This window comes from Abrus precatorius, unplaced genomic scaffold, assembly GCF_003935025.1.
Source record: "Abrus precatorius isolate BTA unplaced genomic scaffold, Abrus_2018 Scaffold2, whole genome shotgun sequence".
NCBI classification, from domain to species: domain Eukaryota; kingdom Viridiplantae; phylum Streptophyta; class Magnoliopsida; order Fabales; family Fabaceae; genus Abrus; species Abrus precatorius.
Window position 1 is genome coordinate 17,084,093 of NW_020874362.1, and position 67,352 is coordinate 17,151,444.

Below are 67,352 nucleotides of genomic sequence, written 5' to 3' on the forward strand. Positions count from 1 at the left end.
TTAGAGATATTAGATAAAATAGGTTTGAAAATTCTCTAATAGAAATAGTAAAAACTAATTTGATGTAAAGACCAATCAATTTTAATTGTTACTAAATCAAAATTGTGAGTTTAGATAAAATTATCTTAGACTCATTATTCTTAAATATTTGCTTTCATATATATAGCAAGATCTTCTAAGTTTAAAAACTCTTACACTCAATTTAAGTCTTTCATTTAAGTTATATCAATGAGTTATAATTTATTACTTCACCAATTGTTAGATGTAAGTTAAATGAAAGGTTTAAATTGAGTGTAAGAATTTTTAGACTTATACTACTATAAGACGATCTTTCCCTTATATATATATAATTAGGTTTTGATTTATAAATAGGAAAAGTTCTTTCATTTTAATAATTTTTTAGTCCCTTTAACTGATTTTTTAGTTTTGATCTTAACATTGTAATTTTTTTTAGTTCCTTTTGCTAACATCATAAAATATTAACATATAAAAATCTTATAATGAATAATGTTATGATAGGAACTAAAAAAATTTATAAAAATAAAAAATAAAAATAATTTATTTGGAGTGACTAAAATAAAATATTTATTAAAATATAAAGATTAAAGACAAATGTAAAACAAAAAAAATAACTTCAGTTAAGTAAAGGGATAAAAGTAACTTTAATTAATTTGTAAAAATTATTTTATTTTAATTTATCTTTGTTAAAACATAGGCTATTTTTTCTTATATAATTTCTCCAAAATTATACCTATCTAACTTCTTCTTTTACTGTGAAGAGAAGCTCAAACAAAATCAAGCCAAATGCTACCTAAATATCAATATTAGAATATTAGAAAACAATGAATACTATGTTGAGAATATGGATAAAGGACATTATAATAAAATTAATTTGAATTAGTTGAATCATTTAGATTATACACGTAATATGCATTAGTTTGGAGTGGGTTACATATAGTTAATGTTTCTAATTAATATAAGTTATGTATGAAGTTTGTATTCGATACTTTAACTTTTAACAAAATTATTTTCATATTTTGTTTTTTCTCTAACCCTTAACACGTTTCTCAATATAATCAGGATTTGAGAAAAAGAAAACATAAGAGATGATGTGTAAAAAATTAGTAGCACACTAAATTGGTTCACATGCTCAATTTTGACTAAAATTCTTTTAGTTAGATTAGGTGATAACAGGAAAACATTTTATAAAAAATTTAAAGAATTTTTTGTTCGAGTTTATTCTGTTATCATTATTTAAATTTTATACAAAAAATAACTTAAATATAGTTTAAATCTCTAAAAAATAGGAACTTTTATAATTAATTCATTTTTAATTTTTATTCGTTTATATCTGTTAAAAAGTATACAAATTATTTAATTTGAGTCCTTAAAAACATCCTCGTTAATAATTAACAACTAAAATGTCATTTTTTGGGTCAAATATAAGGATTAAAAATGAAGAAAGTAAATAATTTTTTAAAAAAATATTTCATATTTCAAAGTCGAAAATATATTTAAATATTAAAATAATTATAGTTATAGTATCAATACTATATATTTATCGATAATATGCATATGTTAAATAAAAATATTATATTGAAACATTTACCAAAAATAAAATAAAAAAGCAAATAATCAAGCTTTTAAGAAGACATTCATGATAAAAAAAAAACAAATTCCAATATTCGTGGCAACGTTAATATTTATAAATTGTGCAAACAAAGAAAATTTTATCATCATCATTGCCAATGCCACGATAATAATATGGAGTGGCTACTTAATGCCCTTTTGTCTTGGAGTGAACAGCGATGACTAGCAACGTGTTGTAGCGAAAAATTGGACGGCCACAGAAAGACATCTAAATATCCAAATCCAAGACGGAGCAAAAAGAGAAGATGTTTGCACAGCCAGGTGATGATATCAAAGCTCAACTCATAGTAACAGCCACGTCTCCTGTTGTAGCATGTGGCTTTCCATGAAAGAGCCGCCACTCGGCTGACGCGTTTCAAATAATCGCCGTACACTTTGACCCCTGCGTTGCCCTTCTTCCTCTTTATTCTATATCAAAATAATTTAATCATAAATATTTTATCATATTAAACATAAATAAATTAGAAAAACAAAAAATTTTGAACTAAGAAAAGAACTATGAAAAGTTAATTTATTAAATTAAAATAAAAAACAACATATTTGATAAAAAATAATTTATATGATGTAGTGAAAAATATTAATTTTTAAAAATAATATTCGTTATAATAATAAAAATTATATTCTTCAATATAGTTTATAAAAATATTTTCATTTAGAAATAAAGATTTGAATTTAATTTGTAAAATGTAGATTATGACACTTAATATATACACTTAAAATTTACTCTTATTACAGTTTCACTTTTCTTCTTTAATAAAAAAATTTCTTCTATCATATAACTACAATAATTTTCTTTAAAAAAAAAATCTATGAACTTAATCTTTAAGGCTGAATAAGTGATTTTTTTTAAAGAAAAAAGCTCATTTTATCGGAATTATTACACATTTATACCACAATATGTGTTTAATGAAAGAAAATAATATGAAACTAACTAACCTGACATATTATTAATGTAACGAAAAATTGCTATCTTAAGAAAGATAAACTTTAAATTTTCATATCTTTATATTTGCCTAAATGCACTTACATGTCTGAAAATTTCCAATTAAAATTATATGTTAAACTAATCAAATGTATAACTTGTGCCTGTTTGGGTTCCGCAAAATCCTGTTTCTGAATGCAAAATTGATTTGACAGTAACAAGTTAAATTTGGGTAATTTTTTCATTCTTCAAATGCTTAATAAAATAGGATTTGGGATGAGTAAGATCTTTCACTTTTAAGATAAGACTGGTTTTAGATGTGGCCCCATAATTTTTTAAAATTTACACTTTAAAAGTAAATCTACCTTACTATTTAATCAAAATTAGCTCTTATAAAGTCGTTTTTAAAATATCATTTTCTTATGCAAATTAATTATTTTAACATTAACTTTTTAAAGTTAATTAATTCAACGTCATATTTTAAATGAATTTGATACAAATTTATAACATAAGAACATTTTAGAGTTGGCTATTTCATTTATATTTTTAATTAAGGATATTTTGTATAATGTAATTACAGAAACGATTGTATGGAATATAAATCCTTTTAAAAACATCAAAGATTAATTTAACAAGAATTCAAAGTCAAAGTTTCATTAGTTTAAAGAGTTAAAATATTTATTAGTAAATCAGATAACATTTTAATAAAAATAAATTAATTTACAGTATAGCAGATTAATCAACAATGCTGATATAACATACTTTATAAACATTTGTATAAAAAAATGATTAAATTGGATAAAGCAAAAGGAAACGACGCGTTGTCGTCTGAGAGATGATCACGGTCCTTGATAGTGTCGTCAGCTTTGGTCTATTTTATAACGAGTAAACCCCACCAATTGAAGGAAAATGACTATATTTTAATTTAAAGTCCTAAAATATTGTTAACCATTTATTTATTGGGTCACGTTTTGCTCGATGCTTGTTATGCGTATAATAATCTTTTATTTTATTTTTCTCTAGTTGAGCACGTGTATATACCACTTTCCCATGTGAAAAACCAACCCCCTCTCTAATATCTTATTTGGTGCCCATTTTTATATGCCTTGCACTCTATTCTTTCTTGTTTTATTTCTGTAACGTTACAGCTCATCATTAATTTTATACTTTAAATATGTCATCACTTTATAGATAAGAGTTTTCTTTAAAGTTTGTCCAGAAGCGTTTAGTTTACTTGTGTTTAAATTTAAAATTTTACTTCAACTCAATGTTATAAGTTTTTAAAAAAATTATAATTTTTACAAGTTTTTAATTTTTTAAATATTTTTAGTATAATTTATTTTAAAAAAATTTATAATTAAATTTTATATGAAAACATTAAATGAATACTTGATTAAAAGACTTTTATGACTAACCATCAAATTATGATTCAACAAGAGTGGTTCATAATTATTAATAAGCGTTATAGATTAACTTAACATTAATAAATGGCTAGATATTTTTCACTTAATTCATGTAATCTATAACTTTATAATTTGTTAGTTGGTCCCTTAGTATACTTAGTTGCAAATTGCAGAATTTTTATAATTTAATTATAAAACTATAAAGTAACTAAATTTTACTGTTGTTAATATATTTTTTTATAATTCTTTTTTACCTGTTTAGAGGTAACCTTATAAGTAACTGAGTCTTATTACTGTTAATATATTTATTAATTAAAATTTAAACATTGTTTTTTTACTAATTAAAGGAGTTAGAAGCTCAAAATAACAAAACACAATTAGAAGATTTTTTTAGGAGTCAAAGTGTCAATAGAATCAATACCTAAATAGGGACATAAAAAGAGGGAAGCATTCTCAGTTAGAGAATAAGTTAAAAGTTTTTCTAAACTTATTTTGGCAACCTATCAACATATTAGTTGCTTTCTCTCTAAATGTGGGCAAACTTAATAAATTTAATATATTTCAATAAATTTGTAATCCCTTGATTCAATAAGATGGAGGAACATGTTTGAACATTTAAAACAAAAGAAAGGGTTGTCTTTGAATAACACTTAAGTAAAATCAATTTCACCTCCAAATAAATGTCCCATAATTTAGCTATAAGGGGAGCATAGGTCAAGACTTCCATTGAATCCAACTACAAACTAACTTTAGCTGTTCCTAATAAGTCCTCCGCAAACAATAGTTTCTTATGTGAGAGTAATTAAATCATTGACATTCTATTTCAACTTACTAAAATTTGGGAGAATATACTTTACTTGACATCGATCCTTAATAATTCTTGAGAGGTTATTAGGAGTGTTCCTGCAGCAAGAATTAGAAAACCCAAAATCACATAAAGCTTTTTGAACCAAAATTTTAGACTAAAATTTGGAAGAATATATTTTACTTGACATCCATCCTTAATAATCCTTGAGATGTTATTAGGAGTGTTCTTGCAGCAAGAATTAAAAAACTCAAAACCACATAAAGCTTTTTGAACCAAAATTTTAGACTGAATGGAACAATTTTAAAAAAATAAAAACATTTATATTCTTCCAAATATACCATACAATGACACCAAACAGACTATTCTGATAATGAATTTTATTAAAAGTATGATAAAAAAATGTTTAAAACCAACAATTTATTAGACCATTATTATAAAATGAAACTTTAAATACTATTAATTTAATATAATTTTTTCTCATTTATGTATTATAATTCATTGAAAATGAAATAAAGGGTAGAATAAATATATTATACATTAAAAGTAATTTTATAATTGTACGTATATTTTTTAGTCTCTTTTACAAATTTGATGATGAACAAAATAAATTATACTATTAAGAGAGGTATCACTGTATTGTAATGATATTTTTTAATAATTTTAAAAAAATTACTCTTAACAAAGTAGCATATAACTAATCATATGCATAAAAAATATATGTGAAAGATATATACGATAAAATTAATGTTTAAAACTTAATCGTTGTCATTGATAATAAAATTATTAAAAAATATATACTAACTGAAATTTAACAGGTTAAATGTTTAAATAAAAACCAAATACTTTGTTTAATGTATAAATAATAAACATTGACTCATATGATTTTAATAAATTTAATATAAAAATAAAATAAAATAAAATAATAATATTAGTTACTAAAAAATAAAAATTTTAAATGTTACGTGTTTCCATTATTAAAATATATATAATATAAATATATACACATTATAAAATTTAAAAAAATTCTATCAATAATTTATACATTTTTATATCACTTTCATCTTTCCACCTCCTATTCTAAAAAGAAAAAAAAGAAAAAAGAGATGTACAATAATAATTATTCAACCATATTATAATATTTAAGTCTATCATAACATATGCAAACTTATTGTGCATGATACATCTTACTATTCTTTACTTCATGATATATAAAATAATTATTATTTTAATCAAATATTATTATAAATCATAAATAACTTAAGAAGCAAAAGAATATCCTTTTTGATTAAAGTGCATGGGACGAAAAATTTTAAATTTATTTAAATTAAAATATAAAAAATTGTGAAAATTAGTTTAATAACATATTTTTCTCACATTTATGTTTTAAAAAGTTTATTGTATTTACATTTTGTTTTAATAACGTACATTATATTATCATTTGATAATGAATTAAAATAGTATATATACTTTTAATATCATAAAGTTATATTCACCGAATTTACATGTCATATTTTTTTTAAAAGAGTATAATTTAAGTGAGATATATAATAATAATAATCTATCAAATAAAAGTAAGCACAAAAAACTATAAAAATATTAAAATACTCTAATGTGCAAAGTTATAATTATTTTAACTAAAAATAAAATGAAATTATAATTATAATTAAATATTTATATGCTTTTATATAAAATTTTAGCTTGTTTAAAGTAAATATTTATTGTCAATATTTAAATAGCGATACACTAATTTCTTACAATTTATATATCTATTTTTATTAAAATGAAATAAAAATATATTTTTCATATTTTGTTTTTAAAATAATTGTATTTAATTTATTTATTATTCAGTTATATAAATATTTATTTTTTCAATTTAAATGTTGACATATCTTTACATAAAATTTTCAGTCCAATATAGTAAAAAAAATATAAAATAAATAAAATATATTTTCTCCATTCATTTGGATAATAATATTTATTATGATTTAGATATTAATATTTTTATAAAAAAATTCAAATTATTAGATGTAAACATTTAATTACTTTGAAATTTAATATTAATAAACTTTCTTGCGTTTTCTTCATCTTTAAACTTGTGTTTATGTCAAAATTTAATAAAAAATAAATAAATTATTAATATTAATACATTATTTGTACTTGGTGTAATATTTTAAAAATTAAAAATTAATATGATTTATTATAAAAATATTGATACCAAAATAAATTTAATTATTAATAAAATTTTATATTCATAAAATGAAAAATTATGATTGTTAAATTTAACCATATTGTGAGCATACTCTTTTTATGAAGTTTTATAATAGAAAGATTTATTTATATATCAACAAAGAATTTAGGAGGTAATAACTTAAGTATTTAATTTATATTTATATAAAATACTTATCAAGCAATAAATTGTTGAAACTAAATATAAATTTAAAATTAAAAATCATAATTTGTTACATATGCATGTTAGCTTAAATTAAAATAATAATTATTTTTCAATTTTAAAATTTTGAATTAAGAGTTATATTGTTTTTAAAATTTTGTATTTTGTAATATAAATCAAATATACAAGAAATCTTGTTTGATGGAATTTATGTTCTCTTTCACAAAATCAAGACTCTTAGATGACTCCTAAACTTGCTACGTTAATGGACTTGAGTACTCTTACTCCTCCTCCTCCTCTTATGTCATTCAAGAATAAACTCATGAGTGCTAAGGATCACTAGATATCTACGAAAGAATCTCATTCGAAAAGACTTGTTCAAATTGAGCTGAAGAATGAAAATTGACTTTACCCCAAAGTTCTAGTAGTGAATTTAGTGATATTTGAATTTTGTGCTCTATGAAGAGAGGCTTTGGTTATCAATCTTTGAGAAAAATATATGGGCTACAAACTTATGATGGAAAAACTAAAGGAAACATGGAAAGTATTGAGAAATTTTAATATTATAAATATCAATAATGGATTCTATATGGTGAAGTTTGATTTGGAACAAAATCATACAAAAGTTATCAATAGCATAACTTGGATGATCTTTGACCATTATTTGGTGGTACTAATTGGTACTAGAGTTTTATTGCTGCATAAGCAAAGGTAGAAAGTTTGGATCATATTTCCTAGGTTAAATCTTGTTTATTATATGAGAGTTTTTTTTACTTACTATGGGTTTAGTTGTAGGTACTGTTATTGAGGTTCATAGTAGAACTATGGATGTCGAGAAAGGGAGACTTGCTTGTGTTTATGTTGAAATTGTCCTCAATCTTCTTGTTATTGGTAAGGTTTGATTGCAAAATCATCAATACAATGTAAGTGTGAAGGTCTGTATATTATTTGTTCTAATTGAGGTTGTTGTGGATATCATTCTCACTCTCTTTTAATTAAGACTACTTCACTTATAGAGGATATTACCATTCCACTAGTAGCTCGGCCTACACAATACAATAAACCAGTTAATCCTAGAGTCAATAAGGGTAAGGGGAATCATGATGCAAAAATTGCTGATCATAGTCATAAGATTGAAAATTTAGGAATAATTTTTGAAAATTAGGGTTTGCACACAGAACTTGGTTCATTGCTCCAAATAAAAGGACAAATAAAAAGAATGTGCCAAAAAATAAAAATAAGAAAAAAGATTAAGAATGATTTTTATAAAGTAACCATTTTCAAGTTCTAAAAGAATGTTATGAAAGTTGTTACAGTTAATAACACATGTTCACGGGTCCTCTCATATTGGGTTTGCGATTGTAAAAAGGGACAATGTTAACTAAAAAAAAAAAACATCATCGTCATATCCCAGAAACCCTAGTAATCCAAAACTTTAAACCCCCTACTCACTTGTATGCAACAAATTCCTAATTAGATCAAACATTGACAAATGTTAAGTTAAGATATCTTTTTCTTAATGCTTTCATAGGGACTGTCATTTTGTATCTATTCTGACCACTATCCTTTACTCATATGCCTTTTCCTAGAGTTTCAGAAGCACACTCAATACCTTTTTTGTTTCAAGCAGTGAGTCACTCTTAAAGATTTTGCTTCTGCAGTTTCGAGACTTGGAATAAAGGTAATCCTTCTTTAGTAGATAATTTTGTACACTTGAAGGATGATACACTTTAGTTTAATGATAAAGTCTTTAGAAATATTTTTCATTGTTAGAATTGCATTCTTTCTCGACTACATGGTATCCAAATAGAACCTAAAATGAGGCTAGATTATTTGGAGAGTAAATTATAGAAAGAATTGAATGAGGTTCTTCTTTAAGAATAAATTTAATGATTTCAAAGTTTTGAGAGCAATAGGTTAAATTTTGATATTATAATACTCATTTCTTTCATACATAAATAATACTGCCATAAAATTGTAATAGGATCATGAGTCTTCATACCCTAGGGGATGTTTGGTGGTTGATAATGGTATTTTCAAATTGAAAGCTTTGAAGTTTTATAAGAATTTAATTTTTGTTTCTCCTACTGGTTAGCGTGTTAGTCTTCAACTATCTTCTTTTACTTAAACTTCAAGAGGAAGGTAAAATAGCTCTTCTATATCATCTTGAATGAGGAAGTGCAAAGTGCTATCTTTGGCATAAGCACTTACAAGACCCTTAAATCAAATGGATTTTAACTATTTTTTTTATATAAATCTTACTAGGAAGTAGTTAAGGATGATATCTAGAGATCAATGATGGGTGTTTTACAGTTTGATTTTGCAAACCTTCATTTGGTGCATATTCCCAAAGTTGAGTGTCCACTGCATTTTAAGGACTTTCAACCTAAAAGTCTAAATAACTTGACTTATAATGTCATCATTAAAGTCTTTGTTATTCATCTTAGACCTTTTCTAGATAATTTGATATGTCCACTTCAAAGTAGTTTCATTCTAGAAAAAATAGATAATAGTTTGGTTACCTAGAAAATCTTGAATAGATGCATAAAAGAAAGCCAGAAAATGAATAGTAGCCATAATGATTGATTTGGAGAACGCCTATGACAATATTAGTTAGAATTTTCTCCAACAAAGTCTTGCTAACTTTGATATACTAGGTCATATTGTATCTTTAATCATGTGGTATATGCGCACCTCCTTCTTATCCATGACATAAAATGGTATTCAACTCGAAAGCTTTTAACCAACGAATGATCTTAGACAAGGAGATCACATTTTCCCGTACGTTTTTGTTCTTTACATGGAGAAACATTTTTTATTGATAAATCAAAGAGGAAAGGTTATGAAGGCATATTCATCAATCTAGAAATTATTGTAATATCACTCTTTTTTTATTTGGCGACAATGTCTTCCTTTTTTGCAAAGCTAAAAATACACAAGTTCAAGATATTATCATAGTAATGTAAAAATTTTGTGCTGCCTCTAGCCTTAAGATCAACTTTGACAAATCCAAGGCATTGCTTTTGAAAGGGGTCCCTCGCTAAAAGTGTGATACTCTCTATGACTTCACTTTCATTCGTTTTGTTTCAGATCTAAGAACTTACCTTGACTTTCCATTGACTAAAGGTAGACTGAATAAAACAACTTTTATTTCTTTACTTGAGAAAATTCACAAAAGGGTGACAACTTGAAAAAGGAAATTACTTAATAAAGTAGGTAAACTTTGTTTGGCAAAATCTATCTTAACTTTTATTCCTATTTATCTCATGCAAATTTGTGGTTACTTTAATTTTTTTGTTATGATATCAATAAGGTGGTTAGAGATTTTATTTGGTCTTCTTATAATTCAGATTGAGACATTCATCTAATTGGTTGGGACAAAATTACCTCTCTTAACAAATAGAGCTATCTAGGTGTTTGTGACATATGAATGATTAATACCTCTCTTATAAGTAAATTGGTGTGAGATATTTTGTAGGAAAAATCAAAATTATAAGTTCAAGTCATGAAGGTCAAATATATGAAAGATAATCTATGAGCTATTCAATCAGACCCAAAAGACTCCACTATTTGGAAGAGCATTATGAAGATCTATAACATTTTAAAAGATGATTTTAAGTTTTAGTCTAGTTCTTCTTTGATATGGTATTCTGAATGGATTGGACTTGACCTAATTGCTAACTTAGTTAATTTTTTTTTTCATATTTTAGATATAAACCTTTAAGTTAGTGAATTGTTTGTTCATAGTGCTTGAAAATTAGACCAGCTCGCCACCTATACATCAAAGCCAAATATATTACAGCTTCCTAGGCCAACAAACATAAATATTGAAGACTAGTTGATGTGATTCTTGAAGGAAAACTTCAAGAATGACCAAAGAATTGAATCTTCAATAAGGTATTTAGCCATGAATTGCTTGAATTTGTTCTTGATGCTCAAAGTTCATCACAAAAAGGAAGAAAGCACAAGTGAAAAGAGAGAAAGAGAGAATCAATGTAGTAGCGCCACTTCAAGGATAAAGATGATTTAGGATATCACTCACCACATGAAAGAGTCCATGATAACAGTATGATTCTAAATTTTCTAGAGAGAAAATCAGAGAACTCATCTCACAAAGAGGAGAATTAATATCAAATGCATAAAATGAATCATTCTCCTATATACAAAGAGCTTGCACCTATATATAGGCAAACTATGGGCAGAAGCTTTTAGTGTAAGCTTAGGCTGTGCCATCCTCTACACGTTACTCTATCCCAGAACCTAATGGACTATCCAAGCTCATGGCCTAAATACAAGGCCCAAAAATACTTAATTACTAGTCCTATCTACATCTGTGTAAATACAAGTAAAGTATAAAAATGCATGTGATCCTATGGCCTCAATAGTGTGGGCCTCTAAGTATTATACAAGCCTAGGCAAGGCTTGTTAGGCTCTCTTGGCCCTAGCCCTAGCCGTAGGACTATGTAAGTCTCCTAGGCTCCTATCATTTGCTATATGCTCTCCATGGATCACATCACTAGTAGTATTGGGGGAGTACAAAAGAAACATATTTTGCAAAGATAACTTATACTTACCTTAGTGATTTCAGATTCACCCCTTTACTAAGTTCATAGCTTAATTGAGTCTGGAAGTTGCCAATAATAAAGAAAGTTAGATTTTTTATTTAACTTATTTGTCATAGATCTTTGCCCACTAATACTTTATGTCATTATTATGGGTTTACTTCAATCTCTTGTCATAAGTGTTCTTATGATCTTGAAAAATATAATTATTATCTCAAAGGTTTTTGATAGAGGAATGAAATAGGAATAATAGTTTCCTGAGTTCGAGGATAGGAAAATACCTCTAGAAATAAAGAGAGAAGTTAGATTTTTTGTGAAATTGGCAAGCTACTTTTAATCATTACTTTCATCACTATATAAAGGCTTATATGAGCAAACAAAACAGAAATATCAGATACTAGATAACAAACATAATAACAGAACAACTAAATAAATGATAACTCAGCATTCTCCTAACAACTATGAAATAGAAATGTGAGTAATAATAACCAACATTTCAATGAACAAAATCGTTCCAGCCTTGGGAAAGTTTAATGGTTCTCTTGGGCCTGTGATCCATATCCTCCTTTAGGCCATGGGTGCTATCATTTCCCATCCTTGAAGAAACACCTTGTCTTCAAGGTGATAAGTGGTCCTCAAATCATCCCAAGGTTTCCAAGTAGTATCTTTGGGCTGTAATCTAAGCCACTAGACAAAAACCAGCCTTTGGGGCGGATCAACAGAAGAGTCTCATTTAGAATCTAGAATAGAAAGAGGCTGTACCATCCAGGACCTCAACAGGGAGGGGTTGAGGAGGCTGCACTGGACCATGGTCAATAGAATACTGGATGAATCTTGACAGCGTGATGAATCCACTTTTTATTATATTTTTACTTGCCTTTTTGGTGCTCCTTGATAGAAAAAATGGACTTTGATAGTGCAAATAATATAGAAATCACATTTTGAGTAAATATCATAGGTTTATTAATTTTTGGTTAATTTGCATTTAATTACATAGATATAGATTGCAATTTTAATTATCTTGATAATTTTGCAGAGTCCCCAAGTTAATTTTGAGAAATCCTGGTCCTTGGATGAAAGTTGCCTCCAAAGTAGCCACTTTTAAGAGCAAAAGTGGCAACTACAGCAAGTCTGGGCATTAAAGGTTCCAAAGTAGCCACTTTCAAGACCAAAAGTGGCAACTCCAGAGAGCTTCAGGGATGCTAAATTGGAAGCATGATACGCGTGGCCACTATTGCCTTTCAAAGTGGCTACGCGCATCCAAAGTTCCCACTTTCAAGTCCAAAAGTGGCAACTCCAGAAGCTCCAGGGACGCCAATTTTGAAGCATGATGCGCGTGGCCACTATTGCCTTTCAAAGTGGCTACGCACATCCAAAGTTCCCACTTTCAAGACCAATAATGGCAACTCCCGAGAATTGACAGATTTACGAGAATTGCGTGTGGACACTTTCAAGGCCCAAAGTGGACACTTTCAAAGGCAAAAGTGGACACTTTGCTGACATGTCATCCACTATAAATAGAATTTAGGAATTAGGATACGGGACTTTTTACACTTTACAAAATTTTCCTTTGCCAAATTGAGACATTTTTCCAGAACATTTGAGTCTTGGGTGACAGCCAAGGGTCCTCTATAGGTTTTAATTTCCAATTTCCCTTTTGATTTTGGTTGAATTTACATTAATGTTACTTACGTTCTTGCATTTCTTTCTTTCATTTGTGAAGCCCATCCACATGGAGGGCTAAACTTCCTTGTAATTCCTAGTCAATGCACATGAATCTTGAATTCTTGGGATTAATTGCAATACAAATCTTTCTTTCCTTGAATTTATTAACCCCAATCTTTGAATGAAATGGAATTTGCATGAAGGGAACATTGCTTAATGAACCCTAAATTACCCAACGAAATTCTAATTCAAAATTGCTTAATTTTGATTAATCCTTGAGGTTACTTAATCTTAGGGATAGAGATTGGAGCCCATTAAGATGCTTAATTTTAATTGGGATGTTAAAGTTGATTTTCGCTTGTTAGATTAACTTAATTCAAGGGAAAGAAAGGGGAATATTGAATCATTTGAAAGAATAATGATGGAACTCATTGATTGACTAGGAATTACTCATTTTAATTGATTGAATTTCACTAGTTTACATTTTGCTCTTGATTAAAATCTGGAAATTGACAAACCTCCCCCCAATTTACTTGCTTTAAAATATATGTTCACACTTGTTCGATATATGTTCCCAACCAAAAATTCCTTGGAGACGACCTAGGACAACACCCTAGTACTGCATATATTTCTTTGCATATTTGATGAGGATTAACGACAATCTTTTGCATGATGAGTAGCTAAAATTCGTTTCATCACAGAGTTGAGTAAATCAAGGTGATGAGCAACAGAGCTAATCACTGCAGTGACTTGATAGGGACCAAATATCGCTTGCCTAATTTTTGATAAGTGGTACCAAACAATGAAGTCTGCCTATAAGGGCAGAGTTTCACATAGACCCAATCACCAACTGCATAGGTAATATCTAGGCGATGTCAATCCATAGTCTTTTTCATCTGTTGTTGGGCTTTCTGGAGTTTCTTCTTGAGGGCTTTGAACATGTCTTCATGGGAAGAAAGAACAGAATCAACAACTTCCACAGGAGAAGAACCTGAAATATATTGAGGAATATTGGAAGGAGATTTTCCATAAGTCACTTGGAAAAGAGTTAAATTGGTTGTGAAATGCCAAGTAGTGTTATGTTTGAACATCACTCTATGGATGGTATGTTGTGCTTATGCGAAGCTTGGTACCATTGAGTTTGAAAAGTTCCTTTCAAAAATGACTCATAAAAATCAGATCGCGATATGAGATGAGACTCTTAGAAAAACCATGGAGCTTGAAAACAATGTCAATAAAAAGGTGAGAAACTTTGTAAGCTGTGAAATGAGTAGGAAGCATACCAAAGTAGGCACCTTTAGAAAATCGATCAACGACCACTAAAGTCACAGTAGAACCCTGATATGGTGGAAGACTGATCGCAAGTGTTGCTCTCGGACAAATTAATAAAAACTGAATTGCATAAAAATTATGTAGTAAGAGGTGCAATCCAAGTTGTCTCCCAACGATGATAACGTTATATGATTATAAAATTTTTAGAGGGGGTTTGATTTATAAAATAACTAATTAGAATCAAAAGTTAAAAATAATTAAAAACTCTAATCCAAGAATTTAGAAGAACTACGACCACTTTATCACCGGATTCCAAGAAGATGCATCAAACAACAAATTAGTAATTAACATTAAATTCGAATGAAACCTCAATTCAAATTATTCACACGAGAACCCTCATGCATTCGATTAACATATAATTCGCTCAAAGTTCAAAAACCTCTAGAACCTAATAATTTGTGTTAATTTAATTCACCAATGCCATTAATCTTAGATCTCAAACCTGAAAATCTAATTCACATTCCTTAAAACTGAATTATATACATCAATTGAATAATACGTAATCAACCAGATGCATAATCATCAATCCAAACGAATAACTTCAATTCAAAAATATAATTAGCAAAAGGAGAAAATAAGGAAGAGATGAAATCAAATTTGTTATTGAATTTATGCCAATGTGAGAACAATCCTCAAGAGTGTCACGTCCCTTTTAATCTTTGAATTAGATGGAAATCTAAGCCTATATTAATGGAGGAAAACAACAAGTCGTAAAGGTGAGAGGGGCTGAGAGAGAGAGAGAGAGAGAGAGCCAAATTTTTAAAATTCAAATTTCTCCTCCAAATTCCGTTTGTCACTTTCTGCTACTATTTCAGCTATGAAAATGACCTCTTTTTGATTGGTGACCTGAACAACAATTGTAGTATTGGATGTTAGCTTCAAAACGCCACTAGAATGGGCTTAATCGGATGTCTATGGACTGAGATATGGCTCAAATGCTGCACCTTGCTCAGGATCCGTAACTGCACCGCTTCACTTCACTTCTAGGCCTAGTTTCAGCTTCTTAACATCAAAATTGGGTTCTGACCCCTATATAAGAATTGTGCACCTTTCTCTTAGCTTTCCTACAAATCAAGAATCATAATGAAATGAGCTCTACAACTCAAGATATGACCCAGAAATCAAAACAGTATTAGAATTTGACAAATACTGAAAAAATTAAATACAGCCCAAATAAAATTCAAACATCATAAAATGATCCAATTCAAACCAATTAGGCACAAAAGAGGATTAATGAGCTAGGAATAAGGGGAAATAAGGTTATAAAAATTAAATTGATCAAAGACCAGTGATAAAGTCCAATGCTAAGTACTCCTATGGATGCGAAGGAAGGGGCATAGGCTGGAGTAAACTTGGTGGTTTCTGAGGAACATATTTGGTTTGTTGGCAATCAGTGCAGCAAAGGATATACAGTTGAACGTCTTTCTTCATGTTAGACTAGAAAAAATTTTCCTTCAGCCTATTGAAAGTCTTGGTAAGCCCAGTGTAACCCCCTAGTGAAGGAATTATTACTATTGGGCCATATGCGATAACAAGCCATTGTGAAGCTTGAACCTGGGATGGGCATTAGGATGATCTTGTATAGTAGCAGATAACTTAACAAAATTGGCATTAAGAGCCAATTCATGGTTAAGATCTTCCAAGAACTGAAAATGAGACATTGTAAGAATCCAGTAGGTGTAGATTGATCATGAAGGCATGACAGGGCATAAGCCAGAATATTACTCTTGTCTAATTTATATTGGATAGTATAGTCATAGCCAATGAGTTTAGCAAGGTAAATATGTTGTTTAGGTGTCTAGATGGACTTAGACATTAGTTTTTTCAAGCTTTGGTGATTGGTCAATATGATCAAAGAATGACCCAGTAAGTAGTGGCACCAACGCTTCACGGAGGTAGTGATGGCATGAAGCTCACGAACAAGTTGGATGGTTGTTTTGCATCAAAACAACTCCCATTCCAGTACTTGAGGCATCAATTTTAATGACAAAAAGGACATTAAAATCAAGCAAGGCCAAAATAAGGGCATCAGTCATAGCATATTTAAGGTGCTCAAAAGCAAACTGAGTTGTAGAGGATCATTTGAAACAATTTTTTCGAAGCAAAGCAGTTAAAGAGAGGCGAGCTTGGCATAGTCCTAGATGAAGCGTGTAACGCTCCAAATTTTGTAATATTAATTATTATATTTATGTAAATGTAAATGTATATGTATGTGTGTGTTGATTTACTTGATAATGATGTTTATGTGTATTAAGTATATGGATATGTGTGTTGTGTGTATGCATGACTGGATAGAGCTGAAATGGGCTAAGTGTAGGGAGTAATTCTGGGCTGTTAACTGTCGCCTTCTCGCTCTAGCGAGAGACATCTCGCTGTAGCGACAGAGCAACAATTTGGGGTGCATTTCTTGGTGCAGTCTCGCTGTAGCGAGATTTTGCAGAAACCAGAGTGTAGTTTTGTCTGAGATTTTTGCTGCAGCGTGAAGGCATGTCGCTGCAGAATATCTCGTTGTAACGATAGTGTCGCGACCAGACAAGGATTTAAAGGGGGTTTAGAGTTTGAGAAGTTATTTCTCAAAAATCCCTTCGAATCCCCTACGAATCCCTCGACCCAGAACCCTTTTCCACCGATTAAATTGCCTCCAAAGCCGTTCGAGAGCTTGATTGAAGGTTGAATCTGTATGGGGAACGCTTGGAGGTAAGTTTTAATGGTTAGGGTTCCGTTTCTCATCCCCTTTTCTATGTTTCTCGGTTTCTTGGAGTTCTGATGGAGTTCTTCCATGTGTTTTAGGCCAAAATCTGTGTAGAGAGCAAGTTCATGGTTGAATCCGAGTGTGGGTCTTCAATCCAAGGTAAGGGGGGACTCTATCCTACTCTTTTGTGCATGAATTGTTGATATTCTGCTGAATATTGTGTTATGGCTGAGTTAGTGGGTAGAAAATTGCTGAGAAATGCAATGTGGGCCATATGCCGTGATATGTGAATATTATGTGTGTTGATACGATATTGATGGATTTGGATTATATGTAAATGTTGTGTGATAGAATAAGTATGGGCACTTGTGCCGTATATTTGAATGAATATTGTGAAAATGTGGGCCGTGTAATATGAATGATAATTGTAGGTTGTGTACCATGTGCTGTGAATTGAATATAGGCTGTGTGCCGTGTTCAAGCATGAATATTGCGTGCGTGGATGAAATGTATGTGAATGAGGCGTTTAGCGCTATTGTAATGTGTTGTGAATGGTTCAGCGATACACTGGGTGTGGAAGATGAGGACGGTAGAAACACCTTAGGGAGGAGAGAGTGGTGGTGACACCAACTGTGGAACGGGTGTACCATGGGCCACACACTCTCTTCCTGACTAGACCTCTGACCATTACCTTTGCTGAGCGACCCGTGACTGCCCACGTGGTATCCGTGAGGCGGGGGTAACTGGTGACCATTCATGGTGTAAATCTGTGATCACAGTGCATCGATGTTAAATTGACATGAGTTGTGTGATAATGCTTCCTGTGATTGTATTTGTTTAATGTATTGGCAATGTGCTGGAGGTGAGACTCTATGCTGATTGTGTGCTTTTGGATAGTATAGAATACTCACCCTTACATTCATTTTTAGGTAATCAAGACGATCAGCACCAGACTCAGTGAAGGGGTGGATGGAACTGCTATAGGACTTAGAATATTATTTTGGAAGATTGTTGTATTTGAATAAGTCTTATAGATACTGTTTGATATAATTTGTAACCCCTTCTTTATTTGAAATAGTTGATGAAACTTGAATTAAACTGGAAATTTCATTATCTCAAAAATTTACAAAATTTCTTATTTATAGAAATTAAATTTAAGGTGTTACAATTTTGGTATTAGAGCAGTTCATCCAAACTGGACTGGAGTATCGGGCTGAAGCGTCTGAGATAAGTGTTGATTGTTTTGTTTGCCTGAATTATAATATACGAATTGATCTAATGTGCTCGAATGTGATTGCTGATTTGTTGTAGCTAGATTGAATATGTTTGGTAGAGGTAGAGGTAAAGATAGAGGAGCTAAAGGCACCAATAACCTCATGAAACGCATGGCTCAGATTCTGGAAGCCATGGTGCACAATCAAGGTGGAGAGCCGGCTGAGTATGGAGGGTTATCTGCCATCTTATCCTAGACGAAATTGTGGGTGCTGCCCCCATCAATGAGGACAACCACTTTCTGACCATGAACAGAGCTTGTAACATGCTGGGTCTCAGGGGCGAGATGACCTGAGACGGTATTAAAGCTAATTTGGGCAAAAGAAGAGTCACCAGAAATATCGGTATTGGGCAACAAAGTATCTTCCCGTAATGGCAGAGGAATAGCAGAGTCCATATCATCATCGTCATGAACAATAAGGAGGAAGAATTTGGATTTACATTTGTGGTTCATGCCAAAACCTTCATCCCTTCTCGCAACAGAGCGCTATCTCGGCCTGGGTGAGCCTCCGAAAAGTGGTTTTTGGTGGAGCAGGTAGGAGTGAAGGCTATTGTGATGGGGTAATTGAGGTAAAAGGAAGGGCTACGAGTGGTGCTGAGTTGAATTGAAGGCAAGAAAAACGTTTTGCATCAATGAGTTTATCCTCTTGCAACTGGACAAGTGTAGCAGCCTGAGTGAGACTTAGAGGTTGAAGAGCTTGAACCTCCCATCGTATATCGAGGGCTAAGCTCAAAATAAATCAGCTAAGGAGGAAGGGTGGGGGAAGGCCAACGATGCGATTGGCAAAGCTTTCAAACTTGGAGAGATAGTTGTTGACGGTACCAGGCTGCATCGATTTAAATAGAGCACCCTTAGGGTCGTCGTAGTAGGAAGGGGCACATCGTATTTCCAACTATTAAAGGAAACCAAATCAAGAAGAAATCTGGCCGTTGTAGTACATCCATTAATACCAACTATATGCTGAACCATCGAGGTAAAAGGATGCCACTTGAACACATTTATCCTCTGGGGTACCATGATAATCGAAAAATTGGGAGATCATGAACATCCAGCCTATGGCATCAGTACCATCGAAACGTGGAATGTCCAACTTCAGGTTGTGGGAGGGGGTCTACAGAGATCGATGGCAGACATCATTAGATGGTGAGGGAGAGTGGGAAAGCTCAAGAGAAGTGAGGTTAGTGATAATGTCGTCAACTTTGGAATGGAGGGAGCTCTAAGTAGTGGAGAGGGTGGTCTGTGATTAAGTAAGGAGGGTAACAACCTCCTCAAGACAGTTTAGGATTTGGGAACAAGTGTTATCAACCATGAGAAAGAGACAATGAAAGCACCAAAGATGATAGTGCAACTGAATCAGATTAGCAATGAGTGTATGAAATGAGCAGAACACAATATATACACAGACAGTGGTTACTATGAATGTTGATAGTGACTACTTCAGAGCAAAAACACTTCAAATTCATAGAGGAAAAATGCAAATTGATTTCTAATCATGAGAATTGGAATTTCAATGCATAGAAATCACATTCCAGACTAAAACAAACCTAAGGGAAACAGAATTTTAGCATTACATACAAAGTAATCACTACGAATTATGAAAGTAGCTACCCTAGGGTTCAAGCATGTCAATTTGCACACACAGAATCAAATTAATCACCCTACTAACTTAAAATCATATAATTATCCCTACAGAAACTTATTCTAAATAGTAATTTCAACTAAAATTGGTTCTAATAAAAAATCCCCAATTGAAAAATGAAGAACCCTAACGCAGAGAGTGAGGAAGAGGAAATTACCTGGATTGAAGTTCAAATCAAGTGCAAAAGTGCAGGAAAGTAACGTTCAAATGCAAGGAATTAAATTTAAGGGAATGGGTGCTCAGGAAATTTGAAGAAGAGTGAAAATTTCTCAGAAATGAAGAGTGAGAGTGAATGTGAAAGGAGCCCTATTTATATGAAAATGTTGGGCGTGGTTACTCTCAAGAATCATAGTAGACACGCGCAAGGGGTTTAGCAAAAATGGGGTGCGCGTGGCTACTATGAACTTTCATAGTAATCACTCTAGAGGCGCCTTTCTCAGTTATTTCAAAAGAGGTTGCGCATGGTTACTATGAACTTTCATAGTAACTACGCGCATCAAATGTTCAAAAATGGTTTTTGTAGTGGTTACTATGAAAGTTCAAAGTGACCACTACAAAGGCGCCCTTCATGTGTAATTTTCTAGAGTGCTGCGCGTGACTACTATAAACTTTCATAGTAGTTACGCGCAAACCAATGAATTTAAAAGCCTTCAAAGTGGTTACTATAAAAATTGAAAGTGAGAACTACAGAGAGTAAAGTCACATACCTTGGTGGAAAGTGACCACTATGGCTTGGGAAAGTGATTACCTTCATGGCAAACTTCAAAATTCTTTCTAAAGTGAATGCTTGGTACCATGGAAATGATTATTCCTCCCTCTCTAATTGGACTTCCATGAATATATGCATAAATTAAATCCAAATAAAGCAATTTTTCCTCTACAAAAGTTATGAACAAATCATTAAGCAAATAATGAGTCAAGTGTTGAACAAAATGTTTATGCAGCATGAACTAAACAACATGACTAGTAACACAGCTCAAATAAAAGAATGCTTATTGAAATCAAAAGAGAACTAGAAAGTGCTATAAAAACTGTGAGTTGCCTCTCACAAAGCGCTTCTTTAACGTCACTAGCTTGATGATGAATCTATATGTTGACTAATATTTTAGCATAATTCTAACACATTTGATAAGAAAAATATATAAAGAAAGCAGAAAAACTTAGAAAAAGAGAAAGAATTGAAGTTTGTTTAAATTTGTAGTTGTTTTAGCAATTGTGAAATTTTTGCTTAGGAATTAAGTTTTTAATCTTGTTTTTGAAGGAATAAATTGAGCAAGGATCATATCCATGGAGGTTTGATGACAAGGAAGAGGAAAGAAGCAAGTCTGGACTCCAAAAACACAAGAATAAGAAATTGTAGACTGGGCGTGATCACTATTGTCAGTAAAAGTGATCACTTCAGAGCTCAAAGAAGAAAGAAAGCCTCGCGTAACCACTTTTATCATTAAAAGTGATAGTTCCAGAGAGGCAAAATATCAAGAAAGCTCTGCATAACCACTATTGTCATCAAAAGTGATCGTTCTAGAGAGTCTTCAACTTGGCGAGTTGCGCGTAGTCACTTTTATCAGTAATAGTGATAACGCGCAACTACCTTGACTCTGCGTTGTCACTTTTATCATCAAGAGTGATAGTTTCAGAGAGCTCTCAATATCAGGAAAATGCGCGTGGCCACTATCTCTGCGTAACTACTATTTCTCATAAAAGTGATGACGTGAAAATCTGAGAAATTTTATAAATACCAGAAACGATCTGGAAAGAGGGGATTCTTTTCATTTTCAGTTTTTTTTAGTTAGCTTCTTGTTAGAGGAAGTGAGAGAGAGGAGTGGGGATTCGAATCTTGGAGCTTCACGAAGAGGAATTGGAGTGGAGTAAGCTTCCATGGCGTTTCTGAGTTTCTTCTTCTCTTCTTCTCTTTCTTTTCTTTTCTCTGCTGCCATGGCTGTGTAATTTGTTCATAGTTAGGGATTGTAGATCTAAAACGAACATGTTGAATTGATTTGGATCTAAATTTCAAGTTTTGGAATAGATTGAGTGATTGATTCTGCACTTCCCGTGGAAATTGAATGGAAATTTGACTAACTAAATTCAGAGGAACTCTTGTCAATGAAAATTGAATTTGTTCTTCAGATCTGAACCAATCACCGAGATTATAGTTTTCTTAGGGATAAGAGGCTTTGATCTTACAATCTTTTGGTCTCTTACACTTAAAGCAACATTGAATTGAATCAGATCTAAGGAATTAGAATGGTTTAATTGAATGTTAGGTTCACTGAGTTAAGGAATTAACCTCTGAATAATATAATGTGAAACTGATTGTCATTCTTTCTAATTGCTTGTTCATTCAGAACTTTATTGATTAAACAATGGAGTTTTGGTGAAGCAATTCCCTAGCTATGGTTTCTTCCTCTGTTATCACATAACTGTGTGTTCATTGTTCTGTTTTCTGCAAGTTCATTTTACTTTTAATTGTTCTAGTTTAGTGTTATTACATCTTACTACTCTCCTTCCAATTTTGAAAAAGCTTAAATAGTTATAACTCTATGAAGTGGTATTTGAAACCTAAATTCCCTGTGGAGACGATATTTGGATCTTAAATTTACTCATTACTTGCTGCAATCCTAGTGCACTTGCTAGTGTTAGATTGCGAACAACACTTGACATTTTATGGAGCTCTCACTCCAAAATAACTAAAGAATCAATGACAGCTGGAGGTTGCTCTAGGAAAACTTCCTCCACATTAGCCTCAACTGTAGGATTCCCATGGAAAGGCTTTAGGCGATGGCCATTCACTTTAAAAACCTTGTTTGTGGATTCACTTTTTACCTCCACTGCTCCATAGGGAGAAATGGAAGTCACAATGAAAGGTCTGATCCACCTAGATCTAAGTTTTCCAAGCATGAGCTTCAAACGGGAATTGAACAGCAAAACCTTTTGACCTATGAAAAACTCTTTCCTTGCTATTTTTCCATCATGAAAGCCCTTTGTTTTCTCCTTATAAATTCTGGAGTTTTCATATGATTCAAGGCGAAGTTCTTCTAATTCTTGCAAGTTCAATTTCCTTTGTTCTCCAGCTTTGTCTATGTCCAAATTGTAGGCTCGCACTGCCTAATAAGCACGATGTTCTACTTCTACTGGGAGGTGGCAGGCTTTTCCATAGACAATTCTGTAAGGTGACATTCCCAAAGAAGCCTTGTATGTTGTTCTATGAGCCCAAAGAGCATCATCAAGACGCTTGCTCCAGTCTTTCCTATTTGGCTGAACAATCTTTTCCAAAATCTTCTTAATTTCTCTATTGGAGAGCTCAGCCTGCCCATTGGTTTAGAGGTGATAAGGTGTAGATACTTTGTGCACTACTTCATACTTTCTCAGTAGAGTCTCAATGGTTCTATTGTAGAAGTGGGTACCCTGGTTACTAATCAAAGCTTGAGGTACTCCAAACCTACAAAACAAATGAGTACGCACAAAATCCCAAACGTCGAATACATCACAATATAAAATGGATTGTTAAAGCATTTCATGCTTCAAGGTGATTACCCTCCAGTTCTTTGGCATTCTCACATGTAGAACATACTTGTCAAGAGTCCTTAAAGATTGTAGGCCAATAAAAACCTGCATCTAGTACTTTCCTTGCAGTCCTTTGGGGCCCAAGGTGGCCTCCTACAATGGATGCATGGCAGAAATGCAAAACTGATGCAGTTTCTTCCTCAGGAATGCACCTCCTTATCACTTGATCACTACAGAACTTTCACAAATAGGGGTCATCCCAGAGATAATGCTTGGCATCATTCTTGATCTTTTCCCTTTTACTCCTTGGTGCATCTGCTGGAAAAACTCCTGCAACTAAAAGTTTACAATATCAGCAAACCAAGGCAACTTTGAAGTACACAACTCTAATAGTTGCTCATCAGAGAAATCATCTTTTAGAGGAGTGAGTTCAGGGACTCCCTCTATCCTGTTCAAATGATCTGCCACCAAATTTTGTACTCAACTTCTATCCTTTATCTCTACATCAAATTCTTGAAGTAGAAGCATCCACCTTATTAGCCTTGGCTTTAAATCTGTCTTTTTCAAAAGGAACTTAAGAGCAGAATGATCAATAAATATCATAACTTTTGACCCTAGTAAGTATGATCTAAATTTATCTAAAGCAAATACTATGGCCAATAGTTTCTTTTCAGTTGTGGTATAGTTACTTTGTGCAGGATCCAAAGTCCTAGATGCATAATAAATGACATGTGGATCCTTACTAAACCGTTGTGCTAAGACAACACCCACAGCAAAATTGGATGCGTCACACATGAGCTCAAATGGAAGTGTCCAGTTTGGTGGCTGAATGATGGGGGTTGTGGTCAAGGCTGTCTTTAGGCAATCAAACGCCTCTTTGCACTTGGCTCCAAACTCAAAATCAATATCTTTCTGCAGTAACTTGGAGAGAGGAAGGGCTATCTTGGAAAAATCCTTGATAAAGCGCCTGTAGAAACCTGCATGGCCAAGAAATGCACGCATCTCTCGCACACAAGAGGGGTAAAAAAGCTGTGAAATGACATTAAGCTTAGCAGGATCTACCTCAATTCCCTTCTCAGATATTATATGACCTAAGACTACCCCTTGCCTAACCATAAAATGGCATTTCTCAATGTTTAGAACAAGGTTAGTCTCTATACATCTTTGTAAAACTCTATCCAAGTTTCCTAAACATGCAGAAAATGATAACCCATATACAGTGAAGTCATCCATGAATACTTCTATACAATGCTCAACCAAATCAGAAAATATACTCAATATGCATCTTTGAAATGTACCGGGAGCATTGCAAAGCCCGAATGACATTCTCCTATATGCAAATATACCGAATGGGCATGTAAAAGTGGTCTTCTCCTGATCCTCAAGAGCTATGCATATTTGAAAATAACCAGAGAATCCATCTAGGAAGCAGTAGTGAGACTTACCTGCCAGGCGCTCCAGCATCTGATCAATGAAAGGTAGAGGAAAGTGGTCTTTCCTGGTCGCCTGGTTGAGCCTCTTATAATCAATGTAGACTCTCCAACTGTTCTGCACACTAGTGGTCAAGAGCTCATCCTTCTCAGTCTTCACCACTGTAATCCCTGACTTTTTGGGCACCACTTGCACTGGGCTCACCCATGTACTATCTGATATTAGGTAGATGATGCCTACCTGGAGTAGCTTGGTGATCTCCTTCTTCACCACCTCTAATATGATCGGATTTACCCTCTTCTGGGGCTGTCTCACTGGCTTGGATTCTTCTTCCAACAAAATTTGGTGCATGCACAGGGAAGGGCTGATTCCAAGGATGTCAGCCAAGGTCCATCTAATAGCCTTTCTATGCTTTCAAATCACATCAAGCAACTGCTCCTCTTGGTCCTCATTAAGCTCAATGGATATGATCACAGGGAGCTTCTCACCTACTTCCAAATAAGCGTATTTTAAATGCTCAGGCAAGGGTTTAAGCTCCAAGGTTGGAGGCTGCTCAACTGAAGGCAGTGCTTTAGCACTTTCATTTGAAATGATCTCAGCAACATTTAAACCATAAGGGTTAAATTCAATTATACTTGTTGTACTCAATGAACCACATTCTATCCCTTTTGATTTTTCAATGTCATTAATGTCAGAAGTTGCAAAATCTAATTCCAGAAAATCAGCAATACAAATATCACACAAAGATGAATTAGTACAATATTCACAAAGTTTAGTATCTATGGTATCTACACAATCAGAAAAATCAAAGAAAGTGTCTCCTAAAAATTCAACAAAACTATCATCTATCAAGCTATCAAGAACATCAATGTGGAAAACTGAATGCTCCTCAAGTGAGTGCTTCATAGCATCCAGTATATTGAAGCGAATATATTGAAGCGAACCACACTCTTCCAAACTTCATAGTGAGAGTTCCAGCATGCACATCAATTTTGGTTCTGGCCGTCTTCAAGAATGACTTCCCCAAGATGATTAGTGCAGCTCCTTTTATTGGCTCTTCTTCTTGCATGTCCAAAATGACACCTGTTTGCTAGCTGGATGATGACACCTGTGGACTGCAATAGTCCAAGAGACAAAGATGTGAAGATAGATAAAGGCATAACATTAATAGATGCACCTAAATCAAGCATGGCATTATCTATCCTATTGTTGCCTATAATACAGGGAATAGTAAACGTTCCTGGATCTTTGCATTTCTCAGGCATGGAAGTTTTCTGCCTCTCAAAGAGGGCTGATACATTCCTCCCCATGTTCACTCTTTCATTACCCTTTAGCCGCCTTCTATGAGTGCACAAGTCCTTAAGAAATTTGGTGTACTTTGGGATTTGCTTGATAGCATCTAACAAGGGGATATTGACTTTAACCTTTCTGAAAGTATCCAAAAATTTTTTGTCAACCTCTTCTTGCTTCTTGCTAGGCTGAACCATTCTTTGAGGGAAAGGAATAGGAATGAACCTCTCTTCTTTGTCTACCACTTTTGGTTGACATGGTGTGGGCATAGATGCAGGCTACTCTTGTCTCTCAACCTCTCCTCCTTCATCTTCTGCAGCTAGAATGCAACTAGGATCCTTCTCCTTAGGCATTTCTGGCTCTTACATCACCTTACCAGATCTCAAGGTCATGGCACTCACATTCTTTGGGTTTGTTACAGTTTGTGCAGGGAGGTTGCCTGAACCTTGAGATTAAAGTTGATTCAGGGATGAAGCAAGTTGACCCATTTGATTCTCCAAGGTCTTGATGCTTGCTTGAGTCTGTTGTTGGAAAGCCTGACTCTGTTACTGGAAATTGAGATTACTCATAGTGAGTTGCTTCACAAGGTCTTCCAAGGATGACTCACTCTTTTGAGGTGCAAGAGCTAGTGAAGAAGATGCTTGATGGTGCTGCTGAGATGAAGATGATGGATGGTGATGTTGCTGGGCTGAATATGGCTTGCTTTGTTTAGCTTGATGCGGTTGGAAATGGTTGTTGGTTGGTTGGCTAGAGCCTTGATGATGTGCATTTCCTCCCCACCTTAAGTTAGGATTGTTCCTTCAACCGGGATTATATCTATTAGAAGATAAATCCCAGCTTTGTTATTGTTGCGGCTGCTGAAAAGGAAATTTATTAGCATAAATATTAGCAGCATAAGCTTGAGGATTACCTTCCAAAGATTCAGTTTCTTGCAATGTGGGGCAACTATCAGTGAAGTGATCCGTAGATGAACAAATCTCACAAAGCATGGCTGGAATGGATGGAGGTGGAGGTGTATATGTAGCAGAATTCTTTTGGATGGATGCCAACTATTTTACCATAGAAGCCAACTCATCTAGCTTATGCTCTAGCTTGTGTGAATCTGAAGTTTGAATTTCATTGACACTCCTGGACATGATGGAATTTTGCCTTGTAGCAAACTGTTGAGAGTTAGCTTCCATATTCTCAATGAGGTTTCTAGCGGCAATGGGAGTCTTGTCAACTAGGGCTCCTCTGCTAGCTGCGTCGATCATGCTCCTATCCATTGGGTGTAAGCCCTTATAGAAGTATTGGATTAGGAGCTGGTTACTTATCTGATGATGGGGGCAGCTAGCACAAAGTCTCTTGAAACGCTCCCAATATTCATACAAACTTTCCCTCTCTAGTTGCCTAATACCACATATTTCCTTTCTTATTGAGGCAGCCCTTGAGGCAGGGAAAATTTTTTCCAGGAACAATCTCTTGAGGGTGTCCCAACTTGTAATAGAGACAGGTGGAAGATAATACAGCCAATCTTTAGCCAAATCCATAAGAGAAAATGGAAAAGCCTTCAATTTCACATGTTTTCAGGCACACCTTGTGGTCTCATTATAGAGCAAACAATATGAAATTCCTTGAGGTGTTTATGTGGATCTTCACCTGCAAGACCATGAAATTTAGGCAAAAGATGGATTAGGCCAGTTTTAAGAACAAAAGGGGCATCCACATCCGGGTATTGGATACACAAAGTCTGGTAAGTCACGTCCGGCGCGACAAGCTCCTTAAGTGTCAGGTCATTTTTTGCTATTTCTAAAGGTTTAGAATTTAAAGAATGCAGAGAAGAATATATAGAAGATGGAGAAGATAGTTCCTCAGTATGTGCAAAGTTTTGTCTATTAAGGTTCCTAAGATTCCTACGGAATGTCCTATCAATTTCAGTATCTGGAGGATATAAATCTCCCGGATTTGATCTGGTCATTCATTAGGAATTAGCTATGGAAAATTGAAAAGAAGTAAACTAATGAAGCAGTAAAAATGCAGAAAAATTCAGATCACAATTATGCAGAAAAACTAACCTCTAAGTGCAGTAAAATAAAGCATTAACACCAAACAGCAAAAACAGAAAGAAATTGCAAACTATGGAATGAAAATATGCAACACACAAGCACAAATTCTGCAGAATTATGCAGCAAAAATAGAGTAAAGTGCAACAAACGAAAATGCAGTGTGGTAAACTAAATTGTAGAAATCAAAATTCACAAAATACAGAAAATAGCAATTGGTTGTATCTAAATGCAAGATATCCCTACTTTAACATGTTTATGAAAAAGAGAATTCACTAAACATGCAGAAAATGAAAATGAAAACAGAGCAAATAACATGATTATGAAAAATCAACACCAATTTTCCCTGGCAATAGCGCCAATTTGATGAGCGAACTTTCTCATGTTGTGTTTAAAAGATTTGTCGCAAATCCTCATCAAAATTTAAACAACTTAATGTAGTACTAGGGTTACCCTAGATTGTCTCCAGTGAACATTGGCTATTAATCTTCATTAAACATGTTGAAGGCATTAATTGAACAAACAATTAAAATGGGGGGTTTCGTGGTTTCAAATCAAAATAAAGAGCAACGAGTAAACAAGTTTAATTAATTCAAACAATAGAAAACAACAATTCTTAGTTCATCCACAAAGATTCTATCCTCATTCCACTCAAGATTTAACATTCATCCTCTCTCCCATGAATTAGGTTAATTTAACAAGCAAAAATCAACCTTATTGTCCTAACAAAATTATGTAATTTGCTAGGCTCTAATCTCTCATCCCAAAGTTACGCAACCTTAGAATTAAACCTAGGATTAAGCAATCCCTAGTTTAGAATCTCCTTAAAATGAAATAGGGTTAATTAAGCAATATTCCCCTCATTCACCATTAATTCAATTCAAGAGACAAGGAAGAAGTAATTCATGAGAAGAAAGAAATTATATTATCATTAAAATCAAGGAACTCAAGAATCCGTGTAAACTTACTAAGGATTACACAAAATTTAGCCCTCCATGGAAATGGGGGTCAAAAACGCAGTTGGAAAATGCAGAAAAATCATTAACATTAATGTAAAAGTAAGAGAAATGAGAAACTAAACCCTAGGTTGGACCCTTAGCTGTCACCCAAGGTTGCCCTAAGCTCTGAAAAATCGTCCTAATTTAGTAAGGAAGAGAAAAGGTATAAAAAGTGTAAGAACTCCTTACCCTAATTTGGTAAAAATCTATTTATACTAAAGCTGGCACCCTCCAAAGTAATTACTTTCATTCTTTCATAGTAAACACGCGCAACATCAGTTGGGTTTTGCCTTTCTAGAGTGATTACTATGAAAGTTCATAGTAACCACGCGTAGCACTGGGACATTTTGGACTCTCTGGAGTTGTCAATATGAACTTTGATAGTAACCAAGCGCAGCACCTTCAATTCTGCATGCTCTGGAGTGATTACTGTGAAAGTTCATAATAACCACGCACAGGTTTAGTGGATTCTTGGCTGCTATAGTTATCACTTTAAGCTTTGAAAGTGATCACTTTGGTCCCTTTGTTGGAAGTGGCTTGCTGTAGTTGTCATTATCAATCTTGAAAGTAGTTACTTTCACCTCAAATTCCTCAAAATCCAATAATTCTTCAAAATAAGCTTGGGGATTCCTGCCACATTATTCAAATGATCAAAACAGGTAAAATAAACTATATAAATCAATGTAAATTAACCAAAAACTAAGAAACCTATATTATTTAGCCTAATTAGAATATTCATCTTATTTACACTATTTAAGTTTATTCTTTTCTATAAAAAGTAATAAATGATGTATAAAAATTTAGTAAAATGTGGATTCATCAAAGATCAAGCCGATTTACCTCAAAGTGAGTCAGTAGTACTGAGGTGGTGGCCGATACGAGCGATCTTGGTGAAGATGAGAACATATCCCTAGAAAAATAAGCAGAGGTAGAGGAATAGTTTGGATATGACAACTAGGATTGCCTTTAGTCTTTGGGTATGAAAATATTACTCATTAGGATTTGTTGTATTTTGTATCTTTTGTAAATGGTATAAATGAGTCCTAATGCATTGTGAAATTTTATTTTGTAATTATTAAACTCTTATATATTAATGAAGCTAATGTACATGTATTTTATTTTAGCCTTTTTATCTAAATTTATTTATTTCTTAATGCATTACTGATAGTATATTTTGTAGACCCCAGTTAATAAAATAAAAGTTTAAAATTTTAACGAGTTTCAAAATATGATTACATGCATATTCCATCTTGTTATTTCCTTCCGATATAAATGTTATTTTACAAATTATATAAATTAAATAAAGATATTACAGTAATTGTTATATTTGTGATAATGATGGTGATAATAGTAGTGTAGTAGTGATAATGATGATAATGATAATTATAACAATGATGATGGCCATAGTAGTGGTGACAACAATGGCAATGTTGTTTATATCAAGTGTGGTTATGATAAAAATTATGATAATGATGAAAGTAATCGTACTTATGGTAATGACAATAATATCATGATGTTCATATATAATAGAGATAACACTAATATAGTAAGTAATTTTACAATGAGTTTTCATTTAGTAATTATGAAATTGATTAAAAAAAAGGTAGTGGCTTTTTTAAAATTTAGAGGTCAAATTTCTTATTAATTAATAATTATTTTTTAGAGTAGATAAAAATATAACTGATATGAACATAACTCTTTAGATAGATTAAAATAAGAAACTAATATAGATAGTTTCTCAATTTTATTTTATTTTTGCCTTTGCCTCCCAATGTAAATCAATCATACATTCATAATTTTCTTGAAAATGTAACAAAATTAATCGCAAATCATGATGTAATGGAATAATTAAGTCATAGACTTAGGTGGCATCTTCACTTTGATAAATATTAAAGCACAAAGTATATAAGAAATCATAGTGAGTTATCCCTACTTCAATTTGGGAGACATAAAGAAAATTAAGATGTGATAAAGAGAAGGTTGCAAGTGATCTATTTAAGGTTTTGTTTGTAACAATAATGACAATTTTGGGCAATAAGGCCATAGTGGCCTCAATCTGCGAGATTGGCTTAGTGTAGGATGATGAATGATGGGGTTAATTTTTATTAATGGTGATTTTATAGGAAAGGAATAAATGTTTATACGATATAAGTTGTAACTGGTAACAATGAATGGAAGTGGGGTTTGTAGTGATTATAGAGTGACTAATTCAATTATGCTACAAATCGGTCTATTTGATTTTGATGAGGATGTTGTTTTGTTCTAGAAAGGACGAAACTATGGTGCCACTTATGGTGGTGCATCTAAGTTTTCACATGTCTCCCTATTCTACCCCCTTTCATCTCTATAAAGGCCTCAATCATTACTATTAGAATCAATAATGTTGCTTATTACTTCCTCGCCTTCAACTTCTTATATTGGTTCTTTGTTTCTTATATCTTTTTGTACACGACAAAGCACAAAGCTAAGCACCATAGAGGAAAGGTTCTCAAAGGATAGGTGGTAAGTCTATATTTTGACATATTTTTATAGCCTATATGTTTATTTGTGGCCATTATTTTATCAAGTTTTTACACTAATTTATATGATTATTATGCAAATAAGAATGTCACAGTTAGGTTTTGGAAGCATTTTGGATTCAAATTAGATGAAAAATAGGGTTTCACAACAGCCAACACGCCCATACCCTAATAGCAAGTACAAACATGCTTCAAGCCACATACACAGTTGTCATTGATGACTAGTGTAGCTTTGGAAGCATATCTTGGAATCAAGAGCTCTCTTCATCCATTCTTTATTGGAAACTCCTCTAGTTTGCATTTACTTTTCGATTATCTATTGTCAGACCCCTTTTTGTAAGGAACCGAGAACATTATTTCTATACCACTTACTTGTTTGAGATAAATACATAATAAAGAATATAAGTATAAAATTCACTTTTCAATTCAATATAAACAGAATTCCTTATGACAAATATCCAACAGAAAAACATAATATTAAATTTAGTTTATAATACTTAAAAATACACAAAGTTTTTACTACATTGCTCCCTTTATATGAGGTCTCAAAATATAAGGAGAAAAGACTTTAATGCAAAATTACTCGACTCCTCAGCCTGTGAAGTAGATGTAATACTTTCTACATCTACTCATGTACCACCGTACGATCATCGCAGTACATACGCACATAACAACATAGACAGAAATGTAAAAGTGAGCTTACAAAAATAAAATAAAATCATATATATATATATATATATATATATATATATATATATAGAGAGAGAGAGAGAGAGAGCAAAATATTACTCACAGCAACAGCCCATGCATTCCCAGCCTATCTAATGCACAACATGAAAACGGTTTTCAACTGATTTTACAGCCTAAGTAATCCAGAAGGAACCGAATCGGTCCGGAAGCGACCTATTTCGGTATCTGGATCTAGACTGCATAGCACAACATAGCTCAACATGCTCTATCGTTACACGTCTACCCACCTAAACTTGTAACTCGGCTCTATAATGATGTAAGACATATATCTCAGCATGATGCAGCACGGCTAAAATCATTTCAACAACTCATCTAAGACAAGTTTATAATAAATAAGCCAAATTTCAGTGTTATTAAATCAGTCATCAGCAGTTACAACATAGAAAATCAACTTTCAACTATTAAATCCTTTATATCTCAGCTTTTATCAAAAAAATCTAACAAAACCAACTCAAACATTTCTTTAATAACATATCAAACAGTTTAAAACATAGTTCATAGGCTAAGGTAAGCTCCCCTTACCTTAGAATGGTGATTCAAACTAAATCTACCGAATATTACTTGTTTTAATGCAGGATTCACCAAAGATTTGGCTTTAGAACGGAGTCTCTCCTAAGAACACCATGAACTTCTATGAGAAAGAGAAGGAGAAGAGAAATAAACGGTGAAACTAACTTCAAACTTAGAAAAACTTACTTCAAATCCTTTGGAATAGACGCAGAATCATATATTTGGAGAGAAATCTAAGTTTAGAAAAGTTTATTATGAGAGAATATAATGATATATGGCCTTGGAACCTTTGAGAAAGGTGGAGAAGTGAAAAATTCATGCAAGGACCCCTATTTATAGGGAAAAAAATAGTACTATTCATGCTGCCTTACTGTTCATACTGAAGTTACTGTTCACACTGACACTGTTTACTTTTTTTTTTCAAATAATTTTAAACTCCATCTAAATATATTTCAATACTAAATAATCCTTCAATTAACATTTATTAAGTACAAAATATTATAGATTACTCAATAATAAATTACAGGCCTGATATCTATAGATTTGTTTAGTATTGTTTTGACTTTCTTTTATATCATGTCTAGCTAAATCTATAGTTAGGGCTATAATGGATTCTTTGCATGACTTTACTAGATCTTTATAGTTAATAATAATTTCATGTTTCTTTTTTTATTTGTGTTTACCTTATTGCGTTATACTTATATGTTTGGAATTGACAACTCTTAAACATATCATAATTAATTATATTGTAGGTGATTGTACCACGTATAGTTAATGGATTTATAGGATAAAACGAGACAAAGAATTGCATGAACCAAGCTTAGTGCTTCCCTTTCAATCGCTAATTAAATTAACAACTTATAAACTCTTTATGCTTACTCTCTCTTTTACCTTGTATGATTATTGGGGGTAATAACTTAGGAAAAAGATTGTTAGATTACATGATTAGTGAATGTTAATAGATTTAGTATGAGCGATTGACAATTATAGAGAAACTGAAATTAGAATTAGAATTAATATAAAAGAGAACATACAAAATTGTAAATGTGAAACCATTCACCCTACGTTCTTCTCGATTAGTTTATTGTCAGAGACTGTGCCATTTTAATTTTTTTAATCAATTTTATATTTAAATCTTTATTTTATTTAAATGCATCCTTTAAGTTCAAACACTTGCCCACAAATAATAAGCATAAAGCCACTATGTTTGGAAGGATTGCTATTATTGAACTTGATGGGTATGATTTTCAATGCCTTGAACTCCATGTCTTTTTGGATCAATTATATATTACAACTAAGATAAATAGTTGTCAAATTTATATGAACTTGTTTTTAGTTCAATTATAAAAAATAATATAAAATTATTTGAACTAATTTAAAATATGTTTAATATAGTAATGTAACCATGATAATACTGGTGGGTGTAGTAGTAATGGTTGTGGTGGAGTGAAAATAATTTGTAATATGAAATCAGGATGAAAGGGAAGGAGGGAGAAATCATATCTAACTTATCCTATTAGTTCCTAATTGAACTCCTTCTTAGGTAACTCTAAAATTATTGAAATAGATAGGATAAACTTATTATTGTTAGTTAAGTGCTAAGAGGTTGACACCGTTGATGTGGTGCTACTCCTAAATAATGAGACAATTTAGGTGAACTGATGTGTTCTTATAAGGAATTACTCTGATGCTCAAATGAGAAAGAGTTTAAGATGAGTTTAAAATATATGTTAAAGAATAAGTAATGTACATGAAGCTTAGAGTTTCCCTTCTCTTATATAGACATTTACTTTATCTTCTATATTAAATTTTCATTGTTGCCTTGACATTGAATCATTAAGTAAGGAATGCATAGTAATAAATTCTTAACATCTAGCAAGCTTTAGACATGCAAGTTATGTAATATGACACATATTGTGACTCTTGAAGCTTCTTATACACATGACCTAAGATGCTCTATAGTGGATTCTAAAGCGCTGTGTTGATTTTAGAAAATTTTGAGTGCAATCATTTTTAGTTTATTGTCTATAGTATCATCTTGAAACACTTTTTATTATTATTATTATTATTATTATTATCTTGAGTATTAAATGAGTTTTCAAAATAATTATAGAAGTTAATAAATTTTAATTATATAATAATTGATGATTGAATGATGATATAGAAATTGTTTTTATTATTAATTTTTTTAATTAAATAATAATGATAATAAAAATGAAAATTTTGGCATTTTTATTTTTGCTTATGAAATTTATTCTCACTTCACCTGATTCGCAATTAGCCGATTGCACAATAGATCTAATAATTAAGCAAGTAAGTCGTTCGGACTGGTCACCGAATCGGGTCAGCGGTTCACCGAGGTGGATTTTATAACATTGCGATTTGCGAGGGAGAATGTGATGCATATACTAAAGGGTCCCACATAAAACGCACAAACACATCAATGTCGTTTTTGTCCCTTTTTGAAAGCGCCAGCAAGCGCGCACGGAAAACACGGGAAAGCTGCTGAGAAAAGACATGCCAGAGTGTGGGGAAGGTGAAGCTGCCATGGCACTGTCACTTAAAATAGCCAACCATTTCTTCCTTTTATTTTCCACACGCATAATATAATTCCCTTTTATTTTATTGTACTCTATTTTTTTAATTGAAGAAAATATTTTTTAAAAGAGTTTTTAATTTGCATTAGTTTTCATTGTTTTCTTAATATTATTTTATTAAAGTCTATATTAGTTATTTTTTTATCTCTTTCTTTCATCTTAAATAAAAATATTTGATTTTTCTTCTGTTTTATTTGCTATTTATTATTTAATATAGCAAACTTATAAAGTGAGTTAAAATGTTTCACAGAGTTAATAATATTATTGAATTGAATAATCGTCTTTTCATAAGTTAATTTTTAGAATAAATTAGACTTATTTTTCTAATAATAAAGTGTGCATGAAAGTGTTTATTCGTTTTAGACATTCATCATTTGTGATCTATTCAACATATAAAATATGCATATATAAAGCTGTGTTGAACTAATAGAAAAAAAAAAACTGTGTTAAAATGTATTTACTATAAACAACATAGAATAATTATACTGGACAAAAAAAAGATTTTCAATGACGTTTTTCTCTTCTCTTTAGTCAAAGATTCTTTTAGTAAATGTGATTATTAATAATCTGTTTATTTTCACCTCAGTCGTGAAAATAACACGCATGGACTGAGAAACGTTGAATGAAAACAAAATTCTCTCTTCCAAAATTGTGTTAGGACGTGTGGAACATAAAATTGCAATTTCTATTTGTTTAATGTAGTTTTAACTTTTACTTTTTTTTATCATAAATTATGATTTTTAAAAAAGTGATTCATATAATTACCTAATAAAATAATGTAGCATGTATTTACTAATAGAGAATATCTTACATTAGTCACAATTTAGTTGAGATGGGATAGAGAATATCGTACTTACAATGTTTTAGAAGTTAGACTGTAGTCCTTAAATAATGATTTACTAGGTTTTTGGTTTGAATATTGCGTTGTTTAAGCATATAACGATTTGAAGGTCTTGTTGGATTTACTTCTGATACAATTAAAAATATGAGACCCGATGATTAATATTTTAAGAATATTAATTAAAAAATTAAAATTTTAAAAAACTATATAAAATCATGTCATAATGTATTGAAAATTATAAAAAATAAGTATATTAATAATATATTTAATAATTTTTTAAAGTTTTCTTATCCTTAATTTTTTATTTGAATTAAATATCTAAAAATTATTTTTTTTACCAAAAAATATATATTACATTAAAAATATAAAAAAAATTATTAATAAAATTTTACTCATGTTTGGATTTTAACCTAAAAAATGAAAAAAAAATCGTTTATTTTTTAACTAGTATTTAGCCTTAAAATATTGATAACGAATGGCTGTGGGGTCTAAAGTAGTTAAGAGGTGCAAGAGTGAAGAAACAACGTATTCAGTGATGGGTAAAACTGACGCTAATGACAAACAGCATCGGTGGCCAATTGGCCATGTGATGGTTTCGTGGTTTGCCCCAACATGTATATTCAAAAAAAGTTTATACCCTCGTAACACTGCCACAATTATTATTATTATTATTATTATTAAATTTAAATATATTTTTATAAAATTATAATTTTGATTCTTTAAAAATTTTTATTTTAGATTTTTATTTTTTAAATTCGGTAATTTTAGTTTTTTTTAATGACGTGGAACAATAAAATGATGACATGTGATTAAAAATTGAAATATGATATTTTTTTTAATTAGTTACATTATAATAAAGACTAAAAGTATTGAATTTAGAAAAATGAAGAATTAAAATCAAAATATAAAAAAATTAAAGATAATTAAAAGACATATTTAAGCTTCGTTGTCATTGTTTTTAAGGATAAAAGCTTAGACGTGTCTTTTTAAAAAATATATATATATTTTCAGCTATTAAAAGTTATGAAGAATAATGCTTATCATTGTTAAAGAATAATTTAGGGGCAGGCAGGTAAAGATTAAAAATAATAATGATCTATTAATGATAGGGAGAGGGTAAATAAAAAATTATAAGAGCTATCCAAACTCTTGATTATAAATAACATTATTATAATTGTACTGATTATAAAAATTAAAAAAAATATAAAGAACATTTTCAATGTAATATTACCATTTTTTAAATAAAAATATTATTTATATTTTATTAATACTTTTAAGATGTTTATTAGCAATGCTTTAATATTAAACTTACGTGTTTCACCCAAAAATAAATATATTAAACTTATGTATTGTTTGGTGGAGATAAAAATTGCTAGGATAAAAATTACTTGTTACTAATATTTTTTTCTAATTTTTATCAATAAATCTTAAAACACTACGGAATTAACAATAAATGAATTGTAGAAAAATAGTTATCAATGCATATGTACTGTGGTTTATAAGCAGTCTCACACGATGAAAACATTACTTTTTTTATATAACTTTTTAAATTGATTCTACTCACTCATCTAATTCTAATTTAGTGAAGTGAGTTAAGAGTTTAACATTCACCGAACTAATTAATTAATAATCATTTTTAAAAGGGGTTAAACCGGATATGACAAGTTGAACCCGTCAAGTTAAATTTGTTTAGATTTATCCGTTTATATTTCTTAATTCTTATCTACACAAAATTAATAAATATAAAAATTAAATTTTAATATTAATAAAATTAATAATAATGGCAAAAGTATCTTCTAATGGTCTTTATTATTAAAAAAAAAGTTTGTTGAAACACTTTTTTTTTTCACTCTTCTTTTTATACCATCCCTTTTTTATTTTATTCCTTTTAGTTTTGGTCTCATAAAACCTATCAAAATTTTTTTATGTAATTTGTTGTTATGACCTCAACTTAATCTTTTATTTCTTTTTAGTTATCATTTAATTATTACAATCTTTGTATAAAAAATACAAAAGGCGTATGCACATTTTTTTTTACCTCTTTCTTGTTTTACATTGTCCATCAACCATTATTAACCTTAGCCAGTAAACTTTAAAGTTACTCAAATTGAGGATATTGTTGTTCAACTTGAACAACGTGTTGCTCAACAATAATTTATTTGTAACAATCTCATGTTTTAGTTAATCATTTGGAATTACTTATCTTTGATTGACAATGATAGCATAAGCTTCTAAGGTTTTTTTTGTTTTTTTAAATTAGTAATAATGATAAGAGAGGATAAAACTTGTACACATTTCTTTTTATCTTAAAGTAATTATACGAATAAAATATAATTTTTAGTTTCAATAATAAATTGTCTATTATCTGTAACTTACACAAATGTTATTTGTTATCTGCTAATCATTTAGTCTGAGTATAAGTCTTTGTTATTATGAAAAGATAGGAAATCTGAGTTTTGATAGATGAAAAATATTATATCTTAGATAAACTATTTAAAAAGACTGATTATTTTGTTCAAGTGTTTTAGTACCATCTAACGGATAATGCAAGTACATATAGGATAACTTACCATCTAATAAATGATGAAAGATTGACCGTATACAAAATAATTTAAAGATTGTTAAAGCAATTAATAATAGATAACAGACTATTTGCTTAGTCATGCAAATTCTCAAATTATCAATATAAAAAATATCATAGAAGTTAACCAAAAAAGATGAAGTACACATTAAGAAAAACAAAGATATGATTATGTAAAAAAGACAAAAGAGGTTCTATGTATTTTTCTCTAATTATAACGTCAAAAAGTAAATCAAGTCAAGAACATAAGAAGTACCCTAGTATAGGTAATACAAAAAGCAGGTGTTAAACACGTCAAGAAAATCACAAAAAGTTATTTGATGCATCTAATGGACAAAGTGGTTGTACTTAAAGAATATATTTTGCTAAACTTTATGAAGAGAAAACACATTTACAGAAAAAGATAAACACTTAAGAGTATGTTTGTTTTCTTTTTTTAAATCAGAAAACTGATTTTTTTAAAAGGAAACCAAATATGTTTTAGTGTTTTGTATTTTGTTAAAGAGGTATTTAAAAGAATACTTAGGGTTGAATAGCTTTGAAGGTTGGAGTTTATACACTTAAGTTATAAGGTATAATTCGTAACTTTGATTAACAATAAAATTCGTGATTGTCTCAAAGATTGGACATAGTCATTGAATTTGAGGGTGAATAAGTGTAAACAATTGTGATTTTCTTCCAACCCTATCCATCATACATTTAAATATTTTTAAATAAGAAAAAGAGAAACATTTTAAGAAAACAAAATTTACCTCCCCTTTTTTTTCCTACTTTTTTTCAAATTGGTTAACCCTAAAAAACTTCCACTATATATTGATTTAATTGAAAAACAATGATTTAGGGTTTATACCTCTTATAGTTGTTGCATATATAACTTTTCCAACCAACTTTGATCAATGCTCATGGATAGCCCTTAATTGTGATTATACAACCACAAAAATTACAAAAAAAAAAAAAGTTTCAAAGCATGAAACAATTATTTTGCAGTGAAAAATCCAAGTTTTAAAAATTAGGACATCGTAAATAGGTAAAAATACATGTACTCAATTACAACATTATTTTGTCCTTCGTGATAAAATCTATATTATCATTTAATGTATCATTTCATTAATTTATTGTTTTTTAATACCACTTAACAAAAAAGATTAATATAAATGACAATGATTTTAAGACTAATGCTATATTTAAAAAAAAAAAAGTGTATAATTTTAGAGACAAAAGTGACTATTTATTTAAAAATTAGTTTAAAATATCTACTACCTTGTATTTTTTTCATAACATAGATTTTGTCCAGGATATTTAGATTTACGCTAGTCAATCATTTATCTTTCCATAGTGAATGATGACTTAAAATTAATATCCAACCTTTCAAAATTAAGTGAAGACAAATACTTATTAATAGTATGGCTAGACAATTTACGAGACTTGTCTGAATTTTAAAGACTTGAAACAACTAAAATCAAAATTGGGTGGATGAAATCGGATAAAAGAGAATATAAATTAATAATTTGAATTGAGTTCATTCGCGTGGGGTGCAGGTTGGTTAAATTCAATCCAACAATACTCGCCTCGCCTAAGGATGCATATACAAGAGAAGATTTTTTTTTAAAAAACCATAATCCCTTCACTTCTTATACCTAATCTCATATCCAACCACCCTCTCTCTCTACATCTTTCCTCTACTCTTTTTCCTTTCTAGAATGCCCCTCGCTAGTTGCTACCTTAATACCTATTTTTCCTTTCATTGGTCCATGTTATCTATTGCACTGCACCGCAATTCTTCGCCTCTAATTGCACTTCTTCTCTGTTTTCTGCATTACAATGCATTTGTTCTCATGTATTAATCGAGACAATAGAGATGTGTGAAAGAAGGAAAAAAAAGAAAAAGAATAAGAAGAAAAAAAAAGGTTAAGAAAGAGGAAAAAAGCATAACCCTTAGTAGGGGTGAACGATGGTTTTAATTACAAGTTATTGGTGATCAAGGTCTTTAAATATGATCAATCTGTCACCCAAATAATTCAAGATTATAGTCGAACAAAAGTAAATTTAAATTTTTACCCAATAATTACCTTTAAATTGAGTGACTTCAGTTTGATTTCAACATAAAAACAGCTCTATTTAATAGTATTTTAACAATGTTACTTTTTTAGTTGATAAAATTATTTCAAAGTGAAAAATGATTAAGTAAGAAAGTGATATTTTATTTTATTTTAATTTCGTTAAATTATTTTTAAATATAATTAATTTAAAATTAGTAATAAATTATATATATATATATATATATATATATTCACTTTAACTTTTTATTTGACAGGCTGAATAAAAAGTGAGAGAATAAAAAATTAAATTTAAATTGAAGAAAAATAGGAAAATGTAAAACTTTTACTTCCAATATTTCTTTCAACCAAATAAAAAATACATTATTATCTGCATTTTTTTTTTTGTGTGTGTTTCTTTTTATTCAAACCAAACGGATAAGAACTAAATTGCTTGCAAATATGTGATAAAATCAATATAAAAAGAAGGGGGAGTGTCCGAAAAGGAATATTTCTAGAAGGTCAATCCTAAAAGAATCTTGGAAAGAGAAAATGAAAGAGAAGTGTGGGGTACAGTCAATATTCAATAATGGGTTGCTTTGGGACAAGTGGATCATTTCGACGGTAGGCAAAGGGCGCACGTTGGACATGCCTCACTATCACAGTAAACGGTGACAGCCTACAACTACTTATCTTTTCTTTTCTTTTTTTAACAGCTGTGTTAAAATATTATAAATAATTCATTTTCTAAAAATTATCAAAATTATTTATACATATATACTATATAGAAGCATTTCATAAAATATGTTCAAATTTTCTGAATGTATACTTTTAAATACACATTTTAAAAAATATATGTTTTTACTAAATATTTCGTTTTCATGTCCTTGTATTATTTAATTTTATATTTTCTATTTCTATGAAATTATTTTTATTTTAATTTTTCATATAAAATAATAAAAATAAAACATAAAGCTTAAAATAAATTAAATTTAATAAAAGAGAAAATGAAAATATTTTTTTAAAGTCAAAAAGTAAATTAAAGAACATATTTAATTTTAATAGTTAGATTTTTTTTTCATATTTTTAGAATTATACAAATATTTTATAAATTAATAAATATTTTTATGAAAATTATATTAAAAAATATATGAAAATCATAAAAAAAAATTATTGTTACTTTCGTAAGTAATATCCGAATAATGGGGTTTAATATTTCTCTTATTTTATTATATGCATAACTTGCTATTATCAGTACAACAAATCGTACGTGACTATAAGTATAATTCTAATGATTTAAATATTCTATACAATTACATATTATGTTAAATTATCATTTTTATTACTAGTTATATATTTAAAAAATTGCTTATACACAAAATAATATTTATTATTTTAATTTTATTATCTATATATAATATTAAAGTATTTTTATTATTTTATCTATATGGCTTTTGTTCTTTTGTATTTTTAACTTTTTATATTTCGATGGTAACTTGTTTTTTAATTTTTTGAACTGATAGCAATAAAAGCATAATAATTTTTAGTTAAATAAAAAAATACTTAGTTAATTATGCACATGTGTGTGTGTATATATATATATAACAATTAATTTATTATTGTTCTTTTACATATTTATAAATTTATCCCTTACAGTCAGTAATAAAAATAATAATTATTTATTTAAGTATATATACTTTACTTTAATATCTTTTATGAAATTCAAACTATAAAAAATTATTGAAATTATTAATTTTTAAAATAAAATTTACCAGTGTAAATTTTAATATTTTAAAATTTTTTATACCAAATTACTAATGTAGTTCTTTAAACATTAAAAGACATAATTTATACTAATTTACTAGAATGAATATTGAATATTATTTGTTCATTTATTTGAAATTATATACTTTTTATTTTAAATTAATAGAAATTTTTTTTAGAATATTAAATAAATATTTTAATATTTATTTTCTTAAATTATTATCATTTAATATTAAAATTGTACTAAACTAAAAAAAAATATTTCTTAATTACAAATAATTAATAATATAAAATAATATTAAATCCGATGGCCTCGGGCGGCTTGGCATTATGCTACATTATCAGAGGAGGCCAATAAAGAGAGACACCGTCTCAATATTAATGATCATTCATATTTTCGTGTGTGCCACATAGTAATACGTCAGTCAACTTTCTGTTTATTATACTAAATAAAAAAATTAATTTTATTACTGTTTGTCTAACCATATATAATGAAAAATTAATAAATAATACAATTTTAATAAAATTATAATATTAATAGTATTAATTTGTTAGATCAATTAAATTTTAATAAATATTATTATATATAAATTTTTATTGTATATTCTTAAGTCACGTTAAAAGTTAATATTAAAATGATACAATGTGTTTTTTATTTTATTTTGATTAGGTTTGGTAACTTTTTTTTGTTTATTTTAATCTAAAATTTTATTTTTTATTTTAATTTTCTCTTTTACCTTTCTTTTATTTTTACTTTTTATTTTAAATTGAGTTTTAGATTTATTTTATTTTATTTTAATCTTTATAATAACTAAAAAAAATATTTTTCCTTTTTCTCCCGTCTTATGTCACGAAAATTATTTTATTGTTTTTAGACTTTTTTTTATCAAAATTTAATCATTATAAACTCAAGTACAATTGAGTAGATATATTAAATTAAAAAAATAATTATTCAAATAAATTAATTATAATAATAATTTAAATAATGATCAATTATATGAAAATAGTTTGAGCCAATTATCATCTCATTTAGAATTGTTCAATATCGGTCTTAATATTTGGTGGATAAAATTTAGTAGTTTAATAGACTAGAATTTATTAGCTAAAGTTGAATTTATCTAATGGATAAATTTTTTTTAGAAATAAAAAATAAATATATAAAATTATTATAAAAAAAATAAAATTTTTAAAATTTATTTAATCAAATCTACCTGATGACTATAGAAGCTTTTAACAAACTTTAAGACAACATTTATTTTTTTACAGATATTATGAATAAAAATCAAAATTCACTAAAGAAATTTGGAAGAAAGATTGATCCTTTCTTCTTGCAGCAGATGGAAAGATAAGCGTGTGTTTGTGCGGAATCAAAAGGACTTCTCAAGACATCTTGTGAGATGGAGATGGAGTTAGCGACGTTATACAAACATGCTCTCAAGCATAAGTGCTTATGGGATATGTTCCTAGAGAACGCAACCGTTATTGAATTATGGGAATTTATTTGTCCGTGGTATGAGAGACTTTTTTTTGGTTAATAAATTAGAGACTTTTAGCACGAGAGGAATTGTTATAAGGTAAATGGGCCTTGAGCATTGTTGGCCTAAGTCAATAGATTATTCATCGACAATAGTTGATCCCCAACTTTCAACAAACCTCTTACACTATATGATGGGCATTGCAGCTGAAAGAACAATAGAATAGAGATTTTCAACCGAGAGAGAAGACTCGAGAGCCTATTTCTAGGATCGTTATGTATTATTTCATATAATAGGCATATGCATTTACACATACACTGGACCAGTAAAATATTGTGCAATGCTATATTAATCCACGACTTTGTTTAATAATTTTATTTAATCCTTTCATACACTGAAGAGTAATTTAAGGTATATTAATCCACGACTTATTCATCATTTTTTAAAATAAAATAAAATTACATAGAGTTTTAATAATAAAAAAAATAAACATCCGAATAAGGACAATTATAATAGCAATAGATATACTCACTTTATAAGTATATCTACGATCTAAAATACTTATATTTATTCTAATTACTTATAAGTAATTACCAAGCTGTAAGATATAACTAAAATATAGGCAATGATCCATTACAATAATTTAAAATTTCTAATATTTTAGATAAAATAATTTTTCTAATTTATACAATATTGTACATGATAATGAATTATACGTAACAAAATTTTATTAAATTTACAGAATTCAATGCATTAACACAATTAAGCGCTACAATTTTCTATGAAACTTTACTACGTATAAACTTATCCTATGTAATATTGCATATGTTAGAAAACTCTTGAATAAAATTTATGTAGAATCATAGTTCATTTCTATTATAATAATCACTATTGAGTGTAAACAAGATGAATTCAAGATTATTAAATAAATTTTTTATATAAAAAACTTTTCAATACTACTATACTAGATGGTCATGAAATAATCCACATGTTAAATGAATATTTGTGTGTTATAATGTGATTGAATATGTGTTGACGTGTCATTTGATGAAAATGAATACTATGATGTGATTGGGAATATAAACAATTATGTGTGGAAATGGCACAAAAAATATGAGTGCGATTGTGATTGTGATTGTGAAATGTTGAAAACTATGAATAGTTATAGCGATATACTGAGGGTGTAGAAGATGAGAGCGGTAAAAATACCTCGGGGAAGAGAGGGTGGTGGTAACACCAACAGTGAGTGTGGGTGCACCATAGGCCACACACTCTCCTCTTGACTCGGCCTCTGACTAACATATTTGCTAAGTGACCCGTGATTGCACACGTATCTATGAGGTGGGGGCTAACTGCCGACAATCCATGGTGTAAAACTGAGTAAGTCCTTGAGGTTGAAAGCATAAGGAAAACTGTGATCATAGTGCCACAGTGAGCGTGGTAAAACGTGTAGTGAGCACACATGTATGCTTGTATGTGAAATGATTGAAGGTGCAGTGAGCGCACCCGTATGTGAAATGTTTGAAAGTACTAATTTGTGTTTATTCAATGCATGATTTGAATTATGTTAGAAATGCGTGGAATGTGGAAGGTGAGTCTCTATGCTTGTGTGTTTGTGATAGTGTAGAGTACTCACCCTTGCATTTATTTTTCAGGTGACCAAGATGATCAGCACTTGACTCAGTGAATGGGAGGGATGAAACTGCTATAGGACTTAGAAAATTATTTTTGAAAAAATTGTGATGTATTTAAATTAGTCCCGTAGCATTTGTTTTGATGCAAATTTGTAACCTTCCCTTGTTTTGAAATACTTTATGGAAATCATTTGAATGAAATTATTATTATCATTTATTGTGAAATTGATTCATTTGGAAAATATTTGAAAATTAAATTAAGGTGTTACAATTTTGGCATCAGAGCAATTCATCCAAACCAGACTGGGGTATTAGGGCTGAATCGTCCAAGCTATGTGTTGATGTGTTTTGTTTGCCTAAATTATAAATGTTGTTATTGATCTAACGTGTTAGAATGTAGTTTGTTGAATTATTTGCTAGACTATGGTTAGAATGGTTGGTAGAGGTAGAGGAGCAGGGATCACCAATGACATTCTAGAGTAGATGACCCAAGTTCTAGAAGCCTTGGTGCATAACCAAGGTGGAGAACCAGCTGAGTATAGGGGAATATCTGCCTTCACTAGGCACAATCCTCTGAAGTTTGAGGGCAAGTTTGACCCTGAAGGAGTGCAGAGGTAGGTGGCAGACGTAGAGAAGATCTTCCATGCAATGGAGTGTAGGGAGAAGCACAAGGTAACCTAAGCCACATACATGCTATGTGGAGAGACAGAAGAATGATAGAGGTTTACCAGTTAGACTTTGTCACAAGAGGGTGGCTATATTCAATAGGAAGCATTCAAGGCGAGCTTACTAGGGAATTACTTTCCTTGGGACTTGAAGATGTAGAAGGCTCGAGAGTTCTTTGAGCTGAAGCAAAGGAGTATGATTGTGAGGGAATGTGCTACAAAGTTTCAAGAATTGATGAAGTACTGGCCTCACTATCAGCATGAGGATGGGAAGGAAGACTTGTGTGCTCAGTTTGATCATGGGTTGAGGCCAGAAATCTGAGTTGCAGTCAGTGTGTTCTAGCTAACTGACTTGCTCACTCTGGTGAGCAAGTGCAGAATTTTTGAAGCGAATTCAAAGGACAAGACTATGGACACTAGGGGAAGTGGTCCAATGAGGCAGGACAAAAGACCCTCTAGGTTTTTGAAGGGGCCATATTCGAGCCATTCTCAGTCCATAGGGACTTTATCTTAGGAGAGGAGCAGTGGGAGTGGCTCAGGTTTAGGCTCTTTTAGAGGGTCAATTTGGTGCTTCAGGTGTGGAGGACTACACATGTTGAGAGATTGCCCACAACCAAGGACCAACTGTGGTAACTGCGGAAAGTTATGGCACACTGCCAATGTGTGCTGGGAAACTCCTAAGAAGAGCGACAATGCGAGCACGAATCAGAGACTTGAGTCGAGAGGAGGCACAAGGCCAAGTACGGGACCAAAGCCGAGCATTTTTGGAAGGGTGTTTACCATGAGGAGAGCAAAAGCTTCATAGTTTGAGGAGTTGATTCGAGGTAAATGTGTTATAAAGGACAAATTGTTGGATGTTTTGTTTGACTCGGGTGCTACGCACTCTTTTATTTCTGTGGATTGTCTAAAGTGTTTGGGTCTGTCTGTGATAGAATTGTCGTGCAATATTGTGGTGACTACTCCTATGGGTAAATCGGTCGTAACCTCTTAGGTATGTCTAGGGTGTTCCGTGATAGTGCACAGTAGGGACTTTGAGGTTGACCTAATCTGTTTGTCTCTCTCCAAATTAGATGTGACTTTTTGGGGATGCATTGGTTAGCTGCCAACCATGTTTTGCTAGGTTGCAGAGAGAAGACCTTGATTTTTGGTGCGTCAACTTTGAGAATTCCTAGGCTTTTGAGTCAAGGTGCGTAGGAGAACACGGTGAATGTTAAGGCCTTTATGGTCATGTTCTCAATAAAAGCCAAAAGAGGAGTGGAGCTTAAGTATATCCCAGTGGTGAGGGACTTCTTGGAAGTTTTCCCTAAAGATGTCTCAGAGTTGCTGCTTGAGAGGGAGATAGAGTTCACGATTGACCTTATTTCGAGAGCAAGCCCAATTTTTGTGACACCATATAAGATGTCACCGGTAGAGTTAGCGGAGGTTAAGAAGCAAATGGAGGATTTGTTACAAAAGCGGTTGGTAAAACCAAGTGTGTCACCATGGGGAGTACTAGTGCTTTTCGTGAAGAAGAAAGATAGGAGTATGAGGATGTGTGTGGACTATAGGGAGTTAAATAAATTAACAATAAAGAACAAGTACCCTTTTCCCAGAATTGAAGATTTGATGGATCAGTTGAGGGGAGTCGCAGTCTTTTCGAAGATTGACTTGAGATAGGGGTACCATTAGATTAGGGTGAAGGATGAGGATGTACCTAATACGGCTTTCAGGACGCATTATGGTCACTACGAGTACTTGGTAATGCCGTTTGGAGTGACCAATGCGCTTGTTGTGTTCATAGACTCCATGAACATAATCTTCCACGAGTTTTTGCATAAGTTTGTGGTGGTGTTCATTAATGACATCCTGATTTATTTGAAGACTCAGGAAGAGCACACCGAGCACTTAAGGATTATTTTGCAAATTTTAAGGGAGCGATAGTTGTATGCAAAATTCTCCAAGTGTAAATTCTGGTTGTCCCAGATTCAGTTTTTGGGGCATGTGGTGTCGAAGGATAGAATCATGGTAGATCCTGCGAAAGTGAAAGTGGTAGCCCGATGGTCGAGACCAACAAATATGACGAAGATCTGTAGTTTTCTAGGACTGGCGAGCTATTATAAGAAATTCATTGAAAGATTTTCTAAAATAGCTTTACCCTTGACGAAGTTGACCTGTAAGGGGAAGGAGTTTAAGTGGAGCAAAGGATGTGAAACTAGTTTCTTAGAGCTGAAGGGGAAGTTAACCTCAGCACCTATGTTAGTTCTGCCTGACCCAGAGCGGAAGTTTGATGTATATTGTGATATGTCTGGGCATAGACTCGAGTGCATTTTGATTCAAGACAGGTGGGTGATTGCCGACGTCTCAAGGCAATTGCGTCCCCATGAAGTCAACTACTCGACGCATGACTTGGAGTTAGCCACGGTGGTTTTTGCTTTTAAGGTGTGGAGACACTACCTTTATGGAGCAAGATTTGAAGTGTTCAGTGACCACAGGAGTTTGAAATACCTATTTGATCAGAGGGAGTTGAACATGTGGCAAAGGAGATGGATGAAATTCCTCAACGACTATGACTTCACATTGTCTTATGACTTCACATTGTCTTACCATCCTGGCAAGGCAAATGTGGTGGTTGACGCATTAAGCAGGAAGTCATTGCACATGGCGGCAATGATGGTGAAAGAGATGGAGTTGATTGAGGAGTTTTGGGACATGAATCTGGCTATGGAGGTGATAAGTCTGTAATTAGGGCCTTTTTTACATACCATATATTCATATTTAACCTTTATTTTATTTGGAGTTTACACTAATTTTTATATTAATTGTGTAGTTTGGTATAAAGAGGCTACAAATAGATTTTGGGCCCAAATTGATGGAAGAATAAAGCTTCGCAGCAGTCAACACACTCAGACCCTTTCAATAAGCACGAGGGTGCTTCAAGCCTATGTACGGTCATGCTAGGCCTTGCACGACCGTGCTTATCTGCGGGAAGCCCAATTATGAAGAGTTTATAGGATTTTTAAACCCTATAAAAAGATAGACCTGAGGCATCCCGCGTGGACACCGTTTTGACATCTTGTCTTTGGCTTTTCGATACACCTCTCATCTCATCTCTCTTGCACGGGATCTTTGACATACTCTTGGTAGGACTTGGAGCTTCGAGTGATCGTACTTGAAGACCGAGAACTCATCTCACACTCTAGTTTGCTATTTCTTTTTATTATGGCTTTGTTTATGATTGTTTTAGCTATTTCTTTTAACATGAATAACTAAGTTCATAACCAGGGCTATGAGAACTATTGTTCATAAATTTGTGGGGTTTTGATGTTTGAATCTAAATTTAATTTCCATTATGTGATTAGATTTTATCCTATTGCGCTTCTTTCTTAATCCTAATTAATTATATCGTCAGGTAACCGTACATCGGTTAAAATGAGACAAAGGATTAGGTGGATCAAACCAATCTTTTTCTTTCAATTGTTATTAAATTAACAAGTTTATAGGTTTCTTCAGCGTTTTTAAATTGATATCTTGCATGACCATTGGGTATTAACAGTATTCGTATTCATAATTGGTAATCACAAGAAAATTGGATTTAGAGTTAAACAAAAAAATAACATAAAGGATTGAATGAGAAAACCCATACGCCCTAAGTTTCTCTCCGTTAAGTTTAACTAAGATGTGCATTGTATTCCTTGCTCTTAGTTTTATAATTTTTTTTATAAATTCTTGTTTTAATTAATCTCGTATCTTTGAAACTCAAATAATTGAATTAAGAAATTCTTAGTAATTGAAAATCAATCTTTGTGGAACGATATTTTGGGAACTTAATTTAAAAACCCTTTATTACTTTTCGATGGGTACACTTGCCCTCCGAACAAATTTTTGGCGCTGTTGTCGGGGATTGCTTTTTCAATATTAAGAAAATCTCAAATTTAATTGATTTGAGCAATTTGTGTTTTGCTTTATTTTAATTTTGTTTTGTTTATTATTAAATTTTTTATTTTTTTATATTTTATAATTTTCGTTTTTATTTTATTTTAATTTTTTCATTTTATAATTTTATTCTTTCTAGTGTATACTCACTTGTTTTAAGTGCTCTACAACTTATTTATTTGATCCGAAGATTGAGAGAACAAAGCGTAGACAAAGAAAGGAAGTAAGAGAGCAAAGAATGACATAGGGAAGAAGATCAGTTCAAGAATACATGACATCCACTGCTAAAGACATTACTGGAAGCATCACAGTCCCTAATGTGGAGGCCAACAATTTTGAATTGAAACTAACAATTTGAAGGCATGCCTAATGAAGATCTCAATCTCAATCTGACAAAGTTCCTACGATTGACTGATACTATTAAATACAATGAAGTCTCCAATGATGCCATTTGACTCCATATTTTCCCATTCTAGGTATTTAAAAAGGTGAATGCTTGGTTCACCTCACTCCCAGCCAACTCCATCACAACTTCGGAGGATCTCACTCAACAATTCTTGAGAAAATACTTTCCTCCATCAAGATTCTTAAAACTCATGACGGAGATATGTTGCTTCCAACAATTTGAAGCAGAATCCTTATTTAAGGCATGAGAGTGATTTGGAGAGCTTTTGAGAAGGTGTCCTCATCATGATTTTTCGATATGGAGACATGTACAAATATTTTACAGTGGCCTGTCAATTACCACCAGGACTATAATTGATGCTGCAGCAGAAGGGTCCTTCATAAGAAAAGATCCAGATGATGCATACAAGCTAATAAATGAGATGACATTTGCTAGCAGCTAGTGGCACACCGCTAACTCTTATGACATTAAGAGAAAAGAGACTATCCCAATCTACCAGGAACAGAGAAGTAGTCCACTAATGAACCGAATGGCAGCCCTTGGAAAACACCTAGAATCTTTAATAAAGGCTCAAGACCAACTTGTAAGAGCTCCTGCAAGCCCAAAATTTAAGCAAGAGGAGGCAAATTTTATGGGCAATCACAACTCAGGATGGCGGGGTAATCCTCTTAACTTTTGGGGGAATGGCTTTGGAAGCCAAAATTCATGTGTTTATCGCCCTCCCCATATACAAAATCAAGGAGCAAGACCAGAGGAGAAAGAAGCCCCTAGATCTCAGTCCGACTTTCAAGAACAAAATTACTCTGATAAGAGGATGACAGAGCTTGAATCTAAGTTGGACCAACTGATGTAAAGAAATTTGTCGCGAATCCTCATCAAAATATAAACAGAAAATAATGTAATACAGGGTGCTAACCTAGGTCGACTCCAACGATAATGGTTGAGAATATGCATTAAACATGTTAGAAACATTAATTACAAAAGCAATTAATTAAGGGGGGTTTGTGTAGTTCCAAGGTTGAAATTAAGAACAAGAAGCAGAATTATAAAGTTCAATCAATAAAAAGTAGTAATCCCTGGTTCATTCATATGAACTCTATCCTCATTCCTCTCAAAATTTTAATACTCTTCTTTTCCTCCCAGAATTAGGTTAATTTAACAAGCAAAAATCAACCTTATGTTTTCATATGAATTAAGCAATCCAATAAACTCCAATATCTCATTCCTTGATTACGCAATCTTACAATTAAATAAGAATTAAGCAATTCAAATTTAGAATTTCATTAAAACAAATTAGGGTTCATTACGCAATGCTCCCCTCATTCACTCATTAATTCAATTCTAGAGATTAGAAAGAAGAAATTCATGAAAGGAAAGGAATTATATTAACATTCAAAACCCAGGAATTCAAGAGTCTAAATGAATTCTCTAGGGATTACAAAAGAGTTTAGCCCTCCATGAGGATGGGTCTTACAATTATCAAATGAAAATAGAAGGAAATTACCAACATCAATGCAAGAATTAAAGAAAGCTAGGAAGAAAATGGAAATCAAACCCTAGATTTGGTCCATGGCTGTCACCCAAGGATGACCTAAGCTCTGCAAGCGTTCCTAAATTAATAAGAAATCTTAAGGTATCAAAAAGTTGCTTACCTAATTTCTAAAATCCTATTTATAGTGCAATAGTCGTCGCCCATAGTAACTACTATGGTTTCATAGTGGCTACGTGCAGGTGTCCCTTGCTATTGACCCTCTCTCGAGTGTTCACTTTGAACTCATAGTGGTTACGCGCAAGACTGGGTGAAATTGGCTTTCTCTGGAGTGTCCAATTTGGGTTCATAGTAGCTAAGCGCAAGTCTGGGTGATTTTTGGCCTTCTCTATAATGTCTACTATGGACTCAAAGTGGCTACGCACAACACCTCTTCAAATTGGAGTCTCTGTAGTGTCTACTATAGAATCAAAGTGATCACTTTGGTTTACCCTCTGGATCTAGCTTGTTGTAGTGTCCACTATGGAATCCAAAGTGGTTACTTTCAACTTAAAATTTCTCAAAGGCTAGAAATCCATGAAATAAGCCTAAAAATTCTTGCACAATTATTCAAATGATCAAAAGTACAAATTATATCTACGTAAATCAATGTAAATTAAGTAAAAATTAAGAAACCTATGATATTTGACTAAAATGATGTTTCTATGCTATTTACACTCCCTAAGTCTACTTTTCCTATTAAAGAGCACTAAAAAGACAAGTAAAAATCCAATAAAATGTGGATTCATCACCCATATGTTGAGAAAATTGATAAGAAGTTCGCAGAGGTCAAATATGAAATACAGGCCAAATCTTATAAGATGAGTGCATAATTGGAGTAAATTACGAACCTTTTGGGTCAAAGAGTGATGAGAACACTACCATCTCAGCCTGGACCTAATTCAAGGGAGCAATGCAATGCCATCACCTTTAGAAGTGGAAAGAAATTATAAGGATCGCAGAATAGAAGCACATACATGGCTGATTTTACAGGCACACCTATGCTTATTGATGAGCACGCCCCTACTGCAATAGAAACACGACCGTGCTTATACCAGCATGCCCTTGCTCCCTCTAACATGCCCTTGCTTCTTGATAATGCACGACCATGCATCGATGCACACACTCATGAACACAATTTCAGCACTACCATGCTTATTAACGAGGAAGCCCATGCTTCTTTCCCAGATGCGAAGAAAGAAGAAACAAAGGGCATACTAGTTGCGTTAAAACCAATGATTTTGTTCGCACACCTGTGACCGCACACGTTGTATCGGTGAGGCGGGAGCTAATCGGCGACCATCTATGGTATGAAACTAAGTAAGTCCCTGAAGTTGAGAGTATCAGGAAAACTGTGATCACAATGCCATAGTGAGCGTGGTAAAGGTGTAGTGAACACACGTGTATGCTTGTATGTGGAATGATTGAAGGTGCATTGAGCGCACCTGTATGTGAAATGTTTGAAAGTACTAATTTGTGTTTGTTAAATGCATGATTTGAATTATTTTAGAAATGCGTGGAATGTGCAAGGTGAGTCTCTATGCTTCTGTGTTTGAGATAGTGTAGAGTACTCACTCTTATATTTATTTTTCATGTGACCAAGATGATCAGTACCAAACTTAATGAATGGAAGGGATGAAACTGCTATAGGACTTAAGAAATTATTTTTGAAAAAATTGCGATGCATTTAAATTAGTTATGTAGTGTTTATTTTGATGCAAATTTATAACTCTCCCTTATTTTAAAATACTTTATGAAAATTATTTGAATGAAATTATTATTATCATTTATTGGGAAATTGATTCACTTGGAAAATATTTGGAAATTAAATTAAGGTGTTACAAGTGAGACACGTTGAGATTAAGTTTTTGGGGCTCAAAATCTGCAAATTAAATTAAATTATGAACAAAATAAAATTGAGTAAAAATAAATTAAGAAATATCAATTCACAAAATAGTAAATGTGTATAACTCTAATTATCACGGTATCTAAAGATTTTAATATGAATTTGAACGTTTATCCAATTCAATTATTAATTCAATCAAATAACTTAATTGAACTAGATCATGGATTAAATCAAATTATCATTTAACCTAATTTGAATTAATTATTAAATTAGAATATCAATCGAATACTAATTTGAATCCTAACAGAAGAAAAGTTAATCACGATCGCAATACACAAATCTGAGGTTAAAGGAAAATGGAACAAACTCGGAGCAATTTGGTCCAAAACTCAAATTAGAATTACAGTGTTTGAATTCCACGGATTGAATAGAAGGTTTAGCCTTCCATCAAAGCACTGTAACGCCTTAGTTTAAATTTTCTAAATAAGTAAATTTTTGCAACAAATGGGAGTAAATCAAATTTCATTTAATTAATTCCCATTCATAGTTCAATAAAGTATTTCAAAAAAAGGAAGGGTTACAAGTTTGCATCAAATAAGTGCTACAGGACCAAAATAATTACATCAAATTTCAAAAATCAATTTCCTAAATCTTATAACAATTTCATCCCTCCTGTTCACTGAGTCCGGTACTGATCGTCTTGGTCGCCTGAAAAATAAACGTAAGGGTGAATACTCTACATTATCAAACACACACATAAGCATAGAGATTCACCTGGCATACTTCAACACATTTCCAACATAATTCATATCATTCCTCAGCAAACACAAAGCAATAATTTAAGTATTACATTCTCATTCATACACAAGTGCGCTCATTTCACCATCAAGCAATTCACACGCACACACACATGTGCGCTCACTGCACGTTAGCCACGCTCACTGTGACATTGTGATCATAGGTTTTTGATGCCGTCAACCTCAAGGACTTACTCAGTTCATACCATGGATGGTCGCCGAATAGCTCCTGCTCCACAGATACAACATGTGCGATACTAAGCCCCCCAAGCAAAGATGTAGTCAAAGGCTGAGTCAGGAGGAAAGTGTGTGGCCTGTGGTGCATCTGCACTCACTGTTGGTGTCACCAACACTCTCTCTTCCCCAAGTTATTTCTCCCTATCTTCCACCTCCCAGTGTATCGCTGAACCATTCATAGTTTTCCAACATATTCCAACACAATCGTAACATGCCGTTAACACATTATTTTCACCCATTTTATATTATTCGATATCAATCAATGACATGTAACCATATACAATCCTCTACATTTTCAATCACACCATAATTTTCATTCTTACACATGGCACGGGTGCCCACATTCAATTACATTGCTTTCAAACACCCAATTTCCATCAAAATCTTATCACAGTCAAGCCATTTCATCACACACGTCCAATATTCATTTCATCATGGTCAATCAAGAATCTTCTCTCAAAACACGCCTATTCCTACATTCTATCTCAATCACATTGCAACCTATGGCAAATAAAGGGTTCAAAACAAAAATAAGATAGGGTAGAGTCCCCCTTTACTTCAGATTGAAGACCCACAATACAAACCGAATATGGAAACGTGCCCTACACAAATTTTGTCCTAAATACATGGAAGAATTCTATGAGAAACCAAAGAGAATTGAGAAAACAGAGAAGAGGGACGAAATTGAAACCCTAGTCATCAAAAGTTACCTTCAAACGCACCAAACATGATTCCAACCTTCAATCATACACCCAAACGACTTTGGAGACAATTTAAACAGTAAAATAGGGTTGATGGTTGAGAGAATCGAAGGCATTTCAAAGAGAGGAATGAGAAATGAATTTCTCAAACCCTAAACCCCTCAAATACCTCGTTGGTCGTGATATTTTCGCTACAGTGAAACATCTCTCACTGCATCGAGGTTGCCACGCTGCAACAACACCCCTTCTCGCTAAAGCGAAAATATTAGAGGAAACTACACTCTGATTTCTTCAAAATATTGCTACATCGAGATACCTCTCGCTACAGTGAGAACGCAACAAAGGCACGCCTTTTGCCCAGGACCTTCTCGCTACAACGAGAATACTCCTGTAGTACACACCCTACCTATTTCCAATCAGTTCAGCATATCCAATCTCAATGCACCGTCAACATTCACACTCATACTCATATTCACATATTCATACACATCCATGTCATTACATATATTCACATCATCATATACATCAAATACACATTTGAATAGAACTCCACAATTTATATTAATATATAAAATATTATTACAAAATTCGGGGCGTTACAAGCACTTAACCCACGTAAGAATGAGAAGAGAACAAGAGAATTCGAGAGAAAGTAAAAACAAGGATTCTTATTTTGACCAAATCTCAAAAGCTTAAAGTGTCTGTACCCACCCTAATTCAAAACCTTATTAGTCTATTTATAGGTTTTGATTAAGGTAATTTAAGTGGCCAAAATTTGGACCTCAATAATATCTAAAAGTCCAAATACAATTATTAAATAACAAGGGTTCAAATGGAATCCCACAACAACATTAAGCAAATTTGACTCAGCTTCAAAAAGTTATAAAAAATAAAAAAAAACCTCCAAATCCAGCTATCCATATATGCATTTTAAAGCTCAAGATGTGTAGAATCCAATGCACTTAGAATCAGTGATCAATTGGACTTTTATAACCTTATTTCCTCTCATTCCTAGCTCATTAATCCTCTTTTGTGCCTAATTGGTTTTAATTGGATCATTTTATGATGTTTGAATTTTATTTGGGCTTTATTTAATTTTTCCAGTATTTGTCAAATTCTGATACTGTTTTGGTTTCTGGACCATATCTCGAGTTGTAGAACTCATTTCATTGTGATTCTTGATTTGTAGGAAAGCTTAGAGAAAGGCGCACAATTCTCATGAGAGGTCAGAAACCAATTCTGATGATAAGAAGCTGAAACTGAGTCTGGAAAAAGTCAGAACGCTGCAGTCATGGTTTCTGACCTTGGTGCAGTATTTGGGTCATATCTCAGTCCACAGATGTCCGTTTAAGCCCATTCCAGTTGTGTTTTGAAGCTAACATCTAGGGCTACAATTTCTCTTCAGATCACAAATTGAAACGGACAGATATTCATAGCCAAATATGCCACACAATATCTTCTCAGATTCAGCATGGATGTTGAGAAGCAATTACAAGCATAATTTTCCCTCCAGAATTCGAATTTGACCAAATCAGGATTCCAAAGACAGCTATTGAGTAGAGGATTAATGTAATTGAATAATTATTAATTAGGATTTATGTTTTGACCCTTAGGAGCCTATATTTAAATTAGGGCAGCAGGTTACAACGGGGGACGTTAGGTTAGATTACGTATATGTTTTAGGATTTTTGCTTTCTTCTTCTTTTTCTCTTTCGTTTTTACTTTTCGTTTTCCTCCATTAATGGAGGCTTAGATTTCCATCTAATTCAAGGATTAAAATAGACGTGACACTCTTGAGGATTGATCTCACATTGGCATAAATTCAATAACAATTTCAGTTTCATCTATTCCTTATTTCCTCCTTTTGCTAATTATATTTTCGAATTGAAGTTGTTCGTTTGGATTGATGATTATGCATCTGGTTGATTACATATTATTCGATTGATGTATGTAATTGAGTTTTAAGGAACATGAATTGGATTTTCAGGTTTGAAAACTACGATTAACGACATCGGTAAATTAAATTAACACAATTCAATTAAGTTATAAAGTTTTCTGAATTTTAATTATGTGCTAATCGAATGTATGAAGGTTTTCATGTGAATGCTGAGTTCGAATTGAGGTTTCATTGGGATTCATTGTTAATTACTGAATTGTTTGTTGATGTACTCTCTTAAAAATCCAGTGATAGAGTAGTCATTTTTTTCTTCTTAATTCTTGGATTGGAATTTCAAGTTTTGTTCACTCTTCATTCTAATTATAATTAAGTGCGTTTTTGGTTTCTCTTATAAACAAACCCCCCGTTTTATATACTCTCTAAATAGATTAATTTGACCTTGTGATTCTTTGAGAAACGACCCTAGTTGCTTACCTTGTACTATAGTAATTAGGTTTATTTTGACCCGTGTGCGACCACGTGTCAAATTTTGGCGCCGTTGCCGAGGATGATGATGTTATTTGATTATGAAATTTTGTGTTATGTGATTGCATTGCATATTCTGTGTTGCGTTTTACATCTAATTAGGATTATACATAATTAGCATTTTTTATCGAATTAGGATTCTGGATAATTAAAACTTTTCCTTTAACATAATTGTGTCTCTGCATTTTGTTTTGGTAGCTTTTGAATAACATAGTAGATAGTCATCTATCCTTGCTTAGTATTACATCATTCACTTCTCTGTATTCTGTGTTGTGTTTATGCATTTTTGCATTTTGCATTCGTCAAAAATCTACACGGCCGTGTAGATCACTGTCCAAAAATTCTTAAAAAAAAAAAATCACACAAAAATGTACATGGTCATGTATACGGTCGTGTATCTGAACGTGTAGATCTCTATCCAAACTTAAAAGTGACATAACTTTTTGCATATAGCTCCGATTTCTTATTGTAATATATAGTTCATGCACATATAGTTTCTTTACATGTTCAAATCCAAGCAATTTTGTATCAAGCATAGAAAGCAACACATAACGCCTAGATAATGCATCAGCCACTACATTCATTTTACCTTGCTTATGCTTAATAACATAAGGGAATTGTTCTAGGAACTCTACCCACTTAGCATGCCTTTTATTTAATTTCCCTTGACCCCTTAAGATATTTCAATGATTCATGGTCACTATGGATCACAAATTCTTTAGATAAAAGATAATGTTGCCATGTTTGGAGTGACCTAATCAAAGCATAGAGTTCTTTATCATAAGTAGGATACTTCAAGCATGCTCTATTAACCTTTTCACTAAAGTAAGCAATGGGATGTCCCTCTTACGTCAAAACAGCCCCTATCGCAACATTAGATGCATCACACTCCAATTCAAAAGATTTAGCAAAATTAGGGAGTGCAAGTATCGGTGCATGCATAAGCTTATTCTTCAAAGTATTAAAGGCTTCCTGTTGCTCCCTTTCCCATTTAAAACCCACATTTTTCTTAACAACTTCATTTAAGGGTGTGGCAATGGTACTAAAATCTCTCACAAAGCGCTTATAAAAGCTTGCTAACCATGAAAGCTCCTTACTTCACTCACAGTCCTAGGGGTTGGCCAATCTTTAATGGCTTTAACCTTTTCCTCATCCACATGCACACCTTTAGAATTAACAACAAAGCCAAGAAAAATTACATGATCTTTACAAAATGTGCATTTTTCAATGTTTGCATACAATTGTTCATGTCTTAAAACCTCCAACACACACCTCAAATGCAACATATGCTCATCAAAAGATTTGCTGTAAATTAAGATATCATCAAAGTAAACAACAACAAATTTTCCTAAGAAGTTCCTAAGCACATGATTCATTAAACGCATAAAGGTGCTAGGTGCATTAGTCAACCCAAATGGCATAACCAACCATTCATACAAGCCATATTTAGTCTTAAAAGTTGTTTTCCATTCATCCCTTTCCCTTATTCTTATTTGGTGATATTCACTCTTAAGATCAATCTTAGAAAAATAACAAGCACCAAATAATTCATCAAGTAAATAATCCAAACGGGGTATGGGGTGGTTATACTTTACAGTAATATTATTGATGGCACGACAATCAGTACACATCCTCCAACTTCCTCTTTCTTGGGTACCAAAATGACTGGTACAGCACAAGGGCTCAGGCTTTCCTTCACCCATCCTTTTTCTAACAATCCTTCTACATGTTTTTGAATCTCTTGAGTTTCTTGAGGATTGCTCCTGTATGCAGGTCGATTGGGCAAGGTTGCCCCTGGAATCAAGTCAATTTGATGTTCTATCCCTCTAATTGGAGGTATGTTGTGAGACATTTCTTTAGGGAAGACATCTTCAAATTCCTACAAAAGAGAAGAAACACCACTAGGCAAAGTATTATTAGCAAAAGAATTAATATAATCACTATGAGGACTTTCTTTACATAAAAGTAGATAATAGGCCGAGAGGCCAATAACGCTTTTCTCACTTCTTTTTTTTTTTACAAATAAATTTTCTCTCATTTCATGTTGATTTTTTTCTTCACTTCTTTTTTCACTCTCATATTTTTCATTTGGAAGTGTCCTCACTTTTTCTCCTTTCTTTTGAAGTTTTCCCTCAAGCTCACTCTTTTTCTTTTCATCTTTTCTCTCTTGCTCTCTTCTCAACCTCATAACTATTTGATCCTCACACACTTGACTAGGGGTCATGGACACTAGAGTGATTGTGCACCCTTTATGTATAAATGTGAACTTGTTGGAATGACCATCATGGATAGTTTTCTTGTCAAACTGCCAAGGTCTTCCTAAGAGTATATGACTTGCTTCCATAGGCACTACATCACACAAGACTTCATCTTTATACTTGCCAATAGAAAAAGTAATTAAAACTTGCCTATTAACAACCAACTCCCCTTCATCACTCAACCATTGTAGCTTATAAGGCTTGGGGTGAGGAGTAGTAGTAAGGTTCAATTTCTCAATAAGTCGAATACTAGCCACATTGGTACAACTACCACCATCAACAATAAGAGAACAAACCTTTCCAAGTACCAAACATCTTGAATGAAAAATATTTTCTCTTTGTGTGGTATCATCCTCCTTAGCTAAACTACCCAAGAGACGCCTTACCATAAGCAAATCTCCCTCGTGGCATAAAGGTTCAAACTCACTATCCTCTTCACTTGAAGCATGTGATGATTGAGATGAACTAGCACTTGAGATTTCACCATTCTCTCTCAAAATCATGGTTTTCTTGTTCGGACATTGTGATGCAATATGACCATTTCCAAGGCACTTGAAGCATTTAATTTCCCTATGTCGAGAAGTAGAAGAAACAGAAGCATTAGTAAGATTAAAAGAAGTTTTAGGTGAAGGTTTACCACTTTGGACAGTCATGTCCTTAGTTAATGTTCCCTCCTTCTTCACTCCTTCCTTCCATCCTTTTGAGTTATAGGAGAAGATACTCTTCCTTAAAGTACCCTTTCTCTTTAGTTGTGCTTCTACTTTAATAACTTGGTGAACCAAATCTTCAAGTTTCACATAGGGATGAAGTTCCACTATGTCACGGATGTCATGGTTCAACCCATTTAAGAAACGGGCCATTGTTGCTTCTCTTTCTTCAAATATATTAGCTCATATCATGGCAACTTTCATTTCTTTATAATAGTCATCAACACTTTTGCCACCTTGCCTCAAACCTTGAAGCTTTGTATGAAGTTCTCTATTGTAGTATGTAGGAACAAATCTCCTACGTATTAAGTTCTTCATTTCAATCCATGTATCTATAGGCTCCTCATCATATCTCCTTTGGTCCCTTTGAATTTGATCCCACAACACCAAAGCATAGTCATGAAATTCTAGGGAGGCCACCTTTACTTTCTTTTCTTCACTATAATCATGGCATGAAAATACTTGCTCTATCTTCAATTCCCACTCTAAGTATGCTTCAACATCATTCCTTCTATGAAAACTAGGAATCTTTATTTTAACTCCACCAATTCTCTCATTTTCTCTTATTCTTACATCTTCTCTTCTCCTTCTTTGATTCCTCCTCTCTCTATTATCTCTCCACCTATCATACCTCCTTTCTTCATCATCTCTCCTATTTCTTCTTCTTTCTCTTGAAGAACTACTAGAGTCTCCATGGGCATGTGGGGAATGATCACGTGACCGCCTTCTTGCATTATTTGCCAACGCCTCTTGAACATTTCTTATTGCTTCATTTTGTCTCTCAAACATGCTTTCAAATCTTTGAGCAAGTCTTTCAATTTGCGAGGCAAGAGTGCTCTCTTTACTTGATCCTCTTTCTTGAGACATTCTACAAAACAATAAAAGTTAATGCAAAAAGAAAAGGTTCTCTCCACTTGCTAAGTGTTTTGACTGAGTAGATATTCACTCGTGTTTCACTCTAAATTGGCTTTTGTATAAGGATTTCTCTCTTGCCTTTTTCCCCTCAAGTGTTCTCAAGAGTTCTTAAGGAAGTCAACCTCCAATCCACATAATTAATCAAAACCAAGAGACGATCAATCAATGAGAATCAGGTGAAGCCAACAAAAGAAAACTCTAAGACAAAACTAAGGAAGCCAACAAGACAATAGAAAAAAAAAAGACTAAATAAGAAATAAGCACACTCAAAAATAGATTGCAAACAAGACAAAATTGGATAATTTAAAGAAGATTATGTAACGTTAAACAACTACTATTTTTTTTTTGTATGGAATCAAGCAAAATAAGTGAAAGATTGGAAGAAATCTATCAAAAACACATTTTTGTATGTTGCAATTTTTTTTTGTAGTATATTTTTTTTCTTTTTTTTTTCAATGAGCAATGTGCGATGAACAGTACTTTTCAATCTTATTCTAACCAAAGCTCTTGATACCAATTGATAAATACACCCAGTCCACCGGTTAGCATGATATTGTCCGCTTTGGGGGGTTAACCTCTCACGGTTTTGTTTCTCCCAGATATGACACACTAGGAAAAGGCCTCATGCTAGAAGGAAGGACGCCACAACTATTTAAAGACTGATAAGTCACTCCCTTTAACTGATGTGGGACTCATCATCCCCTCCCTCTTCGAGAGAGTCTGCCACGGACGCACTGATAAGGCACTTAAGCCACCACAGATACGCCGATAAGGTCCACCGGCTCTGGCCCAGGCTCTGATACCAATTGATGACAACCACAAACTGTGTCGCCGAATTAAATGATCTTGAATTGAATTTCACACAATAAAAATGAAATTATTAGGGCACAAATAGGAATTGAAATAAGAAGAAAATTAATAAAAAGTGAAAATAGAATAGAGATGGAAAATGGCGCCACAATCGCAAGATTAATAAGCCAAGGAACGATTGCCACAAGAGTCTTGGCCTCTTGATAAGATCAAAGAAAATTGGCTCACTTAAGAACCTAGAGTCACACGCTCTCACAAGAGTATTCAATCTCAAATTGTATTCAAAACTAATTAAAAGTGTGTTTACAAGAGCTTATATATGCCTAATGCTTGTAAACTAATACTAACACAAACCCTAATGGGCTTCTTGTACCAACAAGCCTAAATTCAAATAAACTAAATAAAATAACAAGATTTTATCCTTAATAATAACTCAAAAGAAGTAATGACTAATATTAAAATAAATAAACTAAACATAATAATTAAATCCTAATCAAACTCGTTAGAGTTCAAATCCTCTAAGCATATGTAATTGATTATCTTGAGCTTTTCTAACTCTAAATTAAGCTCCCTTTCAAATAAGACAGCAACAATCTTTTCTAAGTCTCCATTTATTCTTTTTGCCCTTGTCATTGGTCCTTGGAGTTCTTCTAATGCCTTCAAGGCTTTATCTTCAATGGGCCTTCCTTGATTCTCATCACATTTCATCTAGCTCGACGAGATCTACGCAATGGCAACAGGTTGGAGGCCAGTTGGTGGTTTTTGAAAAAAAGAAAAATAAAAATAAATTATTTCTTTTCATTCTTATTTAGATATTATGGCTTAGAGAATTTTTTATATGGCTTATCATAGAAGACTAGAGAACAAGCTAGATGATTTAGCTTCTTTGATCGAGCAGTTGACATTGTCACAAATGGCTACAATGTTGTGTGAAATTTGTATTTCACCTGAACATCATACTGATTTCTGTCCTACATTGTATGAGCCTGTAGGTTGGATGAGTCATCCAAACTTGGGATGGGAGAATTTTACGAAGCAACAATATTAACCCCCACCACAAAATGCTGCACCTTTCAAGAATGAGTGTTCCTTGGAAGAGTTGATAAGGGAGATGGCAATTAATGATCTGAATTTCCAACTAAGAACAGAAGCATCCATTCAAAACTTGAAAAATCAGATTGGTCAGTTGGCAACAACAGTAAACAAGCTGAAGTCTCAAGGTCCTGGTAATCTTTTTGCACAACCAGTTGTTGAACCAGAGAATGTTACTTTGAGTTTAAGAAAGACCATTCAAGACTCGTAAGAGCAGTAACCAATAGATAAAGATCTTAATGCTACTACTCCAACAAGTGATTGCAACCTAGCAAGTGCAGAATTTGCTCCTACTGCTCATACCACTTCTACCGAGGCAGAAGAAAATTTTGAGCAACCTATTCCTCTTCCATTTCATTCAGTTTTTCATTTGTTGAATGATTTAGTTGATGATAATTTAGCTGAGTTTTCTGAATTTTTAGATTGTATTAATTATCCTAACCTAACCAATTATCCTAATTCTTTTACTTGTGATGCATGTAATGATTCCGCAAAATGTAGCATCTGTGTTGAGATTGATACATATGTTTATGGTGATTTTGATGCAGCTATTCCAGATTCTGAAAAAGTAATCATGATGCATCCACGGCAGATTCAGCTCTAATTTTTACACTGCCTTCTTCTCCAAAGCTGCCCCCTGCATATGAGTTAAAGCCATTTCCTGAGCAGTTAAAATATAAATATTACATCATTGTATATTCAAGGGAGCAGCCTAGGTACAGCAGCAAGACACGATGTTCTGCACAGCAAGGAAATGAAGAGCTTGAAGAGAAGCTTATTAAGTTCATGAAGCAGCTGGAAATCCCTCCGTGGCTATTTCTTCCATGTTCCCAATTAAATGAAGTGCTGCAAATTTATGAGAAAAAGAAGGAATATCTAGGGATACAAATGAAACTGCTACTAATAAAAGTATCTCCTAGAATTAAAGATCATAAGGCGTCAAGTTAGTGACATTAAAAGAGCGCTGTGTGAGAGGCAACTCACAATTTTTTTTAAATTTTTTTTTATTTTAGAAGTTTTCAATTTCTTTTCTGCATTTAATAATGGTCTTGCATTTGAGTTTCTCACCTCAAGTTCTTTTCTGGTAAGCTTCGTTCTAAGTTGCTTAGTCCTTATATCGTGACTAAGATTTTTCCCTATGGTGCTGTGTAGATTTTGGAGCTTGGAACGGATAAAGTACTCACAGTGAATGGCCACAGCTTGAAGCCATTTCATGAGGACATACCCTTGGAGACCATTGGGGAGGTCCACTTGCTAGCGGCCACTTATGCTTGATTAGGGAGTTCCCCTCTTCCTTTTCGTACTACATTTTTAATTACATTTCCATTATACATTACATTGAGGACAATGTAAAATTGAAGTGTGGGGGGGAGAGTAATAGGTTTTTATGATTTAGCATTGTTTTTGTTTTGTTTTGTTTTCCTTTGTTAAATTGGAAGTTGTTGAGTTAAGGCAATAGTCATTAATGAGGATAGAGTTCCTACATGATTTCATCTTTACTTCTTCCTCTTGATATATGTGAATTGGGTGATTGATTTAGATTTGTATGATTGAGTATGTTAGACTTTACCTTTGTGAGCTTTTGAGCCTTATTTTTGGATGGTTGAAATTCATGCCATTCTTTTCTTTCTTGTGTGCTTTCCCTCTTAGATTTTGTCATTCTGGAACTTGTTTTGATTCTTCTTTGAATCTACAATTTTCATATGCGAATATGAACATGATAGAGGCATTTCTTTCAAATTTTTACCCACTTGGCCATATAGCTTACCTTGCATTTTGCCCTTTGTTTAGCCCCTTTGAGCCTTATTGACAATTCTTTGGCTTCTAGCACATTATAAGCTTTAAGTGGAAAACCATGTTATACCTAACCTTAGGGAATAGGGAGTGCATTGGTTTCATTAATGTTATTGCATTTCAAGTGTGGAGGTTTGGAAAGAATGCAAGAAGAGAAAAAAAAATGAAGAAAAAGAAAAAAAAAAGAGAAAAATAATAATAATAATAATAAAAAATTTACAAAGAAAATGAGAATTTTTTATAAAGGGAAAAGAAAGTCCAAGGAAAGTAAATGTGTGTTATGGCTTGATTTGTCTAAGGACCAATGTTATTCCTATTCTCTTCGATTGTATCTTGTCATATCCTCATATTTCTCTACCCTTACATTAGCCCCATTACAACCATTGAATAAAGCCCTCTTGATTTGTGTTTGCATATGATTGTAAGTAGTGGAGAAGTAGAAGATTAACAAGCTTATGGTAATGCATTGTCTTTTGAGGTGACTTGAGTAAAACACTTTGAACCATACACTTGAGAGTTGAGTTATATACACCATCTCCTGAAATCTTTCATGCTTGATCTATACACTTTGAATGATATTGCTTGGCTTGCATTTTTTTGAGAGGTTGGGAGTTGGATGTTGGATGTTTGGTTGTTGTAGAACTCTTGATGCTTTATTTGATCTTGTGTTCCTAAGTTCAGCACTTCTAAGGATTCATTGGAAAATTTATTTATTTTGATTATTCTACGATTTTTATGTTACATGTTTCTATTTGCTTGACTGTGTCTTACATGAGGACATGCAAGAGCTAAGTGTGGGGGAATTTGATCAATTGGATTTTTATAACCTTATTTCCTCTCATTCCTAGCTCATTAATCCTCTTTTGTGCCTAATTGGTTTGAATTTTATTTGGGCTTTATTTAATTTTTCCAATATTTGAAAAATTCTGATACTATTTTGGTTTCTGGACCATAT

General features: G+C 32.2%; 2 non-coding genes across 2 annotated transcripts; one reads left to right on the forward strand and one right to left on the reverse strand.

The window, feature by feature from the left end:
* Positions 1–27,871: 27,871 nt before the first annotated feature.
* On the forward strand, positions 27,872–27,976 carry LOC113860384. Its single transcript, XR_003503836.1, has one exon. It is a non-coding gene; the product is annotated as a small nucleolar RNA R71 (small nucleolar RNA).
* A 23,498-nt stretch (positions 27,977–51,474) lies between these two features.
* Positions 51,475–51,581, reverse strand: LOC113860263. The gene has a single exon (XR_003503718.1). It is a non-coding gene; the product is annotated as a small nucleolar RNA R71 (small nucleolar RNA).
* Positions 51,582–67,352: the final 15,771 nt, after the last annotated feature.